The sequence below is a fragment of the Aptenodytes forsteri genome, unplaced genomic scaffold (genome assembly GCF_000699145.1).
Source record: "Aptenodytes forsteri isolate BGI_AS27 unplaced genomic scaffold, ASM69914v1 Scaffold9, whole genome shotgun sequence".
Lineage (NCBI taxonomy): Eukaryota > Metazoa > Chordata > Aves > Sphenisciformes > Spheniscidae > Aptenodytes > Aptenodytes forsteri.
The window spans coordinates 4,261,786-4,317,678 of record NW_008796217.1 but is presented as its reverse complement, the minus strand read 5'-3'; the positions used below and the strand labels follow the sequence as shown (position 1 = coordinate 4,317,678).

At 44.2% G+C, this 55,893-nt stretch overlaps 1 protein-coding gene across 1 annotated transcript; it reads right to left on the bottom strand.

The window, feature by feature from the left end:
- Positions 1–34,176: 34,176 nt before the first annotated feature.
- On the bottom strand, positions 34,177–53,640 carry NR1D2 (nuclear receptor subfamily 1 group D member 2). The gene is made up of 7 exons (XM_009288610.1): positions 53,232–53,640; positions 51,246–51,334; positions 50,145–50,289; positions 47,958–48,574; positions 44,324–44,509; positions 40,199–40,409; positions 34,177–35,742 (listed from the first exon to the last, which is right to left on the bottom strand). Exons 1-7 carry the CDS (start codon positions 53,551–53,553, stop codon positions 35,546–35,548), a joined length of 1,767 nt encoding a protein of 588 aa, XP_009286885.1. The 5' UTR covers positions 53,554–53,640; the 3' UTR covers positions 34,177–35,545.
- Between the last annotated feature and the right edge of the window lie 2,253 nt (positions 53,641–55,893).

The following is a 55,893-nucleotide window of genomic DNA, read 5'->3' as shown; positions in this document are numbered from 1 at the left end:
AGGCCCCAGTGCATTGGCTGTGATGTTTTCCGGCTTCACTTGTAGTGGTAAAGTCCTTGTTTTTCAAAAAATAGCATGGGGACGTTTGCAGGGGCTTCCAGGAGGTGTCAGAGCAGGGCTGCGAGACCAGCGTGCAGCAAAAAGGCACTCGAGATGGATGGCAAGAAGTGCGGGGAAAGGACTACAGTTGGCACTTGGGTTGTGCAGATCAGGTTTGAAAAGCCAAGTTAAACAGTCCTGTCCCAGCCCTGACTCTGCTGACCACGAGGGCAAGAGCTGCTCTAGCTGAGCTGCAGGACCCTGGTCTCAAGCAAAGTGGGGCTGGTAGTGTGCTGGAGGCTCCTGCTACGACTGCCAAGTGTCATTTTCTTGCCTCCATGATGCCCAAGTTGTCTTTCAAACGTAAAAGTTGGTGCTGGAAGTGCAAGTCGCTGCTCTGTAGTGGCACTGGAGGCAAGTGAGAAGTGACCCATCCTCCCCAGCCACCAGGCACTTTGTGAGCCATCTCTCCATGGTCAGATCCAGACGCACGGGGGGCTGACGCCGCCACTTCAGTGCAAAGAGTGAAGGCCTTCACTGCACTCTGGATGACTCTGGTAGTCCCAGCTGAAGCCTGGTTGTGGTTTTTTTCCGTAAGTCTGGGCATTTCATCCCTGTGACCCAAATTCCCCTCACCAAACACGCTTTGGCCATGAGGCTGTGCAGGGCAAATGCACTGCCGAGCTCCCCAGGGAACCAAATGTACTTTTGCTCTTTTGCTCTTGTCTATACAGATGTAGCCTGAGGTACTCCAGCATGACCCCCGAGAGCAGGACATGACCTCCATTTGGCTGTACTGTGCCAATGAGTAAGAATTGGTCCATTTTCTCTGCACGTGCCTTGAGGAGCTGGAGATGTGGGGCATGTAATAGACGGTAAGCCTCTCTGAGAGGTATGCCAGTGAAGCTGCCACAGCGCCCAGAAGCTTTAACCTTCTCCTGGCAGATTCAGGGTTGCTATGAACTAATACAGCCCAGGCCTCTGCAGTGCAGTGCTGATTCATGCTAACCGAGGCCCTGGCTCTGCTGCAGGTCCAAAAAAAGCCAGGGCATGCCAGTGGGAAGGAAACGCCAACCTCAAGCTGCTTGACCAAACAGAGAGCAGAGGGACACAGTGGGCAGCTAATGACTGTTGTGCGGCACCTTGCCAAGTAGCTGTGCCAGCTGGTGGTTTGGCTAGTGATAGCTGACAGAGACCGGCTGATTTATTCCCAGCCAGGCATGAAAGCTGAGATCCCAAGCTGCAGCAGGAGGGGCTGAACAGAGATGTCCAAGCTGCTGTTGCTGGAGGAGCAGGAAGAGGGAATGGGCCACCAGCTCCAAGAGAGTGTCTAAGGATGACAAATAAAATTTACAGACACCCTCTCGCTAGGTATCTGAGGTGGAGAAGTAGCCAGTGCCCCAAATGTTTTCAAAGAGACTGAGTACAAGGAGGTTGGCAATGGGCTTTGCCAGGGTGCTGAGAGCTACGGCTCATGGTTAAACACTTCAGGCTGCCCTCAGGGGGTCTGACTTAGGTCTTAGTACTGGAAAAAAGTGCTGGGGCAAGGAGGATAGCTTGGTCTCCTGATTCCCAAAGCACACGCCAAAGCTGCTGGCCTCTCCTTCTTCCCAAAATGGGCTCTTTGCTCTCTGTGTCCACACCCCAGGGTCTAGCCCTGAGGTTCCCCCATGGGATGGAGCCGCTGAGCACGCTCTGCTCTGGCACAGCCAGGTCCCTCAGAGCCCATCTTTGTGACTGCCTGGACAGTGAACAAGGTGCTTTTCCATTCAGTCAGCGGCTGTTTTATCTATCGTGTGCAGATCATCTCAGTCCTAAACACTGTTCTCTTCTAGAGTTAAATCATGTCAGGAGAGGAGGGTTTCTCTGCCACTGCCAGGTCACTGGCCTTTTTCTGGGCCTCAGAAGAGACTTAGGAGATGTTTGACTTCCTCAGAGTCAAGATGCTTGACTTCTGCAAAGTCAAGTGAGCCCTTCTCAGCTGTTGACGTTTTGTGTCTGCTGCAGATGAAACTCTCCTCCTGCCTGATGTATATTTTAAGCAGAGAGGTTGATCAGTAAAAGGGAATGCTTGTCTGCACTGACCATTTGGCCTTCACTCCTATATGTCACACATACGCACACACTGACCTCGGGGCATTTTCTTTTTCAGCATGTGGTATTAGCTCCTGCCCTTGGATCGGAGGTCAGGTGCCAAGGTCTTGTAAGAAGGAGGGCTATTCCGGGTGGATGCCAGTGCTCTCCATAGAATGGAAATTGCTGTCACTCTAAAAGTACTGCAGAAACTTATATTCTTTGTGAGAGGGAGCAGATTTTTCCTATTGCATGAGTTAAGGATCAGTTACGAAAACCTTGCTCTTCGCTGCTGTTGCAAGCTGTGGGATGGCTCAGGACTGCATTATTCTTGGACCAGATTTGAAGCAGTCTAGCACTGAACTTAAGAGCATATTCTGAGCTTTAATTTGCTTGGCCTTAATTTTAGAAGTTGATGTTATATTATTGTATTAAGAAATCTGCTTCCCTCTGAGTACCATCATGTCCCTGAAATGAGTACTGTGTGGTTTGTACTGAATTTTCCCATTTTTTTCCTCTGTCACTTCAGGCCCACTGGACATAGGGTGCCAGGAATAACTTTTGTATAATGCAAAGTAACTGATGACTAATAATAAGACCCAAGACTTGAAACTGTTTTCATAATTCCCCTTCTTGAAAGGAGAGGTTGAGAAATAATCTCCATTTCCCTCCTCTGCGTATATATGTGCGTAAAATGCCTTCTAATACAGAAATGTATCCTTCTGCTTCTGCATTGGAGCATCAGTATTTTAATGATTTTTAAGTGCAAATATGGTAACTAACAGATGAAAACTACAGCCTGCAACAAGTAAACAGAGAGATAAGTGATAGCTTAAGGTTTGTTGAGTTTAAAGAGCTGACCTAACTGCTGCTGATGGGGTTGGGTTCAGACCTAAAAGCTGTTCAGAAATCAGGTGGCTGTAGAAAAATATCTTACTTGCATATAAGAGTCAGCCATTCCCGTGATTTATTTCAGTGGAGCTCCTTCTGAGTGAAACATTTATTTTTTTCCTAAGGTGGGCTTAAAAGCATTGAGAAGTGATATGTTTGTGTAACAATCAATGAAAGAACTTTGGCCTTTTTCACCAGTTTTATGAAGCGCAGCAAATACAGGGAAAGGTTTAAAGGCCCAGTCTTGCTAAACCTTTACCCCTGGAGCTGGGCTTACCCATGACAGCAAGAATTTGTCTTTGGTAAAGTTGAGCCAGTTGAATTTTGTGTATGGGTTAAACTTCGTTGAATAGGTACAAAGATCTGTGTGGAGATTCTGCCTGTGGTTCAAGCCCATGAACTAGGTACCAGTTTAAGCTACATTAAATCAAGAGCATTTCTTTTCCCCGGTCACCTCTGCTTGGCTCTGCTGACTGAATGAAACCAGTAAAAGCCTAAGGACCAGAGCTACATCTCGGCCTGGCTGAGGTGGTTATTTGCACCCACAAAATGGGTTTCTAAACTGCTAGCAGGGAAGAACAGTGGCACTGTGACCTTGGCATCATTCACGCTAAAACATATTAAAACTATAAAGCTCTGTGGACTGGGCCAACGGTTGTGTCAAGTGCTGGAGAAGAAATGATGCCTGTATGCCTGTGCAAGGTCTGCATCGCCTGGACAGCGGGTACAGGCCCTAAGGGCACTTGTGTTGCACTTGCTTTATGGCTCCTACCTCCGAGCCCATCATCCTTGCCTCCACAGAGAGTCCCACTGCTGTCAGTAGAGCCACTGAGGCAGTCAGACACTTGCAGAGTGTGCGAAGACATGAATCTGGCCCTACTGTGGTATTTCAAAGATGGTAATTCCTAGGGGTGAAAAAAGGCGATGAGAAGAAACGTACAGTTTTATAAACAAAGATGCTCAAATAGCATGAAAAGTCAAGCATGGACAACAATCCCTTTTAAAAAAGAGCTATAGAAGACTGAAAATTACCCCGTCTGGAAAAACAAAGGAAACAACAGCAACTGGAGGCTGCTTGTGATCCCTGCTGGTGATTCACGACAGAAGAGTGTTTCCCTGCCACGATGTGCACCTGAGCAGAGACTGCTGCTGCTTTGAGTCACAGCACTCCACACCACCCAGCCCCTCTGCACAGAGCCAGCGTAAGGGGGCAAAAGCCCAAAGGAACTGGGTTTTACAAAACATCTCATTTTGTTGGAAAGCCAACTTTCTAGCTAACCCAGTTTGAAACATCACGTTCCAACCAGCCCAATGCATAGTCACAAATGAAGATACAAAATGAAGTGTTTTTTACTGAGCCCTGATTTTGTGACAGCAGTCTACAATGCGTGCCTAGCGTGCTGGATGCCTGGTCAGACCATGCCAGCTGTAAAGCAGGGCAGAGTGTTTGCACCTCAGTTGTTTAAAATGTCGGGACTCTTCCCACATGGAAAGGAGGGTGCATTATGCTGTGAATGCTGATTTTGTACCTAGGCAATAAGCAGTAGCTTTTGTGACAGACACACCAATGAATAGATGCAGGGAGCCATTTATCATCCAAAATTTCTCTGCTGAGAAATACAGCCTGGCTATGAGTCTTGATGCACCAGGATTGCTGTCAGAGCTTCTGTAAGGGCCAGGGTGATTTTAGTCTGATTCTGCACAGACTTTTTTGAACCGCTCCATGGTTCTTGCAGCACACAGCTGGTGTGGACATGGGTGAGAGAGTAGGAATTTTTGCTGCCTGAAAATCATATCATATTCACAATACAAATGTCAGTTACACTCTTTGTAAGTGAGCCTGCAGACAGGCTGAGCTTGTCCCTTTGAAGAGTTTAGGCACAGAAGTGCACTCAGAAGCTCAGGTAGTTGTTTCCTTTGGATCTTCATTTGTGACTGCACATTGGGCTGGTTCAAAGATTACATTTCAAACTGGGTTAGAGAGAAAGCTGGCTTTCCAACCAAATTAGATGCTTTGTAAAAACATTCTTCTTTCCAGCAACTTTCTTGATTCTGCAACCCAGGCATTCTTCTTCAGATATAACATTGCAGTTTAATCTGGGACTGTAGCATGAGCATGAAAATTGGGAAACAAGCACCTTCAGCTGGAGCAACCCAAAACCTGGTTTTGGAAATACAACCATAGGATCACATGAAGCTTGTTGACAATTATCTCCATAGCCAGACTACCTCTCTCATTCCTTATCATCTGTCCTCTTTGCACAATGCCAGAAACTGTCGAAGGAGCTCCAAGCGCCAACAAGCCCAGCCTGTGCAGGAGAATGGGGACACATAGCATCCCACGCCACGTGCTGCTAGAAAACATCTCTGACATTTCTAGTAAAATAACTATAGGAGAGAGGGGAATTGAAAGCTTTTCTTTCAGCTATCTTCTTTCCAAAAGGACTTTGCCAAAACTACAAAGTCACAGAAAGAAGAAAAATCCAGCTAAGCTAAACTACAGCACACCCCAGGACAAGGAGCTTGCCAGACTATATGATGAAAAAGATTTAGAAATTACGTACTCAGACTTACCCTTCTGCCTCCTCCCCGCAGCCTTTTGATTTCACAAGTTTTGCTAGGAAGATTATAGTTTAAATAGAGGAGCTTTGCCCAAACCAGTAGCAAAAAGTACTGGAGAGCGCTGAAAACCCCTTAAAGCGAAAAACAGGAAACTCCTACACCACAGGAATTCTGAATGTTCAGTTTAAAGAGGATTCATTGATTGGAAAATGCTAAATATTGACTTGAGGGTTATAAAAATGATAAATGTTCAGAAAAGAGGACGAGATAAATTTTTCAAAAAAAGAGGAGTGAGGTAGTCCAGCTAAAAACCGTGTTTTGCCCTTCGGGGGGGAAATGTGAAATTCTGTGACCATGCAAAAAGCCTGGGATAAGTGTTTAAAATTTCACAGGGTGAGGAACTCCATTGAATACTAGGCTTTTATGGCCCCTAAAGCTTGAAAAGGGATGGTGAAGCCATGCCATAAAGGCCAGAAAATGTCCATTTACTTTCTTCCAAGTACCAGACAGTTCCTCCAGAGATGGGAACAGACCTCAAATGCCTGTCACAGCCCCAGTCATTGCTGCCTGCTCTCTGGACATCCCGCAGAGCTAAGCTGAGGGCTGGTGTTTGTGGAGGGCAGCAGCGAGCTCTTCTCTCAGCCCCAGGCTGGTGCCCACCTTGCTGCTGATCAGGATGCTGGCCACAGGTCGGGGTGAGGGCTCTGGTTTCCAGGAGCAGAGGCTCCTGCTCACTTCTTGCACAGCCCAGAGGCAAGGATCTGGCATTGCGTTGACTGGGAGGAACACCCTCATCCTCTTACAGGCGTCAACAAAGTTTGCAAGGCCTAGGGTCAAGCTGAGTAGTACGGGCAGGAGTAGCAGGAGGGTTAGGGAAAGAAGTGGCTGCCACACTTCATTCCTTCCTGGGTGTTAAAAGATCCCCAAAGTCAGGTTGAAGGCTGGGACACACAACCATTTCTGAGCTCTCCTGCCTTTTGATGAGCCCACCTGAACCCCAAGCTCAAAACCCTGCATGGCCTGACACCACTGGCCCCATCCCATCACTGCACCTAAGAGAGACGGAGACAGTCTGGAGCTCCTGCACCACATCCTGGTGTGTTCAGCTCCATGGGACCACGCAGAAACATAGTTCATCAACTCCTCCTTTACCAAACATTCAAGTTTTTGAAATTGCCACCAAGACACAACCACCTTCCCCAAAAACATGGGGGAGCCCAAACTGGCCCAGGACAAACAGGAGACATCTCCAGCCTGAACTGCAGCTCCATGAGCCTCCCTGGTCTCCATGGCCAATGGTGGGGCTGTTCCTCCCATCCTGGGCCCAGATACCAACCCTGTCCTCAGCTCCCACCACACATGAGAGAGAGCAAAACCATCAACTTGCTAGCTGAAAATACTAATTCCTACCTGGCTTGTGCCATCACAGATCCGCTTTCTAGCTATTCCGGGTATGCAGACCCAATGCTCCATTTTCATCCCGCCCCTACACCATCTTCAAGCATTAACAGAGCCCATGCTGTCCTTCTGTACATGGGAAAGTCACTTCTGTATTTTACATAGTCCTGTTTATTCTGTTTGATCTTCGTTGATTTTTATTGCTAACTTCGTTCTGCTTTTCTGTAAAATGTGATGTGTTCCTTACATGCAGGTACAAATTTCACTTCTATTTGCTTTCCTTGACAGGGATAATACTGTACTTTTTAATTCTACATAAAAGTCCTGTTGCAGCCTGTAGTAATAAATTAAGTTGTTCATCACGTATGGTTTGCTTTTATGATCATGTGTTCATCCACCTTGAAAGAGTGGGATTTATGCATAAATAATTGAGTAAATTAACTATCTAGGAAATCTTAGGTAGAACACTTAATATGCTTTTTTGTACTGAAACTTTAAATCTGCAAAGCTGTAACACAAGAAGTTCCTGTTCTTTCTCACCTTTTTGTATGATAGGACAGCACCTGTTACAGCCAGACTCTGTGCCAGGCTTGCCAATCTCTCAAGAACATGAAAATCACAAGCTTCATCAGATCCACTGTGTCACTGAAGGAGATGCCCTTCCAGGTGGGCATGGGCACTGAACTGCAGTCCCCCAGTACTCTGGCTTCTCTCCTATTCTGCTATCATCTTGCTTGTAAAATGTACTCATTGACAGACTGCAGGCTAAGCCAACCAGCCTTTTCTGGCATGTGAGGTCACTGACCAAAAAAGAGCTCTCGTCTCCTTGTTTTCAATATACTTTGAAGAAAAATAGTAGGCTGGAGCCAAATGATAATCTGTTCCCAGTGTGTGAGATCTGACAGGTCTAAAGAATATATGGAAAGAACTGGTAAGACTTCATTTATATGCCAGTCAGTACATGTCCTCCAAAGTATACCTGTCTTCTAGCCTTATCTCGCAATTAAATACAAAGAAAAATTATGCAACGAGAAGATACAAAAATGCCAGAGAGCACATAGACTCTCAGTAATAACTCCTGATCATTGAAGATCATGATGGCAGACAGCAATGCAAGTTCCCTGAGCAGTTACAATAAATATAACACAGAATCAGAAGCCGGAGGAGCTTCTACTATTAACACTTCTTTAATTAAAATGTCCCATACATATGGACAGGAAAGGAAAGAAACATACTGTGGGGAAAGAGCTGCTAATCTCAGCACAGTATAGAGAAGGTGTTTATAGTTTGGCACCCTCTCGTTTTTTCCTCTTAGGATGTTCTGTGTTTTACACTGTAAATACATTAGGTCCTTTCACACTGGTATTAAGAGAATTTAAGAGAGAGATGGAAAAAATGGCAGATATTTTTAGAAAACATATAATGAGTAAAAAGATTGCACAGGTTAGCATCAACAGTCTGAACTTCTTTAAACTGTGGAAAACCAGAAAGTGACAGCTTTTGGTTGCATCTCACACATTTGCACGTTAATTACCAAATGCATCTCTACTGCACTTTTATCCTATTCCAACAAAAGATAATAGCTGTTCCCTCAGCTGGCAAGACCTTTACTTCTCCTATGCCAGAGTAACTAATTGTAAAAAATCTGATTTCTCAAAAGATTTAAGTCCCCTGATTCCCGACTTTCTCCAATGTGCTATCTAAAACTCCTGGCTTTAAGGCCTTTTTCACAAGCCGCTTGTAAGGCACATTCCGTTTGCGGCGTAATCTGGCTCCACCAAGTGACAATTGTTGTGATTGCTAGTCTACACCTGCAGCTAAGATAATACAAATCTGGCACTAGGTACTGCAACAAGCCAGTAACATCAGAATTCCATTGGAGAGCTTTCAACTCCAGTAATCAATGCCCCTTAGATTATTGCACTGTAATACCTGTGGAACAAATCGCGGTGGGGTAGAAGGGTTGCAGAAAAGGAAACTGTTTCCCACAGACTAATTTCACAGCCTTCCAGATGCTGGGTGAGGTACATACCTCTAGAAATGTGATGGGAACTTGAGGAGAGTGTAGAAATGACCATACTATGTGGTCTTTATCGTACAAAGGTCTGAAAGAACATGCATTGGAAGGCTCAAAAAAGTGGAGAAGCTTGCTGACACGCAGCCATGAGGCAGGATGGTCTCATATCTATTCTGCATAACTGTTGAAAGAAAAGGTAGAAAAGGTGGAACAGCAGAGCTGTTTTTTCTCATACGATGCCAGTGTGCACGCAGAGCACTGTTACTAGTGTTCCTGTCCTTCATTGTGTTACACTCCGCTCCACCAGCATCCAGCTTTCCGCATGCGTTTATTATATGGTTAATATTCAGCTCTCCGATTGTGACAGGTATTAAAACAGCTCTACACTAGGATACTCTGTTTTACCTACAGGTGAGTTGCTTTCTGTCATGTCAGGTATCGCCATCGTTGAGATCCACTGTACAGATCAGAGACATTTTTGTCTCGTTATACCCCTGTTCTACTTTGAGCTACTTGATCATCAGGAAAAATGGGGAATAATTAGTGGACAGCCACATATCTTTAAATTTTTAAAAATTTAAAAATGTTTTAGAAAAGTATTTTTAAAACACTATAAAGAAACAAGTTTTGATAATTAATATCCTGTTCAACAGTTACTGGGGGATAGGGGGAAGAAATAATACAAGTCTTTTGGCCATTTACTTACCGAAGTCTTGCTTCAGTCATGCTGGGTTGTATGTGTGTGTACCTTTATGGGTGGGGGAGGTGCTTGAGGCATGCTTTGAGTTGAAGGTACTCGGAATTTTGTGTTTGCTTGCTTCTGGCTGCATGGTTTATTGTTGCTGTGTAATGGAGAAAGTGAGGGGTCTAGTGAACGGATGGATGATTTAAAGATATACACTCAGTGGAGGAATTCAAAAAAGTGAAGTGCTAATATACATTTTATTGACTTCTGTTTCCCTCTTTACTCATTATATATACCAACATTATACATGTTACTATTGTATTACCAACAATATTAATGTTACTAATTGGTATATGTATTTTTGTAACAGTGCCATGGGATTAGGATATCCCTTTTGGTGTTCTAGATTTTATCTGAACTTAGACCAGTATATGTTAAAAGTATTAATAATAAATTATGTCTGTAGTAGAAGAGACAACTGTTATCTGACCTATATAGTAACCCCTGTACGTATTTTCTTCTGTAGAATTCTCTCATAAATAGATCAAAATGTTTATTCATCTTTTACTTACTTATTTACACTAAACTGGTGAATAACTGAAAACATTTTAGAATAAATCTGTACATCAAGAAGACAGTGATACAATTAATGTAGCTATGATGATTTAGAGCATATGCACGTTGCGTTAATGAGGCATATGTTGTCTCATATTAAATTAGCTCATGCTTGTTTGCTTTTATTGTGCATGCAGTTTCAGTTGTGAATATGCTGAAGTAGATCATTGAAAGAAAAACATAAAAAGTAAAAAAAAAAAAAGTCCAGAAAAATTTCAGCCATAGGAACTAAAATGGTATTCTGTAACTCCAGAGGTAACTGACAGCACCACAGTCCTGCTTGCCATTCACTAACCGGTCTCTCCTTCCATCCAGAGGTGGGAAACACGTAAGTGCCTTTCCAGCTAAGGAGAGGAACACAGAGAAGACTTTGCACTATACATTTGATAGTACACGTAACAGTGTACTACATTTACTTTTTTCTCCATTCTTACAGTTTGCACCTTCTTGTATCCATCACAGTTTTTGACCTATCTCTTGCTTTGATAAAATTGATGACATATGGATCATATCTACAATCCTGTCCAAGCTGAGCTACCCTGATGGTTTTACGCCATCATTGCCGTTGCCTGACGCAGGGCATGAGGCAGCTGAAGTCATGGGAGGGGTATCATCTTAGCTGAGTTTCTGGAGGATACCCAGCTGCCTGCATCAACAAAAGCTTGCTATGAGTCACCCATGCATGGTGGTCCTTCTGCCCTGGTCATTCCCTACATGATCAATGGGCATCACCAAAAATGAGTTGAGAAAACCAAATACAGTGGGTCTAATCATTTGACCTGACAAAGCTGTTGAAGTTGCTTCTGTTATAGAAATCAGTAGAAATCTTTAAATAATTTTCTACCAAGGACTGTGTTACCAATTTCTCTTACAAACATCCAGTAGAAATGTTATAATTCCACTTATTTGAAGACTTTGATCATGGAAGCAACCAAAGCAACTAATTAACATTGCATAGGACGTTTCAGATCCAACTTCTTGCTTAGATGGGAAAAGCAACTTTCTGACTTAAAAGCACTTTACTTAGACCTCTCGCAGCACGTGTTGGACAACAGCAGGTAGCATCAGATTTGAACTGATGAGACGTGTCTGGAATCACAACTCCAATTCCTTTAATTTAATGTAACTATATGACGTAACTATCCATATGACTCAGTAAAGTGAGGTCAAACTTGAGTTGAGGTTATATTTTTTAATCCTCCACCAAGTCTGGTCTCTGTAACAACTCTTTTGCCATATGAATACACCTACCTGCAATAAACTAATCCAGACACAATATAGCATCATCTTCATAGAGAAAAACATTAATGTCCTTAGAGTAGAGAGTCAGCTGAGCTAGAACTATTGACTACTTGGGAATATACATTATAAAAGTACCAAAAAATACAGAGGAGGTAGCTTGCAGATTAGGTAATAGAGTAACAAAGAAATGCAAATGTTTTAACATATGAGCAATCTAGAAATGAGCACAATTTGGTACCAGTTTGTCAGTACCATTAATACCAGAAGTAAGAAAAAATTATGAGAAATTATTTTTTATTTATAAGTATACTTTGGGGGAAAAAAAGGAGCGAGTAACTAGGACTGCCTTTGGATAGCCAAGTCGAAAGCAATCGAACACAGTTCATTTAATCCGAGTCAGTGTATTCGTGTCAAGCAAATGGATGACTAATGGCTAAAAGACCTTATCAGCATTGCTAGAAACCACTAATTGCTAGTTGGCCAAATGCAAAATGCGTTAGCTATAACTGAGGCAAAGTTTATAAGGAAAAGCATTATTTTGGTTAGACCAGCCACTGTTTGGCTGGAAAAACTAGAAAGATTAGTCTAACTGAATTATTAATCAACTAGATCATTTTAGAGGCAGCTGTTTGCAAGGGGCCACATAAAGATGTTAGTGCCTATTGTATGGAGGGATATGCCTAACTATTGGGGTAAAAAAGAGTGGGAGGTTTGTGGGGTGTTAGGATGAAGATAATTGTACAATATCATAAAACTAATACTGTGTCGAACACTTGTTCCTTAACATCCAGTAAAGTCCTTTTTTGCCCCAAGCTTGTGGGGCCTTGGGGGCTTTTTGAGGTTTGTTTGGAAGGAGGTTGGTAGATGTTTGTAGGAGCTAAGAAGAATGAGCAGGGGGACAGAAAGGAGAGGAGGGGAGGGAAAGTGAAGAGAAACTAAAATGCTGGTTTGTCTTTCTGTGACATTATGAACTAAAACAGAGGCTCTAATTATCAATTTGCTCATCATTTTTCGTCTTGAAGCCTAAGAGAATATATGACTCTTTATGGTATCATCTTGTATCTCAAAAAGGGATCTTTGCACTGGATAATGAAATGTGTTCCCACAGCAACTTATTTGATAGAAGGAAAGTGAATCTCAGCTTTTCAGTGCAAATCAAGTTAAATAAATAAACAGATATACACCACTGTAAAAGCTATGCAGACAAAGCCAGTGATTTTGAGCTGAAGAAACAAAAAATACAGAATATTCCAAGGAGTGGATATGCATAAATGGATACATAGCATGACTGTGGTTTCCATTCTCAATCCATAAGAGGCTTTTCCAGTTTGAAAGATGTCCCTGCCCATGGCAGGGGGTTGGATGGACTAGAGGATCATTAAAGGACCCTTCCAACCTAAACCATTCTATGATTCCATGATCCTATGTTCTGGGTAAGTACCTTTTCTTAATCTGTATTTACATTGTAAATTCGATACGGTACACTTATTTTTCTGATTGGACAAGAGAAGGAACCCAATGCACTAGAAATTTTTTGCTGTCCTAAAAATGTTGTTATTCATTAAACTCTACATTTTTTCCTTGAAGAAATTCCACAATGTGCTGCTGGAGACAGTGAAATTCTTGGAAGTGAAATGGAGGTTGATAGTACCAGAAATGAGCCTTCTCATTTTATTTCAGAGGTCTGCCAGCAGTCTGACAATGCCATTTCCTTAATGAAAATGGCTCCAGACAAAGGTAAACAAATCTAAATAGAAATTGTTTCTAACATAATTACTGCTTTTGAAGTAATTTTCACTTACTATCATAAAAAGAGTACATTACTGTCAGTAAAGGATAAACCTTTTGAGTGGAGATGCCGAGCAGAATAGACCTTGAAGATGGGCTTTCTTATATCTGCAGTCTATTTTCATTATCTACCGAGCAGTTCAATAGAGACAACTATTGTTCAGTGGTGCAATTAGTATTTATGTAATCAACAGCTGTTACAAAGTAAAAGATTTAGAAAACCTATTTAGAAAAACAGATGTGGCCTGCAGCTAAAATTCCCAAACTGCGGTAGTTGAGAGGAATTCGCAATCAGTAGTCCATTTCTGAGTTGCTTTCTGGAGGATGTCTTAAACAAAGATTATTTTGGTTACTACATACTGGGTCATACAAGTCTTTCTAGAAAATTCCTATCAGCCTAATTGTTTACAGGTTCCAAATATGAAAAAAACTCCAAATTATTTTTTTTTCAATTATAAAGTTATGTATCAGATTTTCATCTGGACAAAGTAGTGTCAGAGCTGGAAGATGCTTTTTTCAAGTGAAGAAGAGAGGCCATTTTACAGTATGTTACCAAAAGCATGCCCACTGGGCATTACTATTCAAAGATGAGAACTCAGGATGTACTTTGTACGTGTGACTTGGACCATTCAGAGACACCTGATTCAACAACAGAGTTTTCTAACTGGGGGGCAGTTGGACTTGAAAGTTTAGAGAAGTGCACTGTAGGAAATATAATTCCAGTATTTTTCCAAGATATATCCAGGATGAAGCAATTGGAGGTACATATTGAGAGATCTTAAGAGGATCAGCGTAAATATTTATTCAATCTTACTTGAAAGTTGCCTCTGATATACAGCTAGGAGTTCCTATCTGACACCTTCACAGACACTGTCTTTTAAGATCTACATTTGCCTGAATTATCCTAAGTACGTAATGATACAGCATACCTTACATTTTTGAATAGGAGAAACTTCTGAGCCATTTTCTGGTGTTGTCAAAAGTGCTTCATCACTGCAGCACTGTGAATGCACAAAATTGTCCCAGAAAGTGAAGACCCAGCAGCTCCAAAAGGCATGTGAATTGTGCCCTTACTACCTCTCAAGAGGCAAGTATTGAAAGGAAGCTATCTTAGTGAATTTAAGATGAAAAGTAAGTACATCAAACTATCTTTAAATGCAGGCTTGGAGGGAGAGATACCTAAATATGAAGAATACATTCTTAATTAAAACATTTACAGAAGGATTGGGTAATAGCAATACAAAAGAGTTCAAGTAGAAACAGACTTGCTGCATTGCCAAACGTTGTATTTCATGGTCTACTACGTGTTGGAGAAGGCCTCCTCGTTCAGATGTTATCTCTAATCTCATATTCCTTTGCAGTTTTGATTTCTCCTCCAATTCTTTCATTCCCCTCAGGAAGAAAAGTAAGACCTAGAGTCTGGATCCAAAATCGCTTCTTGGCCTGCCCCAGATGGGAAACCTATTTAAGGCTGTTGCTTCACGGTGATTTCCACAGGCATTTACTGGCGGACTGCCAGCTCCTGTTCCTGGTCCCCTTCCACGTGAGGCACTGGGAGCCTTCAAACAGATGCTGAGCTCCCTGACCCCCCTCTGCTTGGTCGCGGTGGGAGCGCCTTCCCCACGCCAGGCTTGGTGTCCCTGGGGAGCGCTGTGCCGGCACCTCGTGGATTTGTTCCCGCTGTTGCCCGTGGGAATAGGGCCTGCCTTCAAAGGCAGAAGCTCCATCTGAAGAGCCTGAGGGAAAGCATGATATCCATGCTCTGCCTTAAATTAAATCCCCTCAAGCCCTTCAGTTCAGGCACCTGAGTGAGGAAGTCTTGCCAAAGCCTCTGGTGGGGTTGCGCTGAATTAGCAGTGACGTGGGCTGCTCAGGCCCTCCAGGACCAGCTCTGGAGCAAGGAATTGATTTGCTGTGTAACAACTTGTTTACTCGATGTGAAGAAATAATTCTAGTACCACAGGCCCCAGTGCATTGGCTGTGATGTTTTCCGGCTTCACTTGTAGTGGTAAAGTCCTTGTTTTTCAAAAAATAGCATGGGGACGTTTGCAGGGGCTTCCAGGAGGTGTCAGAGCAGGGCTGCGAGACCAGCGTGCAGCAAAAAGGCACTCGAGATGGATGGCAAGAAGTGCGGGGAAAGGACTACAGTTGGCACTTGGGTTGTGCAGATCAGGTTTGAAAAGCCAAGTTAAACAGTCCTGTCCCAGCCCTGACTCTGCTGACCACGAGGGCAAGAGCTGCTCTAGCTGAGCTGCAGGACCCTGGTCTCAAGCAAAGTGGGGCTGGTAGTGTGCTGGAGGCTCCTGCTACGACTGCCAAGTGTCATTTTCTTGCCTCCATGATGCCCAAGTTGTCTTTCAAACGTAAAAGTTGGTGCTGGAAGTGCAAGTCGCTGCTCTGTAGTGGCACTGGAGGCAAGTGAGAAGTGACCCATCCTCCCCAGCCACCAGGCACTTTGTGAGCCATCTCTCCATGGTCAGATCCAGACGCACGGGGGGCTGACGCCGCCACTTCAGTGCAAAGAGTGAAGGCCTTCACTGCACTCTGGATGACGCTGGTAGTCCCAGCTGAAGCCTGGTTGTGTTTTTTTTCCGTAAGTCTGGGCATTTCATCCCTGTGACCCAAATTCCCCTCACCAAACACGCTTTGGCCATGAGGCTGTGCAGGGCAAATGCACTGCCGAGCTCCCCAGGGAACCAAATGTACTCAGGAGTGCTTTGATCTGGGACATCAGCAAGTGCTGTGTGGCTTGGGACATTTTGAAGCCTGAGTTGGTCAGTGGAGCAGAGAGCAGAGGGACACAGTGGGCAGCTAATGACCCACCGGTGGTTTGGCTAGCAGTAGCTAACATCCCCCAGACTTTTCTGATTGCCCTTTGAATCAAAGCTCTTCTGGGGCTGACTGTTCATTTTGAGAGCCAAGGACAACTTCAAGTCCTGGGCTGCCCTGCACCAAGGGCAAGGAAACGCATCGGGCTGGGAATATTCATGGTGAAATCACCATGTGCCTCAAGCAGCCCGCAAGCATGCAGCCCGGGGAGCCTGGAGCCATTAGAGGTGCGCTCCGGCACTGGCACAGGGGCTTGGTTGCTGGTCTGAACTCAGGGTGGAAAGGGCACACAGAGACCACTCGGGGTGCAAGGCATGGGATTCTTCTTAATTTCATTTTTATGTAAAGTTCTATTAAAATATCAATAGTGAAATTAAGTAATCATCCAATGTTAATTATACCTTGTCACATTTCTAGCCGTGCTGATCTGGTCTGATCTGACGTGCCTCTAGCCTTGGCTTCAGACAGTTGAATGCACCTACACACTCCATTATTCCCACGCGTGTGCTTTTTCCTGAACTGGGCATGATGACAGGGTTTTCAGCTTCAGAACAAAGCTAACAATCTGCCCCATTTTTTCTTTTTTGGTGGAAAAGAAGGCGGTAATAAGGATTTTAACCAGGAGATGTCAAGACAAGATAGGTGTCTAGGACAGGACAAGAGGCTGGACTAATAAACCAGGTTTTGGAATCACTTTCATGAGCCAGCCACTGCAGGGCTACACTTCTACTCAACTAGTGCAGCAAGCCAAGCCCAGCAATATTTTCAGGACTACTTTTGCAATTCCCCTGATTTTACTAAGGAATTAAGTAAGATTTTCTTTTTCCTTTTTCTGGGCTTCAGAAAAGACTTAGAGGATATTTGACTTTCACTGCTGAGCCCCTCTCAGCTCTTGAGGTTTCTAACCGTCAGCATTGAGAAGGGAGGAATCCCTTTTTGTGGTGTGTCTGCTGCAGATGAAACACTCTCCTCCTGCTTAACGTGAATGTTATGCAGAGATTTATCTGTAGGGGAGATACTTTTCTGCACTGACCATTTAGCCTTCGTTTCTACATCTCACACACATGCATACCCTGACTCCTGGGCATTTTCTTTCTTAGTGAGGGGTAGTAGCTCCCGTATTTGGATCAGAGGTTAGGTGCCAAGGTTTTATAAGAAGAGAGGGGTCTATTCTCTGTGTATGCCAGTGCTCTCCACAGAATGGAAACCATCCTCACTTTAAAAGTACTGCACTTGCAAAAATGTATGTTCTTCGTCAGACAAGTAAAGTTTGTCTGTTGCTTTTGCAAAAAGCCAAAGGAAGTAAAAGTATGGATGTTAGTGAAGCCTGACTTTGCCCTTGACACAAACCTGTGAATCGTGACTAGGAAGCTGGGTGCTTGATCAGACCATGGCAGCCGTGGGGCAGAGCATTTGCACCTCAGTTGTTCAAAATGTTCTTCTCACATGAAATGGTTGGTTATTATGCTGTGAATGTTGGTTGTGCACCAACGTTATGTAGCATAAATGACAGCTTTTGTCGCAGACATACCAGTATATTGATGCAGGGAACCATTTATCATCTAAAATCTCCCTGCTGAGCAATACAGCCTGGCTGTGAGTCCTGATGCACCTGGGTTCCTGTCAGAGCTTCTGTAAGGTCCAGGATGATTTTAGTCCGATTCTGTCCAGACTTTGTCATACCGCTCCACGGTTCTTGCAGCACACAGCTGGTGTGGACATCGCAGACTGCCTGAAAACCATGTAGTATTTTTTAAGGCTGCAGGCAGATGACTACACCCTGACCTGCCTTTAACGGGACATAAGAAACTGCTGGGCATGACATGAGCAATTGCCAGACATGACAGCTACCAATGTGAGAAGCCATATGTAACAAAAGTTGCATATAGCGCCGTGAGGAATGGATGGATTTCACAGATGGTTAAAAGTGAATTATGTGAGGAATAACCAGGCTTCACGGATAACTGTAAGGGAGGGTTGGGGAGCTTCTGGAGAGTGGAATCTTGTAAGGCCTACAGTGCCTATGTAAGAGTACCGGTAATGTCATGTAAGGTCAAGATTATCTATGTATCATTATCAGAAGTACAGAATTTGGGTATGGATGTAGCCAAATTCGGACTGAGGGGGGAAAAACTAATTAGGGATGGTTTGTTTATTTGAAAGAAGACTGGGGTGGAGAAAGGAGGATCAAAACATGAGAAAAGAGGTAAGAGATGTAAATGACGTAATCACAGCTGTCCATGGGTACCTGCCCTTTATTACTACAGCCTGGAACAGGACAATTAGCCAAACCTGTTGTTCTGATCATACCGTGCATGTTTGACTTGTTTCCACAGTCAGGAGGCCCACGATGCATTCAGTTGCCAGCAGAAGAACAGCCAGGATGGACAAATCGAGCATCCCAGCATCACCATGTTGATACCTGTGTCCAGGTCTGATGGTATCAACATTGCCCTATCAGCCTAACATCAATATTCACGATACAAATGTTGGTTACATATTTCATAACAGGTTGATTGCCCTGCTTCAAAATGCTGTGTGTGTTTTACTGACTCAACTTGGAAAGTTTCTTGTAACTTAGGCAAGATATAATGGGGAGAGCAATGAGAGCCTCCAGGAAGGGTCTGTAGGATGAAGTCCGCAGCTGTCCCTTTGAGGACTCCAGTCACAGAAATGCACTGAGAAGCTCGGATAGTTTTTATGTTGTTTCCTTTGGATCTTCGTGACTCCAGCTAATCTAAACTACAGCAAACCCCAGGACAAGGAACATGCCAGACTATATGATGAACAGGATTCAGAAATTACCCATTCACATTTACCCTTCTGCTTCCTCTCAGCAATCTTTCAATTTCACAAGTTTTGCTAGTTTAAATAGAGAAGTTTTGCCCAAGCCAGTAGCAAAAAGTACTAGAGAGCTATAAAAAATTCTAAGTCCTACACCACAAAGATTCAGCTGAGCACTTTGGTCATACAGTATATCATGTGCTTGGTACATGTTCATTACTGCACCCTGTATCATGCATTCTCCTTACAGCACTCCATGTCTGGAAAGTCAATCTTGTTCGTTGCCTCGCTTACCTGCTTGTCACAAAATGAGCATTGAAGGGGGAGGACGGGGCTGTCCTGTCTCAAATATATTGTTTGTAAATGGGAATCTAGGGTTGTAGTTCAGTGAGAGATTCCTTGAATAGGGGTTTCTTCATGTATTTCTCATTCAGCCCCTGGGCCTCGACCACACCAAGTGAATTCTGCTCCCAGAGCTCCAGCTTCTCTGCCTGCAGCTCTTGAGGCACACTGGGAGGTGAAGTCTGCATCACCTCTTACCCACTTGTCTCTTGTCTCCCTTTCAGTTCTGGCCTGGGTTATGCAGTGCACTATGGTTGCCATTTGGGTATAGACCCTGTTCAGCAATAACTGAGACTGAGATAAGAAAGGGATTGATGATGATAGGAACTGGGATTCAGGAGGTCCAAAGTACATTCCCACCTTAGCCAGGGATTCTTTGTGTGATCTTGAGCACAGGTCTTAAGCTAAACTGTCTGCAAAATGGAAGTAACATATCCCTGCCTTCCTGGAGCACTGATGGTACAGAAATAGCATGATAATGAGAGTCATATTTACACTTTTAAGAGCAGTGTAGGACAGCCTGGTCTCTTCCATATGTGTCACATTGAATGTCACCCTTTGGATACAACATTGTTAGCAAAACTCCCTGCAATTGCCTGAGTCAGCTTGGCTTGTTTGAATGAATTCCTCCGGATGGTGGATTAAATACAGCTCATTTTATCAGGCTTTCCTAGGCTTTCTGACAGGGTAATTAATAGCAGCACACGCAAAGCATTAGGAGGTTTTGCATGGCTCTTATTGTGAAACAATTGTAATGATGAAACATTTTCATCCGAAGACCTAAGGACTGAGTTTATAGGGTGTTAATAAAATTAATTGAACGGAGTGAAAAGAATCTCAGGGAGGGCAAGACCTTTCCTTCTGGCAAGCATAGGTGTTTTGCAAGTGAGGTGTGCTGTGCTGATGGAGGAACAGAAGCAATGAAGTAAAAAAGGCTGTTGGTTTCCAGGCAGAGAATGGTCTGGTCCTTGTTCTCCAGCCACTTTGTCATGTCTGCAGCAGACAGAAGTGTCTTGAACTCCTCCAGCTCTCCCTTCTCAGTATGCTGCAGTCTTGCTGGCATGTCTTACTGCCAGGAATGAGCCATGTGGAACAGAAAGTTTGCTCCTGCCTCTGCTACACTTGGTGTTTTTCTTTCACAGGTCAAGTAACAAAAATTCCATCGATATTTTCCCTGTGTTTTCTTGGGTTGTTGCATTAATGGGCATATATTAATGCTGAGGAAGAAATGCTTATAGTACAAGTTTTAGGTTCAGGATGTACTTCTCATTATAGTAGTTGATGACTGACAGCGCTGGCAGGATAAGGTCCACGGTTCAGTCTCATTAGAATGAGTTCATTATTGTGCCATTCAGGAGGCTGCATAAATTGTCATCACTGGTTTTATCTCAGGAAAAGATTAGCCTCCTCAAGAGACTGGCATCTTCATGCTTGATGTGAGACATAACACATGGAGTTGGAGGAAGGCAAAAATACTACAGGTTGAATATTGATGGGAATTGAAAGCGTGGCAGCATGGAGCAGTTCTCTGATCTCTCCTAGTGTCCTGCAAAGGACAGCAAAATTAATTCTGCCCTGCAAGTGCCAGGAAGATGGGGGAAGCACAGGCATCATGAATAAATGAAGAAGGGAAATGAAACACACAGGAACTAAAAATTATTGTATTTTTTAATCCCGGTTTCTTAAGCAGCCTGCAGTCATGCACTCTCGCTCACGCTCTCTGTCTCTGTTTTTGTGTGCCTCTGTTGGTTTTACCCTTCCCTCCCATCAATAACTTTTAACTCTCAGTGTTTTCTAGAGGAATTGAGATCTCAGAAGTGCCTGTCAAGAGGCCTCAAGGTAAAGGAGAGGCCCTGTTCCCCTTACTATGGTAAAAGACGAGCTCAGTGCTTATTCAATAGAAAGGCTTCCACGTGGGAGGGAGAGAAAAAGGGAGAGAGTAGATGAATGCCCAGATTGCCGAAGTGCTTCAGTTAAAAATTACATGAAGTCACAGCTAATTATTATCAACGTGCTCAATGCTTTTTGCAGCCCATGATATATTCTTATTAGCAAGCATGGAATATATTCTTTAGCAGCAATTAATAAGGTCAGATAAAATGTACATAATTTAGTTCTAAGGCTGTTGGACTGACAAGATGAAGGTATAAGCTTCTGGAGGGGGAAGAGAATGAGAAGAGGAAAAGGAGGTTAACAAGTTATTTTAAGACTTTAGGCCTCATATTAAATTTATTTACGTTCTTTCTTGATAAGGATGATGTGAGTTGTTTACATTACTTAGGGGTGCCACGCCCCAGCGTTTCAAGGGCTGCCAGGAAGGTTTAGAAAAAGAGGGCTTCATGGTTGAACTACAACTCCAAAGGTTCAAACTATTAGCTGTAGGGTATGCTAAGGGGCATGTGATCTATGGGCCCGTGCAGCTGTGTAGTGGTTTTGAGGGATGTGTGGCATCCAAGTGGTAGACTTTGGAGTCTGAAGAGGGATTTTGATGCTTTTGAACTGTATCTAAATATTATTCCTGCACAGGTTTGTGGTTTCAGAAAGTTCAGAGGAACAGTTTACCTTTGAAGAGCTTTAAAACCAAACTGTCAGGTGTATTTTTTTCATAATTTACCCCTGCCCTCAAAGTGCTCTAGATATTCTGCAGATAGGTAAGGCCAGGGGGATGATTGAGCAATCTTTATTCACATTAGCAGCATCAACAGTAAGACTTACTCTTCTCTGAGGGATTTATGATCTCCTTAGAGAAGGGCCAGCTAAAGAAAGGAATACAATAAAGTGGTGGTGTGGGAAAGCTTAGCTGTGTCTCTCTCAGCCAGCATCTTCTGGTTTGATCTCACTTTGCTGTTAATTTTTATATTTATATTTGGCATCTTTCTGAAGTGGTTCTTATCACAATGGAAGCACAAATCATGTTAATTAATGACAGCAGCAGCCAAAAAAAAAAGGAGCTAGTACTTCTTCGCCATAGTCAAGAGCTCTTGAAAAACTTGTCCTTGATGTTGTTTTGGCTGAACAAAAATTAGATGCATAATCACTATTAGACTTGATTGACTTGATCTTTCTTTCTATTACACCGATGAAAAGTACATGGCAGAAATTCTTAGCCTTGTACAACTATATTGCCCCATACACATATTGCTAAATAGCTGAGCATCATCTCCTCGACTTGGCCATCTATCACTGAGGGCGTTGAAATGTCTGAGGTAGTCCACAATAGCTTTAGCATGATGGAGAAAAAACCCTTCCTGTTGATGTAAAATCTCTCTCAGGCACAGAATTAGGGTATGATGCTGTGAATCACCACAGCACAGCTGGAGAACCCATACATTCAAAACCTTTGGTGACTTCTCATATTCATCTGCAATCATCCAATGAGCATGAGTTTAAATAACTCTCTAACCTCAGATAACAATTCACGCTGCTCACTGTGGGATGCTGTCCCCCTGGCCACACGCCAGCAGCCAGGTTCCAAGAGACCATGAATCTTCTTCAGTCACAAGTAGGCAGCAGTGCAGCATGTAGGTGCCCACCTCAGCAGAGAAAGGCGCAACTAGCAAAGCTCTCAGCGAAGGCTGCCTTGTGTATCGTTAAATTCATAACCTATCAGTCATTCAGTGGTTTCTCCCCAGCTCTCCCATACCAGCCAAACATTTTCTTGTGGGCTCAGATCTGACAGTGAAAGAGAAACAAAAAAATTACCACCAGAGTTTATTCAGTTCCTTCTCCGTCTTCAGCTGAGCGATGATGAAAATGTTGTATCTGGCTCACTCACCACCAGCAGCAAAGCAATGCAACTGGCTTAGCAGGGACACATAGCTGTTCTCCTAAGAATAAGAATAGGATGATTCTTATAGCTCCTGGATAAACCACCTGTTGCAGGGGTGTGGGGTGATTATGGCAATTTAGACCAAACTAGGTAAGTAATTAACTTTTCAAATCTTTGCAAATCCTCTTGGAGCTTTTGAATCACCTTTATATGCAGCCAGAAATTTCCCTCTGAATGTCCAAGGGTGGGAAGGTTGCGGGTCAATCTTCTTGACCTTGTAATACAGACACCAAAAATGTTTGAGTGGTCAAGGGCCACAGGAGATGTACCACAGACCACAGAGAGCCAGAAGTAGGGGGAGATGGCAGCAGGTGCCTGTATGTGGGGTGAAGGTGGGCAAAAGGTATGGCAGGGTCTCAGAGAGGTCTGGTTTGAAAGCCGCTCTTGGCTTACTTTCTTTTCCAGCTGAAAGCTCCGGTTATCCAGCAGTACCAGCACAGCCCTATGACAGGCACATGGTATCTTGCCAGGGAAGCCATTTTTGAACTGCAGATCGGGCCCAAGGGACAATACTGGCGTCACAGGATAACTGAAGGACAGACTTTCCTATCTGCTGCTGCTATTCATCTCAAAGCTGAATCAGGATTATATGTAAACAAGGAAGAAGGTAAACTGGGTTTCCCCAGCAGCAGCAGATCAATGTAGCCTGAAGATTTTAAATGCGTAACTGGTCCTGCAGAACCACTTACAAACTTTCTTTAAAAGTTTTCCATAGTTCAGAGCTGCTGTCTTGGCATGAGTTACATGGAGCAAAACTGTGTTCTTGCTCTCCCACCTGAACAGATGATCTCAGCAATCTCTAGTACAGTAGTCTGGTGTTGAGTCAATAGGTAGAGAAACCAAGACACTTCAAATGGTTGACTCAGCTTAAACAGCTTAAAAGCTGTACCTGAAACAGCTGGGTCTATGGCATTACAGAGCTCTCAGTCATATAGTGTTCAGTTCTTGGTACACGTTTTTTCTTGGTCTTATGACAAGTTAACCCTTGATTCTTTTCCCCTTCTTGATCACTTTGTCTTTAATAAAATACTATCGGTTGCTATTGGGCTTCCCAGACACAAGTTGGACTCTCAGTGCAAACACAAGAGTTGCCTCTGTTGCTAACTCTTGCCGGTGTCGTGGGAGTGGTGGGATGGGAGAGGCTGCAGAGGAATATGTACTTTAAGGAGGGGGAAGTGGAGTCGATCAGCAATAAGCAGGCAAGCTTGAGTAGGAGGGAGAAAGCTCCAATAGCCCTGAGTCAGGCAACATGAACTGAAGAAGGTGGCCAGAGAGGCAGGATGCAATGGGACAGGGGACGGGGGACGGGGGGGACACATGTGCCTGAAGCTGGTTGCACACCTGCTAGCTGGCTACTAGAGGTTTTTTTGGCAGGCAGGTGAGGAGGGGGCTGTGTGGAGCTGCTTAGGGAAGGAGTGGCTAGGTGACTAGAGGTGCTAGAAGATCAGAGCAGAGGTCTCTGCTCTTTGACCAGCAAGCGGGTAGAGCAAGAACAAAGTAAGCTGTAGAAGACACAATGCAAACGTAGTTACCTCATCTGGCAAGGATGGGAGGTATTGCTGGATGTGGGACTGCACAGCAGGGACTTGAGAACAGGCACAGCATAGCTGAATTCCTCTTTTCTCTCGGCTAAAGCCCAGCTACAGAAGAATCCAGCAGCACCCTCTGGAGTTGTGGCCTGGCATAAGCATGTTAAGTAGCTGCTGTTTATGGGAGCAGTGAAAATAATCCAGGGGGCTCGCTCCGCAGCTCCGATCAGTCACACATGAAGCTTTGTTTATGTCTTCCTACGCAACCAAATGAGCTGTGATTAACAAACACAGGCCGTTTCTAGCATCACAGAATAGACTTGCTGTTAATTAAAAAAGGGGATGGAGAGGGAAAAAAAGTTATCCAGCTCCCCCCTGTGCCTCTTCTCTGTCTTTGCTTTATTCTCACTCTTGCTGACAGTCTTCATGCCCTGTCTCCCAGCAGTGATAGAAAGGTATTTGATTCTACTAGGACTAGTTCGTCTTATAGGACAAACATCATCCCCTGGGAAACTTAGGAGTTGCTAGCGCTGCAAGTTCATGCCTGCATGCCCGCAGTTGACGGTCTCCATCAAGTCCCAGGTGCTGGAATCATGTTAGAGTGCGTGTGTGTGTGTGCACTCACGCAGTGGCTGGGGATGGGGAACCTCTGTGTTTAAAAATGAAAAAGTTAAGTTATGAGCCCTCCTGGCTTGGGAACAAAAAAAAAAGAAACTCAGAGAAAGGTGGATCCTAATACACAGCTAAAAAAAGTCAACAAGAAAAAAAGGAGGAAAATTAAAGGTGTCTGGTATTATTATTATCAGGCCCCAGACTGAAAGGAAGCATAGAGGCTGGTGTTGAGCCCCGTTCTGTAAAGGGCTGCTTGCTCTTGAGGCTCATGCCCTCATCTTTCTCTCGCTGGAAGAAACTGTGGCCGCGAGGGGAGATGTGGGGCAGGAACAGCGGGTGAAGGCAGAGAATGTACAGAGTACAGGGGCATCTCTTTGATACACAGGCTCTATAGCTGCAGCACCCCCCCCCGCCCCCCCCAAGTGCCCAGCCCCAAGAGGGGTTCAGTAGACTACGTTGTAGTCCCGATTATGCTCAGCAGTGATTTAGGGCTCTTCCCATCTTTTAACTCCCTCAAGCTCACTTGCCCTCTTCCAGGTCCTGTGCCATAAGCACAGTGCCCGTTTGCTGGGCTGATGCTCTCCCCAGCTCCAATGCAGAGGCTGCAGTGAGAAATGGCTGTGCATCGCTGAGCAGCTGGAAGCAGTTATTAGCCGAATTTGGCATCTGAGCTGAACTGTGGATGCATCTGGGTGGCTTGAATTGTTCTTAATTATATTTTTGTTTTATTGTTTTCATTTCGAGCTGTGCTCTACCACTACTCTCAGTATATCTCTGTGCTGTACATTTTCTTTTCTTGCAGCCCCGGGTAATTGCTCGTTGTCGTGCTGTGTTTGCCATTTTAATTTTTTATCATCTCGGTTACTTTCTTTTCTGTTCCCCTTTTGATTATTTGGTTATGTCATTCCCATTTGCCTTGACATTTCAATAAATTCACTGCTACATTATCTTTGTCCCTAGAGCTGCAGTTTATCCTTCTCTTCTAATGTCTCTGTCTCAAAGCTGGATATAAACTGTTTATTTTTTCCTAACAGCTTCCCTTTTGGGCTGAGGAGCAAACAGCAGCAGAGAGCAGCGCTGCCGCAGACAGCAGCGTGCTGTGCCGCAATCCTGGTGCCAGAGTGCCCCCTTCCAGAAATACTGGGGAATAACACGGCTCCTCTCCCTTAGGGGAGGAAGAAAAACCAGGCAGGACTCTGCAGCTCACTGTCTGGCCATAGGTTAATGTCTAGGTACTTAGATGAGACTAGCTAAAAGGATGCTGGTGCAAATGGTGTGTAAGGAAATGAAGTTTTTTGGACTCTACATTGTCAGGTTGAGGGAATGCCCTTTATCTGCTGGGTTTTGCACTTCTCTCTCTCCCTGAGGTGCTTGTATTTTCCTCTGTCACGCTTGCTTTTTGACCCCACCAACTAAAAGCTCACAGGAAGAGGCTACTCTGGGCAGTGAGCCCAGCAGTGGGCTGGGGAAGTGGGCTCTCCTCCTGCGCACTCATGCTGTGCATGGGGAGGGTGTCCTCCTGCGGGAAAGCACTTTTGCCCTTTGCAATAGCTGATTCCACCCCGAGCAGCTAGTCTCTGTTTGGTCAAGACTTTGGGCTCTGGCAGGCACTGACAAATCTTGCTCTGTGGTTAAAGACTGCTCCGAGCTGGCGAGTCCACCCGCTTATGGAGGGAACGGCCTCTCGCAGCGTCAGCAGGGTGGCACGAGTGGAGGGGCTTGCGGGCCTCAGCTTCGGCTACTGCGGAGGAACATCTGGCAACTCAGTTTAAAGGGCTCGATGAAGATGGGGTTTGGGTGAGTTGTTGGCCTTTGTGCAGAAGCCGGGGGGCACAGCCAGGCTCCGGAACCCAGTGTCTCTGCTGCAGGGGCAGCAGCATCTGGGGGAGACGCAGGATGGATAGCTGCTGGGTGGAGAGGCGAGGGAGACAGAGGAGTATGATACTCTCTTAACCTGCCTTTTTTTGGGCTGAGTAGTGCTTACCCTGTCACCACTCTCTGAAGCAAGGTCCTCACAAATGGTTTGGCTTCCATACCAACAAAATGACTAAGACCTTGAGCTGTGGGTTGATGTGTGAATTCACTCCAGCAGCCCTGTGTATACAGATAGCCCTTTCTGAAATGCTTGCGTTGGAGACATTTGGCCATTCAAAGCTAAAACACGGACACCAAGACAGACCTTCACGTTAAAACTATTCTCAGCACAGGGGAGGCTGTGGTCATACCTGCATCAAGAGGAAACGTGAAGGAAACACTGTCCATGATTCATTTGAGGGAGGTGTGAACCCATACGGTTTGTTCGTAACTGTAACACTAGGTTTAAGGTGAAGTTAACAACATTATGCAATTCATTTAAAATGTTGTTCTTATTAGACGTCATTCATATATGAGAAACACCATTTTCCTTCAAGGTACTCCTTTTAGACTTTAATAAAGTCCTAGTGTATTAACGGGTTGAGCCACCGGAGTCTTGCTCTCTCTTACATCTTTTAACACCCTCCAGAGAAGAGAAAACCCACCCTGGTAGCTACTTGTTTAAGTTCCAGTGCAAGAAGGTCCCTTGCTAATACGTGGCAGCTCTTCAGCACTTCGGGCAACACAAAGGCTCCTGTCAAGGCTCTCCCAGCAGTCAGCTAATGAAAGCCCACGGAATTCATATGTGGTAAGCACTGTGTTATGCAGCAAGGGAAGCTCAGGCAGAGCAAGGGTACGTGACGTGTCCGAGCACTCATAGCAAGTGAAGGACAGACTAGAGACTAAAACACAGCTGTTCCTCTCTAGGCCTCATCTTTACTAGACCAGTTTATCATTTTAGGCCATAGCTGCAACAACACTGGGAATGTGACCCACAGCCATGTGGTCGCCCTCGCTCAGGTCTTTCCACTGTGAGCCTGGCCAGCCAGGGCAGCACCGCAGGCTCCGAGGTGCTGCCTCAGGTGGCGATGCACACTCCTGAGGACACCTTCCTGTCCCCAAGCCAGTGGCACGACTGCTGAGCCTGAGCGTGCATGAATGCGCATGTCGGTAGCATGGCTGAGCTGGGAGAGCACTGGCACGGAAATACGGCTGCACCCCAGCAGGATGAGGCTAAAGCTGATCTCTCCTCCGTGGAACCTCAGTAGCTGGTAGACATCAGGTGGTTTGTAAAGTGCGAAGTACTGTGGTTAGGTCACCGGGCTGAACTAGCAACTGAGCCTAAATTATGCCAGTCTGTAGGCCAAGAGGCAGTCATTGCTACAAGTAAATATGTGATAGTGAGGGTATGTATGTATGCATGTCTGCAGACATATGTGAACAGGCAGGCAAAGCTGTGCCCTGGCTCTGAGTGTCCTGTAGTTTTATTTATTTATTTTATTTCCAATGAAATGCTAGGACTAAAAAAGGAAACTGTTGCAGCACTAAGGCAAACTTAGCTCTGTCCTAACTCTGACAGCACTGTTTCTGGCCATGTTGGGGGTAAACTGGGTAAAGAGGCAAAGCAAATGCTTACCATAGCAGCCATCTGGGGTTTGTGCCAGGCATGTTTGAAGGTCAAGCCATGACTGGAGAGCCACACCACAGACAAGTATGGCACGGACATCAGAGCATGCAAGCACTTTGCTTTTCAGCTCCAGAACTATTTTTAAAGATCCTGACCTGTTTGCGGACCTGCAGAAACCTGGCAGGTGGGAAGGAGCAAACACAGGGAACTTTTCCATTATTTGAAAAGAATTACTAGCTGTGGATATAGTCACCTAGCCTTATTATCCCCACCCATCCCATCTTTGTCTTCTCCTCCAGCCCTCCGAACATGACACTCTCTTGTCTTGGCTCCAGTGCATTAGGAGGCTTTTCAGGGCCAGATGTACCTTGTGAGCCTGGCCCAGGAGCTGTGGTGCTGCGAGGCAGCTGGGGGAGGCTGACGCCCCCCCAGCGCCGGAGCAAAGGCTGAGCCCGCGCGGCTCCCTGCGGCCTGCTCATTTATGCCAAGGAATTTTTGGCTGCAGGTGCCAGGTAATTCCTGGTATCGCTGGCAGGCGATCCTCCTGGCTATTCGCAGCAGTGCTTTAATTCAGCCCACCCATGCTCACGCAAGGCTCCTGTGCAAGTAGAGCCCCGTGCAGGGCTTACATGAAATTAGCTATCCAGAAAGTTTTGTTTACAGTGAAGTTGAAAAGTGATACCCCACTTTGTCTTAGAAAGCAATGGAGCTTCTCCTGTGGTGAAGCACCTATAAGAAAAATGGTACTTTCATGCCCAGGTTTATCACAGCTTCGGCTGTGCGCAAATAAATGAAAAGAAAGCGGCCACTGAGTGACAGAACTGGGTTTCCCGATACGTCGTTATTTTAGCACAGCTCCTCTGCGAGGCACATGGCAAATGACTGTAAATAATTATGACTGAATTTCCCTTGTGAAATGTAAGAACCAGCATTTGTGTTCTGATGCATTAACCCAGCAGTTTTGCTTAGACTCTTATAAAGGGACCAACAGGACAGATGCTCCCCTGCAGATGTCAGGGGGGTCAGTTTGGCCCCACGCCAAACTAGCAACAAGGGAAGCCTGTGCATGGGCATGCAGAAGGCAAATGCACACTGCACAGTAGGAAATAGGGCTGCCAAGCCACACACACCATTAAGCGGCATGAGAGGAGGCCAGAGAGGTTGCTGTTGGGCAAGGATAAAAAGGTGAAAAGAAAAAAATCCTCCTTGCAGCGGGGACCGATCTCTGCACCATAAGCCAGCCTGAGGTACTAGTTTAGACGTCGTGGAAATGCAGCACTGTTAAATAATTTGTGTCATCTGCCACTAGGGACCCAGGCACACATGTTGGGTGGCCATTTATCCATGTGTTTTCTCTATCCCGGAGTGTTGCGCAGAAGAGAAGTCAGCTATTGGGATGTCACATCTGTGCACAGATCTGGGTTGCTTCCTGGGGCTTCTGCACCTGCATTTGGGCCAAAGGAGCGGAGAGGAGGGAACTGAGGGGTACCTGAGGTGCTCCTTGAGATCCTCCCATATTCTGGGACTATGCAGAAGCCGAGTCAGTCTCCAGCCTAGGTCAGAGGCAATCTTCAGCTGTGTGCTGGCAACTGACCCTGCCAAAGTGGCATAAAAGGGGGCATTAGTGTCAGCGTCATTTTATAAACCATCACCACTGCTTATGCATCACACAGCTTTGAGTATCTGCATTAAGTAAATTAAAACCAAGGCAGCAATTATCTAGCCTTGCAGCTAATTCAGGGCTGCCTGCGTGAGGTCTACAGAGCAGACCTGTTGTACAGCAGTAACCCAGCAGGCCTCTCTAGATGTGCTTCATTTTGAGCTGCAACTTCTGGGCCAGATGGGCTTTTAACACGTTGTATTTGCCTCTGCCTTTGTACCACCTTATTAAGTAGCACTCGATGCAGTTGCATGAAATAATTTGAGCCACAATCTTCTTAAGCTGAGGTATGGGGGGGGGGGCAGACAGAAGGGCCCTTTGAGAAGATACTCCCCCCAGTTTTAAGCATGTAACTTTACAAGTAACCCCCTGAGGGTCCTCCTCCAGCCAGAGGCAAAGGCTTTCCTGGGGAGCAATGCAGGGGACCAACCATCATGGATGGTTGCTCCCCCATGCAGCCTGCCTTGGGGATTCAGGCCAGGCAGGAGCGGTTTGTTTCTATGGCTATAGGAGACAGCAGACTTCAGCCTTCCATCATTGCAAGCACTGCCTTAAAACAGAAGTGCTAGGGTGTACATTTCCAGCAGGTATAAACTGCTCTGTGAAAGGGCCTGACACGGCAGAGCAGTGTCTGCATGGAGGAAAGCTTTGTTGGCATGGATGGACCTGTTTGTTCCTGATAACCAGGAATGTGCAGCCTTGCAGCCTCCACGCACGCCTGCTCAGCTCCTCTCGCTGGCCATGCGGCTGTGTCCTTGACCAACTTTCCTGCCCAGCGAGCACAGCCTCCGCAATGTTTTTTCCAAGCTGCCCGTTGTAGCTCAGTCGGCTGTTGGGGGTGGGCATCTCTGGGCTCTCCCCATACCTGGATGTTCCTCCCTCCCCGCTCCACCCTTCAACCTTGAAAAAAAAAAAGAAAAGAAAAAAAAAAGAAGGTATTTGCTGATGAAGGCTCTGGCAGTTGCTCGCTGTCTCATCAAAAAAAAAGGAAGTGCCAATTATTTCCTTGTACGAACTGTTTCTGTAACCAAAGTGTTCTGTGGTTCAGTTGCGAATGCTGAATCCCTCTCACCCTGCACGCAGCTCGTGGGTCACGAGCCCGAGCAGGAGGCAGCTGGCTGCCCACACCCTCATCAGTTTATACTTTCACAAGCAACAGTCTTACCTTTGTTTTTCTTTGTGACATTCACCATTTCCTCGTGGAACGAGGACAGAGACTGGGCAGGCTGCTGTGGGCACGTTCACACTTGAGTCGGCACTGCCGACTCCAAGTCTAGGAAGTTTCCCACGAACAAGCACAAACGCTTCATGTCCCCATCCCCAGAGCATCTTGCTCAAACTGGGAGGGTGGGAGAGGGGGAATGGAATCATGTTTTTACTGGGAAGCTTCCCTGGCCGGTTCCCCCATTTGCTGTGATAAGGCTTTCACAGCCAAACAGGGCAAAATTACTTGTAGCCCAAGCGGAGCATCCCGGCGAAAGCTGGAAAGAGCTCTTCCCGAGGACCCCCCAGGCCCTGGGACCTCCGTGGCTCGCAGCCCTGCTCACGGGGGCTCAGACTTGGCGGCAACAAGGGAAGCCATATGCAAACATGCCACCAGAGAAAGCATGCCAAGGAAAAAGAAAGTGGTTTTGTGCTGTTGTTTTTTCCAGTGCTGGCAGTCATAATTTTGTTTCTGTTTTGGGTTTGGGTTGGTTTTTTTTTTAAATACTGATGGATAGAGCATTTCCTGGAGAAGCCTCTCTTACCTCCTAAAACAGTAAACACTTCAAACTAGGAAATCAAGCTGGAAAAATCAAACGGACCTTTGCCCTTTGTATGCCGTTTTTCATCTACCTCTTATAACCTAGCTTTAAGACTGTCTTTACCAAAAACTAAACTGTATACATTTTTTCAATTACAAGGTTATATTCTTGAAATGTAATGAAGGTGTTTAAAATAACTACCTATTTTAATGATGCTACCCAAAAAGATTCGTTAACTGTAATAAGCGAAGTGCACCAGAAAACCCCATCCAACCACCTGGCAAGACAGACCAGTATCACAGGCGGACCGAGACACGGGCTCCCAGCCACTGTGCACCAGTGCAGCCCCCGTGACCTTACAGCAGCTGATGTTCTCATCCATTACTACTGCTTTGCTCATCTCAGCATGTTGTCCTCCCCTCCAGGCTTTGTACAGAAAAATACAGAGAACACAGAAACACAGTTTAGCTTGCTGACATAATGCCCATATTTAATATTTTAAAACAAGAACAAAAATCAAGAATAAAATCAAGAATAAAAATTCATTTAAGTCATACAGTACATTAATCTTTCAGCAATGACCCAATCTACAGTACTTAAATGCCTGGCATGAAGTCTATTATCTCAGCGTTTAACAAGTGTATAACCAGTGACACAGTAAAAGAAGAGCTCACAATACACAGCTAACACGATGAGTTTCGGTTTTCTTCTAAGAGTCCAGCTAGGGTTTGTAACATGTGGGTCACTTTTGAACCATACTTCTATCAACTTTTTTGTTCAGTCAATCTCTTTGGGGCTTTTTTTCTGTTATATGAGTTTTTCCATTATGTACAGGAAGATTATTTCAAATGAAATTGCACAAGTTAGAATATCTATCTATAGGCATACATGGTCAATCTAACTAAAAATTTAATAAGCAGTAATTACTCAGTCCTGGTTATACATTCCTAAAGGCTTAATAATACAGTTTTAAGAAGAAAAAAAAAAAAAAAAAAAAAAAAAAAAAAAAAAAAAAAAAAAAAAAAAAAAAAAAAAAAACAACAAAAAAAAAAAACACAACAAAACACAGTTGTAGGGTGGCAATCTCTGTAAGAAGCCTCCTTCCCTCCCAAAACAACCAAGGGTTAACTGTACTTTCCACATTTGAAATGGGGTCTACAAAGAAGTCATTTCAGCTCCTAAATAATACAAAACACGTGACTGTGTCCTTTCTAAAGTCCAAATGGTTCAATGCGAAATTCAGTGAAGCTCTCAAACAAATAATACTGGTAGGATGGCAGACTGTTAACAGAAATTAGGACAATATGCCCCGATAGCACATTTGGATAGCAAAACTGTATGTATTAAGGGGCCATTATCCAGTGGTTAAAGTAGCTTGAAGCAGGAAGAGAGCTCTCCCTGCAGCAGCTGCGGAGGAGGGGAAAGGGTGGGCTCTTCTGCTCCTTAGCCAAGGCTAAAGCCAAATTTTCCCCAGCTTGTACTCAAGCACCTGCCCCCTCTTGCTCTCGGCCCCTTGGCCAGCATTCCTTACCCCTTTCTGAGGAGAAATCCTCCAGCCCAAAGGTGACCGGAGCCGTGGCGGGGCACGAGCCTCCCCTCTGCCCGGCTCCTGATGCTCAAGGGCAGGCAGAGGTCTGCCTCTCCTCCAGCTCCGCGGCAGGCACGAGGGCTCCCATCCACTCGCTGCTGCACGAGAGCTGCTCCTGTACGGCGAGGAGGAGCTCTGCAGTCCGGCGGCTTTCCGGCTCTTGGCCTCACCTACTGCATACATCTAAATGCAGTAACAGAGAGGTCTCTCCCTCCACAGAGCAGTGTTACCAAATGCTAGCGACCCAGAGGGCTACCTCTAAGGTAAATTAGCTAAACACAAGGGTAATGGAGCATCTTCTTCCCACATTAGCAAAACATAACTAATTAACACAACTGCTTTGACTTCTTTTAATCTCTTTTCTGGTGCCAGGTCCTGCTACAAATGGAGAAAACCCATAGAGAGCCACTTTCCTAGATGGAAAAGCAGCAGAATCTTAAGCCTTGAGGATCTGCTTTGTAATTTGCTACTGGCATAAACAACAAGAAAAGTCCCATTTGTTTGTTTAGTTTTTGCGGTGTTTTTTTAAGAAAAAAATCCAGACCATCCAGTGTACCTTCTCTGCACACACACACACACACGCACCAATGGAGAGCTCCAGAAGAACAGGCATGGGAACCACAAAGCCCAAATTGTGAAGAGACATGGGGAATCCCACATTTCTGTGTTCAATTCTCATTTAGCAATGAAGCAGCAAAATGATGTATTGCAAGAAATAAATGGTCACAGAACACACATACACCCAAACGCAACCATGGATAAGTTTTTTGCTTTTTTTTTTTTTCTGATAGATGCTGTTACTCATCTGATAGTTTCTTTCTGGCTGTGCTGAAGTTTTTGAAGAGCATGTGGTGCTTCTTTAACCTTTATCAGAATGTAAGAACCTCAGTGGCAATGGACAATCAATCTCATTAGTGCCACAACCAACCATCTCCACTTGAGATTCTCGACGATCCCGTTCTGGAAGTTGAAGCCGACTCTGCCCCTTTGGTGCCACTCTTTTTTTTTTTTTTTTAAATTAACAAACACAGCATATTAATGCAAATTTGATGTTTTCTAAAAATTAGAAATGCTCAGATAATTAGTTCAGCAATATGCAAAGTGCATCTATTTGGTTCTTTCCATAGATCACCTTCTGTTGTAAGTTTAAATTCCTTCACAGTTTAAAATATTGTGAAGAAATTATATGTATACTTTATGTATAGAACTATTTATATACATACACATATATACACACAACTCTGTACTTTATATAGCCATAAACACTCATTACTTAACTATTTATATTATATACACATGCAATGAACACACACTCAGTGAAGAGTTGGTGCAGGCTGAAATCATTCCATTGGGTTTAATGGAATAACAACAGTGAAACCATGAGTTATCAAGAGACACAGACATACATCTATTAGATAATTGAAAGACCAATTAAATCAGCTCTTCCATTTTCCTATTAGCGCAGGATTGTTCCCACCCCATTCCATGCTCCGTATGCACATACACAGCTATTTTGTGTTCAGTTTACATGAGAGGGCAGTGGTGGTTCTTTTTTCTAAGTGAAAGAACAGTCCATATTTACTCGGGCTCATCACAACCTCTTCTGCAGAAGTGCAGCACAGCTGGGTCTGGACGTCTTGGAGGACTCTGAATGCTGCGCCACCGTTAGCTGAAAGCACCTGCTGAAGCGTTATTGCATGGTTATGGGACAGCTATCAATTGTTCACAGTCTGTGAACTCTCCCTCTCCAACAAGTGGTACAACTGTATAAATACATATTTTAGCACAAAACAGTTTAACACGAGGCAAGTCCAAGTACAAATGAGACCTAAAGGCCTATGGGTGAACTTTAAAGGCCAAGAGTTCTTCAGAGTGCATGTTGTTTAAGGAACGCAAGTCAGGTAACTTCAAAAGAAGTTTTGTGAAAATAGAGGCTTCATTTGGGTGATTTTTCATGATTAAGGTCCTTAATGCACGGATTAGTGTTTCCTGAAGTGCCTCCACAGAATTGACATTTTCTATTCCAGAGCGATCTAAAGCAGGGGTTGGGGGGAGGAGAGAGAGAGAAGGGAAAAAGAAAAAGAGAGACTGAACGGATGTAGTTTGCAACATAAAGCCACTGCAAGAATCACCCACCAAATTAAGAAGCACAAGAAAAATTAAATACTTGTGCCAGAAGTTTCAAACTCACATACCAAAAGTCTTTCAAACATTATTTAGCATCAACTTTGCAAAGTATTAATCTCACACTGAACTGGCAGCATTCAATCACCTTTTCTGTAATCCCTTACCCATGTTTCCAGAAAAGGACAGATTGAAGCACGCGCTTGAATATTTTGCTGAATCACAACTTAACGCAAGGAGAGAGACAGGGCACACCGAAGTAAAAATTTCAAACGTTTCTCAAGGCTGGACACAGAAGCCTGAACTTAAATTGGAGGTTCATGGTTGAGGAGGAAATCCCACTCAGGGCAAGCCACACTCTTATCTGCACAATAGGATCCCCAGGGGCAGAGGGAGTGCAAGCCTGGACATGACGGCACTATTTCTGAGTGTGTTCAGAAGCACTTACAAAATGAAACATGATGCACCCAAAAATTCCCAACTGAGGAAGAAAACAAGAATTTCAATGTCAAGAAAAATATTATGCTTTCACATACAGCACTCACCCCACGCCCAAAGCATCTCTTTCAAGAAAGCTTATTTAAGAACATGCCTGTTGTCCTTAGGTGGAATCTAAGTAAGCAGCTTAAAAGGATGAATTTTTAAGCAAAACATCTCGCCTAATAACCATGCACAGCAGCTGTTTTTTCCAAGCTGTAGCCTCTCTTCTTAAACACTGTGTAAATTCAACAGGGCACATACATACACGAGTGACGGACACGAACAGAAATGTGCTTTGAAGTGTACATAAGCAAAGCACTTTGCAGAACTGGGACACAGAATGACAACAGCTTTCTGGAGTAGCACTGAGTCAGATCGTACAGTCAGGGTGGGAATCCCTTCCTTATGCTGCCAGTGTCAATCCAATAGGACTTCTCAGGTGAACAGAGTCTAGGAAGTCCTCTGGGTCTATTCAGTGCAGTTCTCTACCACTATGGTAAAAATCATTATGTAATCCACTTAAGGATCTGTCTTGAAGCAGTTAAACATGTTTTGTTCCTTTAGAAAGATTGTTCCAGAGCCTTCTACTCTAACAACTAGGAACTTTGATTAATATTAAACAATGTTTATTAACACATATCCCACTTTTCTGTGAAGATTGTCCATTAGGTTTGATAGCTGCTCTCCAAGAGAGCACGAGTGAGGAGATGCCTTTCTGCCTTTATTTGTTAAACTATCTATCCCACTTGCCCCCCGCTTTGCAAAACCTTTAGGTTTGCTCTATCCTGAGCAGGGATGATGACGTTTGCACAGAATATGCCAGATGAGGTTTCTCAAGAGCTCTGTACAGTGACAGCAGTACTGCCTTGCCTCTGAAGGCAGAATAACGCAGTCCAGTTTTTCCTGGCTGCCTCGGGTGAGTTATTGTAGCCTCTTCTCTGCAGTTAGTCCAAGTCTTTCTTCTCCCTCTCAGTCTACTTCCAGTTGCTCCCAGTGGCCAGCAGAAGTTTTTGTTAGTGCTATCCCAGTAAGAAAGAATAATAGAGGGTGTGTATTTTACATTCTTCTACCACAAGGCATCACCCCTCAGTTAAGAGATTATCTGGTCTCTAGCCCTGAACGAACTACATTCTTTCAGCTTTGCTTCTACCTCGCTTCTTCCTTCTTCAGTGCCCGTGATCCATCTTGCTATCTTCCCTCCATCTTCAACACATCCAGCTAACTGAAGCCAGAGGTGAAACATTCTTTTATTTTTGGAATGGTACCAAGGTAATTCCTCAGCACCACCAGAAACACTCTCACATCTTCACTATATGGTCCTGCTTTTTCTTTCTTTGCCATATGACACCAAAACAAGAGGATGTACACAGTTACATACATACCTTGCTACTACCCCCGCTGCTTCTTTCTGCACATTCTAAATATCCCTCATAGGAGTAGTTATTCATCCAGTGTTATGAGGAGATGCTTCTGACAAGTGTTCTCCCCACTAGCACTATTTAGAGACTTATGAACATTTTTTTTTCCACTGGCGTTTTTTTAAAAAAATTAAAACAATTGAAAGTCTTTTAAAAAGTTTTTAACTAGCGCAGCATGGTATTTTATATTCTGGATCACTTAATCAGGATTCAACAGTCACACACTCCTGCCTCCTTCTGGAACTGATGTAAATCTTGACTGCTCTACTATCTGCCTTTCAATCTTCTCTTGAGTAACTTTCATTCTGAGATGAAGAAGTCTTAATGGCCTTATTCTTCCACCTTCAGTTCTTCTTTCAATTACAGCATCTTTCGCTTTTGCCTGCATCTCCACATCATTCTCTGATGCTGCTCCTCAACTCTTCCTCCTTCTCCAATTGACCTCCGCCTCCGCTTTATGGGAAATGACTCTCTGGGTCACACTCCTCCTTGAGGGGTGGTGTGCAGGGGATGTGTCTTTCAAGATCTGTTTAATCAACAGGTGCCCAAAATCCTTCAGTTCTACAGGCACCTTCTCCTCCTGGCAAGCCCTCGCACTACAAGCATCTTCCCCAGGAGCTCTGCTGGGGGCACTTCTGTTCTTCTTAGGTACCTGCTCAAGCATGAAGCTTGCTCGCTTACTCACTTGTGCAAGTAACGACTGCAGCACTTCAATTCAGTTGCAAGCTACAGAATGAAGTTGGTCTGAAAATTGCTGGACTCACAGTGACCATCAAGGTTACTATTGTGTCTGGAATATGGTACAAATGCAAGTTTGGGCCCAAACGCTAAAAGACTAATGACGTTGTACTTTACAAAACCCTAGAAGTATTTTGTGAAGATATCCAGGAAGGCTGCGATCAGACTGCAGATCAGATCACAAGGGAGCTAAGATAGGTAGCAATAATGTCCAAAGCTATGATCCGAAAAATCCTCAGCAGCTGCAAGAAGCCTGAATACCAAACACCTCCTCTTTTTGTCCTGTTGCACGGCTCTGACATTACATGCTGTACATGTTACATACCATCCCTAAGCTAAGCCCTACGGGAAGCTAGCAACAGCACAGAGCAGTGCTTAAAAGGCTGGGGGGGCGCTGGCTCTGTGCTAGAAGCACATTTAACAGCACAGATACAGCCACTTACATTCAAAACAGGTGGCAGAGATTGTGATAGTCTAGGGCCCAGCAGCTGAGCAAGCAAGAAGAGCGGCTGTAGCCTAGTTACAACATTGCACAAGGAGGGAAAAGGCCTGGTTCTCAGTCCTTATTTTAAAGGTTGTCTCCAGTTTTTGTCAATTTAGTTTTTGAAAGATAAAATACGTAAAGCAGAGTCTGGAAAAGCAACTAAAACCCCAGGTTTCTCTCTGCTACCTGAACATCTTCACTAACAGACTACAGTGCCATGCTTCCTTCACACTGCCTTTTGTTCTGGCTTTTGAAGCCTGCAAACTCTGTACCACCCTCCGCTCCTTACCACCGCTTACAAATTGAAGAGGCTACAGCTGCCTCATCCTGTGCTCTCACATTTCAGTTAGGCCATGCACAAAGCTATTAGACTGAACTGCCCTACCTTGTTTACAGAGGCTTCATGTGCCGCCTACAGCACCGTGCCTGGGATGCCCCTCCCTGCTAAGAAAGATGTGGGTCTAAACCACTCGTGTGGAAGAGGTGCACTTGTTCAAGAAGTGAGTGGCCCCCAAATGCTGGCTTGTTGTGTAAGTGGGCACTACTAGCATTCCTGCTAGCTACCTCCTTACCCAGCAAGCAGAGATTCTTGTATTCCAGGCATTATATGCAGAGCTAATGTGCCTAATTTGAGGCTTTAGATAAGAGTACAGAAGTAGGTGCTTAATCCTTCTTTGCAGCTGGGCCGGGGTGTTTGGAATATGCAGGGACTGAAATAAGATATGAGGCCGGTGAAGATGTTAGTGGATTGGCAGACCTTTAGCGGTAAGAAGTCACGATGCAGATGAATAGGGTTTTCTTGCTGACATAGGCAGAGATCAAACTGTTGCATTTAGACTTAATTATGATAAGCAGTAGACTTCAATGACAATACTTGGAAGTAAAAATACCACCTTATCCCAAGACTTAGGCTGTGCAAGTCAGGAGTAATTTCACTGATGTTGTCCTGTGAAACTTAGATGAGTCAGACAAATAGTTTCTAAACTGCCATCAGGCAGCTATGAGATGTATTTTTGCATTCTACAGAAAGTAGTAGGAAAATGTAAGCCCATTGTCACATTTTTCCAAAAGGCAGTATTAGAAAGAGCAGGTATGTAAAAGAGTAAATTACAGGCTGCTAGTAGCTTAAAACCTACTACATTGCACTTAGACGTGAAATAACAGGGTATACATTTTACAGAAATCTTTTAATAGAGAGCCATATTAAAAATTTGGCAAAGGTGCAAGTTAACTTTCTCTCCTTACCAGCAGATACCAGGACAACCGCTGTAAACAAACTCATTTCCTCATCACTAAGTTGCAGGGCATTTAGTTTCTCACTAAATTCAAACATTGAGTTGAGCAGATCACCAGCTCCCATTGAATGCAAGTCATCCACACTGTACTTCTTTCCACTCAGGAAGGTGACGGTACGTTCCTTTGCATCAAACAAAGATGCAAACCGTACCATTAAAACCTGGTGAAAGAAAGAAAGAACAACAAAACATGATAAATATAGGTGGATTTCTAGAAAAGCCAAAGAAAAAAATTAAACCTTTTAACATCATTCAAACTGTCTCATTAACCGCTGTACAAGCATTCTATACAGAAACTGTCAGCATGCTATTGAGCTGTAAAAAACAGTGCAAGCTCTGGCCCAGCAGTCTGAGAGAAACAAACAAGTGAAAAAAACTAGCAAGTGGATGCAGGGGAGGGGCTATGGCACGAGAGGGAGGGAAACTAAAATTCAAGCCTTAAACAGCCTGAGCCACAAAGACAATGCCATTCATAAATATGCCAGTAGGACAACTCGCTTAAGCCACCGAACAGCCAAAGGCATACAGAGCATTAAAAAGAATGTTTTCTTGGCCACACTTATGAGGAACAAAATGAAGGTATTGAACCAGATTCTTGCTTGGCGTAAACTGGATCAGCTTCATTGAAACAATGCTGATTTACACCACCTGATGATCTGGCCCACTAGGCATTCTTTGGGAAAGTACCATGCCACATCGCTGTACCCACAGGAATGTTAATGAGCTCTGGTAGAAAGGAGCCACATGTACGGCCTTCAAAAGGCTAGGGAAGCAGGGCTTGAAACGGCACCTGGTCTGTAGCTGCAGCTGGGAATACCCCTTTGGTATAAGCACCTGGGCTGGAGCAGTTGACATGTGCTGAACTTACCCCTCTGGGCTGAAATTTCTCTTGTGGTTTCTCAGTCGTACTGTGAAATGTTTCCCTCTGGAATGGCTTGTAAAGTTTCATTTGCTCATGTTCAACAACTTTATTTACACTTTCAAGGTTTAAGTTGCACAGAACAGCCTTCTTATTTGGAGAAAATAAACCAACTGACATTGGTTAAAACTTCAGACTTGCTGTAATCTCTTGGTGTGACAGTTGTCTCTTCTCACTTACCCTACATAACTGCATTAATTTAAAAGTTTACTACAGATGAGAGGAGAACCAGGTTTTCAGCAAAGACTAGTGCCTTTGACAAGCTTAAAAAAGGAGGGTTCAAAAAAAAAAGAAAACGTTTGAGAATCCAAACACCATTCGTGCACATTACATGACCTGCTCCTAAATTTTAACAGCCAAATGACATGCAGCAATCTTGATGGACACACAAGCACTATGTGTTATTCACCTTTGTCAGCTAAGCTATATGTCCTTTGACGACATTAACTACAGAGTGCAAGAAACCTAGGCAGAAACCTAGATGCAGAAGCCCTCAGAATACAACAAAAGGAGACAAAGGGCAGACAGACAAAGCTGAACTTGTGCATTAGCAGGGACCCACCAGGTACTCAACCACCTTTCAGTTCAAAATGGTATTCCCCTTACAGAACTGGGCTTTAGAAACATGAACTTTAAATAATGAGCAACCAGTATTAACACTGGTATTCAAAACTGAAGCCCATGAAGCTGTGTTGACTTAATACTAAGGCAAAGACCTCGCCCATAGATTTCAACGTCACCATTCTAACCCAAGAAGAACAGTTTAGACTATGGTATAGCACGATTGATTCATCCTGTTTCACTTCAAGCCAGACTCCTATTTGCACATGCTGAGGATATATACCTGATCAACCTTATCACCTGACCATAGCAATGTAAGCTCACAAAAACTTCCACGCAGGCAAGTGCTTGCTCACTTCCCCACCACCTGCAGCCAAATTACCAAGTTTGTGAGTCTGTGGAGAAACTGAGTCTCTACCCCAATGGATCCAAGGCGCTTGTTAGCTCTGCCATCAACTACATTTGGAGTGGGGGCTTGTAGAGGTGGGGGAGGACCCGTTCAAATCCAGTTGAGTTCCTTATTTTAGGCTCACTGCTGTGTCTGAGCTGGCTCCCATACAAAACCATGCAAACGCCACCATGATATACTGAGCTCTCCAGTACACCCAGTTCTAAGAGGGCTTTTTAGCTTACATGTGTGTGAATATATATAGCTATGCTGCTTCTGCACCAACATTGTCTCCATGTGTCTTCTTACCCCCAAACAAACAAGCACTCCTTGAATACAAGCTGCTGGTAAGCACAGTGCCAAGACAGCCACACACTTATGCCCAAGGGAGCCAAAACAGGCTCAGAGGCAGTATTTTTACTCAGGTTCTTCTATTAACATGCAGATGTTAGGATATCCTAGTTTAGTTACCCAGAAGACAGAAATGACCTTGTATGCACCAGGCTTTCAAGATGCTTTTGCCTCTATTGCAATGGTTTCATTAATCCTGTTTTGGTTTTGTTTTGTCTTTTTTTCCCCACTGCTCTGCAGCATTACTTTGGGGTTTTGTTTTTTTTTTCTGTTGCTAAGATGCCACATAGGCCTTTAACTACAGGTACCAGCTCACTAACAGAAATCATTAATGTTTCTTATAAATAAGTGAATAGGGGTAAGCATGCAGCCATACATTATTATTATTAATTCCCCTGGATATAGAAACCTTCTTATCAGCAGTGCTTGTAACTGGCAAAAAGGCATACGAATGAGGCTTGAGAAAAGCTTGAGGTGAAGAAAGGCCAAGACAAAACATTTTACTTGCAAAACATAAAGGTTTGGCTTTACGTTATAGGAACAGTTCAAGCCTGATTTTCCACCCTCCTTGAGGGCACTGGACAGTATACCACTTTGCAGAGGAAGGAACCAACATTTTTGTGTAATGTGAACAGCAACGTAAGAGGCTGTAGCTGAAGAAGTGAAAATACAGCCCTTAGCTACAGGAGTTGTAGATGAATTTTAAAAGGTCAAGAATAACAGCAAAAAATACATGACAGCAAAATGGAAGAAACAAAGAAACTGACACGCTCCAGGCACCAAGTCTTCCAGTATAACTTGTACCTTCCAACCCAACAATTATCCATTTTAGAACCAGGCTGTATAAATGCAGACGAAAGACCCAACACATTACATGAGAAATGTCTTCAATTCAGGTAAATATGAAATCCAGCATCCCTCTTTGAAAGAATACATCAAGTAAACAAGAGCAAAAGCATCACCAACCCTGCCCTCCCCAGAAAAGCACAGTAACATTGAATACTTGGGACTTGAGCTCCCCTGGCCCTCTATGTTTAAACTTCACATTTGAATACTTATAAAATGTCCATGGTCTCCAACTGACACAAGAGTCTGGAAGAGCAACCAAAACCCTAAGTAAAGGTCCTCTGGTGAAGGTCACTAATTATAAAACAGCACCGAGCTCTCTGGTATCATTCCCCATTTAACACCACTAATTCACATATATGTCATGCTTGCAAATGGGTGAAATTAACCACGAGGACTGGTGGAATTACTAGAGTAAGTCAGGCTGCAGCTGGTACACGGTATCTACAGAGCTACAGCAGTACAGCTAGTTATCAGTGTTACTGCTTTGGAGACGGAGGCTTCAGCAACCCCCAGTTGCCAGCAAAGGCTAGTGGTGACTGGTCAGGATGGATGCTCTGGCTTTGGCAGGTAGCACAGTGGCAGAAGGAAGGACATACGGAGTGAAAAACACATTCCTCTACAGAACTGGTAAGTCAATAGACGACTTTCTAAACTATCCCCCTTCCAGATGCTGTCTGCTTCTCTCCAGGCTAAGCAAAGGTAGCTATCAAAGTAACTGCTGCTATACAAAAAATCAAGAAACTCCTCATTAGTCATTTATTAATGCCCAGGGAAGAGGAAAGGGTAAAAGGGCTCAGCACTTTTGAGCTACTTGGAAGAGGGACAGCTCACCAAGATTTGACCAAACAGAAGCACTGGACACCATCAGCTTAAGGAAAGCTCAGAGCTAGCATCCATGAACAAGCTGGTTTTGCCTGATATAACCCACTTCTATTTATTTTTGTTCTTAAGGGGGTCAGACTGATGCACAGCTTGTCAGGTCCACACTATACACACAGTGTTCTCACCTCAAAGGTCCCAGCCTTCAGAAGATTAACCTGGTCATGTTGGGAGAGGTCTCGGAAACCTGGGATGCGCTTAGCAAACTCCACCACTTCCTTCACCGCAGGGGTAAAACTCAGGGAAAACTCTTCCCAGACTTCATGGCCAGACTTGTTTGGGTCCACGTGAGGAGTCTTACTCATTGGGCAGACCTGATGTTTACAAAACATATGCAGAAAACAACTCTTAAAGATATAATTCCAAATACTGAGAAATACCTGAAAGAAGCATGTTTATTATTCAAGTAAACTTTGCAATAATGACATAGAGAAAAAATATCAGTATTCCTCAGTCAATTCCCAAAGCAACTGGATTTCACCCCCTCCCTTTAAAACAAACAAACAAATAACAAAAAAAACCCATGGTGGTCCATTAGCAGTGCATTTTTAAATTTGCTGACCTTGGAAACACCAATGTTATTTATAGAGAAAGACTTGAGAGAACTCAGGTTATGCTATTCTTCCCTCATGTCATTCATGCCCGACATCTGCATTTCTCTTACTTGGATTATCCCTGTAATCTCACAATTAATCACAATTTCACAATCAATCGATTGTAATCTCACAGTCACTACTGCATTCATTCTCATATATCTTTCTTGTTTTGCAGGCAACTAAAGTGATTCAGTCAAGGTGACAAAGGTGTCAACACCAGAGCAAGGAACCGAGCCTTGGCTGAGTCACAGGTTTACACCCTTATTACCGGGACAACCTTCCTCTCCTACGTGTTTGCTTTTATATGTATGACTGAAGGAGGACCCAGGAACTGGTACTCCAATTTTGCTCAGTCACAAGACAACAAAATGCTCTTTTTTTTTTTTAATACAAACATACAGCAATTTTTTGTAGGAAAGTCTGAATCCATTATAATGAGATCAGACATATCAGTCAAGGCTGACTGCCATTAAATTCCCTCTGTAAAACCCAACCAGACGTTCTGAGATACTTTCAGTTCTGCTTTCTAAAATTTACAACTTTTAATGAAGTTTAAAGCTTTTGATACTCATTTTGCCTGTCATCATCAAGGATGAGAATTCCTTTAAAAGTATTCCTCACAAGTACACTAAACAGTATGTAATCCTACATAATGTCAGCAAAGCAAATAGAAAACAGTTGAATAGATTAGTAATTCCTCAGAGATATGATGCTTTTGCAGGGCATCTTGAATCTGATAGTTGCCTAGCAATCCTTTGCATGGAAAGTCCTAAGATCCATTACAAGAATATGTTCAACAGGTATATATGTGTGTGCGTGCGTATGTGTTTGGCAATAGCTAGGGAAAACAAGATGGAGATAGATAGATATACATTTCTGTTTTGTTTCCCCCCCCCCCCAAATATCAGTTACTAGCTGGGCAGTCAATATGCAGAAAGCTCTCCCCAAAAGACAAGGAACAGAATTGCAGATTTCTTGGTTCAGCTGTGAATCACAACATTTGTGTGCCTAAGGACAACGCCCAAAACCAAATGATTACTTGTGGGGTAGAGGAGGACCTTTTCCATAAACTGAAAATCATAAAATATTTTGGCAAAAGGAAAGGTCCAGGCACACAACCAGAAGCACGGCAGACACTAACCACTGCCCTGTCCATGATACTGCAACAGTTCACACAGCTGTTGTTAAAAATACAGTACACTCTGAAAATAAGGAATGTCTGGTTCAGCACCCCACTCTGAATCAGACACAAAAAGCACTTCAGTTTCTCATCCTACCATGGTTTACCCTAGCTCCCAGGCACTCGGTCCTGAGGGGAAACTGCCACTTTCCACCCCTGTGTATTACATCTAAACTCTCTTGAGACACCTCTACCCAGGAGTCCTTCCTATGGGAGGAGTTGTCAGCTTGTGCAGTCACTAGCTCTCTTTAGAGGAACCTCTTCAAGAATGACCTGTTCTGCTTTTCTGGTTGTAGGGATATTGAGTAAAAAAACCAAACCCCTGAACATCTGTGTGCATACTGGTTCACAGCCTAATTACACTCCCTTACAGCTACTGACTCATTTTGGTTGGATCCTGCTCTCATTGAGTTCTCTGGCAAAACCCTCATTCGTGTCAGGGACGCAGGGGAGCCTGCAGTGCTCTAATGGATTTGGGTTTGTTTCCTTATTGTCGGCTGCGTTAAACCTCCCTGCAGCTGCTACGCACAGGTCGAACTGACTGGTTGGGCCTCTGCAGGCAGCGTCACTCCCTGCCTGCCCATACTGACAGGTTTAACCTCTGCTTCTCAGGAGTGCCAAGAATGCCGTTGTAGTGACTCCACATACTTTCCCTGCAAGGAAGAAAGGTTGGAAATGATTACTCTGTGCCATGGTGTAGTGCCCGGAGTCTGCAATTAAGGTCAGAGCCTGCTAGGGATGGCATGGTCCACATATGCAGTAGCCAAAGAAGGAAAAAAAAACCCAAATAAACAAACAAAAAGAAGACAAAAAAGGAAATCCACCATCAAAACAAACAGCCTTCACTGTGTGGAGACTTTCAGGGGCCTTCAAGTACCTCTGAAGACTCTTTACAAACTAGGAGGAAGAAAAACACCAGCTGCTCGAGTACTTCAGAAAGGTCAGGGGCTCGCACTTCTCAACAGGAGCGCAGGATGAGAACGAGGATGTTATGTTCTCTCATCCCAGGCAGTTCCAGCGATAAAGAGAAGGACAATCTATTTTAAGGGGCTTACAGAACCGGTTGCCTGAATGGCAGAGAAACAGCTGGTGCAAGGCAAACAGGAGGGACCTGTTAAGGAAAGGGGAAAAAAAAAAAAAGAAACCAAACCCAAAACCCATATGCAAGAAAATAGGAAGCATCCTTGTTAAGAATTCAGTGAGAAAATGCTCTAGCAAAGTCATCTAAGGTACCCACAAGTGTGTTCAGAGCCTCACTTGTGTAAGTACTACAGAAAAGACCCTGAACTTCTCTCAAGCGGTTTAGCCGTGCATCTTCCTCCTGCCTCTGTTCAGATTTGAAGGTGTTCTAGAGGAGAAGGATGCATAGCCTGTGAGTCCCCCCGAGCCTCTATTTTAAATTGCCTATAACAGAATAAGCCTATCTCCATTAAAACAGAACAAAACAAACACCAAACAAACAAACAAACCCAACCTACCTGGCAAGAGAGATTTTAGAACACACTAGCAAGGCGTGCAGACTGGCTTAAAATCCTAGCCCTAAGGTTTCACCCCAGACACTTGTTCTGAATACCTTTAGGGAAAATACAGCATATCTGAGCATGTAGATTATTTTAAAGTGCAGTCTTCAAGAGGATTGAGTGAAGAAGGGAATTTATAGACTCCTAACATCCATTTTCATTTTTAAGTCAAGCCAGTTAAAAAACCCATGAGTTTTCTTCAATCAATGCTCTTTGACATTAGTCTACTTTCAGGCAGCTAAAAAACTGAGCCAAGAAACCCCATCACTTGTATGACTTCAAATCCTCCACACAACTCGAGCCATTATTCTCCATCACAATTTGCGCTATCAAACTTGTGTCGCTATTTTAAGGTTCAGCAGTTGTGCCAATTGTGTGCAGTTTCACTGACTAAAGAGGCACAGCTGGATCACACCCATCACTAAGCCTTTCACTAAGTCAAATCAAACAATTGATATCAATATACCAGATGCATTCTTCCTCCAGTGCTGCAAGAGTAAGTGGTATTCTTGTTTGGAGAAAAGCCATCTTCTGGGATCCTATCACACAGTCGCTGAGTATAACCACTGGTGAAGTTCATACAGTGGCCATTTGTGAAACACATGGCATGTCCACTTGGATAATGCATTGCGCTTCTCCCTTTGTACTGTCCACCAAGGTGCTGCTCACTTTCAGGGTACTGAGGGCCACCGAGCCCACTAACACAGTGCTCGCTGCTCAAGATGTACTGCTCGGTGTTCTTTGACACTCTCTCCCCACTCTGGGACTGCATCATCTCTGCTGGGTTTTGAGACTGTTCTTGGTTGTACATGAAAGTGTCTTTGTGGGCCCTAGTGACCATGCCGATTACTTCTTCCTTAGCCATGTCAGCGCTAGGAGGGGGAGAAGGGCTTTTGATGGTTTCCCGCTCTTGTTTGGGCTTGGAGGAAAGGTCTTCTTGAGGTGCTTGATCTTGATGTTCTGTTAATGCTTCATTGGGTAAGTGACTGCTGAACTGACTGTTCATCATGGTTTTCATGGCACTCTGCATTTCAATCAGCATCCTCTGTTTTTCACGTTTGGGAATACGGCCAAATCGAACAGCTACCAAGGTGGAGAAATGAAAAGTGGTAGGAAGGAGAAGAAAAAAAAAAAGTCAATCCTGAAAGTGTTAGCCCACACACAGAATACACACCCCAACCAAAAATCTTGCCTTTTAAGGGAAGACTTTAACTGCTCTCACCAATACTACAGCAGGGGTATTACCACTGAAGTCAAGAAGCTTCCTGGGCATAGGATAGGCGTGAGGTATGAAATGTATGCTGTGGTTTACATACAAAGAGAAAGCAGCTCTAAAGCACACAATCTCCAAAGCCTTTTCCCCTTTTGCTATGAACCTGGCTATAGACTATGTTGATTGTCAGGCTTTAAGATGGGATCAATTAAATCAGTACAACTTTGTGAGCTGACAATTAGCTGAATGTAAACACAGTTCATATCACATTTGAATAGAAGTCCTACAAGACAGCTCCTCATGGACCAATTATATAACTTGCCAAAACAGTTAGGAGAATCAATGCTGAATAAAGCTTACCTTGGCAAATTTTCCTGATAACTGTGCCTTGACAAGGACATTTTCTGCTGGCAAGGGGATAGGCATCATTGTGGCTGCAGCACTTTTGACCCTGTCCTAGGGAACCTACAACTGCCTCTACCATCCTGTCCAACCACAGCCTTACAAGGGCTTATAACCAGTTTCGACTGATGTAATTATGTTCATGCAGTAATCCATCATTAATGTAACTAAATCTCTTTCATTAAAGCAGGTGCAACCTTATGCGCAAACAAGTGCCTAGGGGATGAAATAACTCCTATGCACGACAAGAACTCGGAACAATTATTTAAAATAAGTTTTAACACTCCACCCACTAAATTATTAACAGCCCAAGAGTCCTAGTTCTTGTGAAATAAATACCCAGAGAAAATTAAAAAGTGAAACAGAAGGAAGAGTTCTGGTTTGTGACAGTAAGTTGTAGCAGACTAATGAAATACACTTTCAGCATTACAGTTTAAAAAAAGTCACAAGGAGTGGATAGCCAGAAAGGTGGTCAGAGACACAGCTCAATGTTACCCTTTCCCGCTTGCCTTCCCCCTCCCTCCAAGAAAAGGAGAAGAAGAAGGAAAAAAAAAAAAAGGAGCAGTTAGCAGTTATATGCTCGTCCCATGCACCCAAACCTAACTCTTTAGGCTCTATAATGATTACTCTAAGGCTATCAGCTTGGGCAGAATTCCCTTTCGTTGAAAAAGCAACAGTAACAAAACAACAACAAAAAAAGAGTCTTGTTCAGATTCAGGTAGGATACAGCTATAAATATTAACTCATTAAAACAAAATTGAGACTCTTGTTACAGCCATCCCCCTAACAGACCACTGCAGCACATCCCACTGCATTAGCCTCCAGAGACGGGAGGACAGCTCTGCAGCCAGTATTACGTTACCAGTTCAGGAGAGTCACGGAGCAAGAAGGCAAGCTGATCTAAATGCTCTCGGACACGGAACCTGCCCCTGACAATAGGGCTGGCTGCGTTTTCTGCCATTAAGACCCTTAGCAATTGGTTCTGAGTTGGGCAGCAGATTCCCTCTCAGAGGATGACTGCTCATTAAAGGAACGTACCATCTCTTGACATCCCAACAGACAGGCATTTTTTGAAACGACACTGCTGGCACCTGTTCCTATTCATTCTCATTATAGAGCAGTTGTTATTCTTCAAGCACTTCTTATACTGGATGTTTTGCTGAATGCTTCTTCTGAAAAAACCCTGTAAAACAAACAAACAAAAAACCCCACAACTATTATTACAGCACATGTCAAATCCCCCTGCCAAGATTCACCTCTCCGCAAGCACAGAAAACCTCACTGCGTCTCATCAGCTGCTTCAGAGCCATCAACCCCAAGTGATTTTAAAGAACTTGCTACTCCTCATGACTGACTTCCCCTTCATGTGTGATCTGTGTATAATGCAAACTAGTTATGATTTCTAATAACAGAAGATGCCGAGTTGTTCCCTGCATAGTCAACACCTAAGAGCAAAATATCTCCAGTATTACCTCTATCACTGTACTGACAGTTTATAAGATATGCCCTCAATCTTCTATGACATCAAATGCAAAGATGAAAGTCAAAATCAGATCTTTTGACTTCAATCTCCATAGTTTGGCAACAAAACCATCCTGTTGCACCATATGACCTTCAAAGGTGGTTCTTTCACATAACCCGTAAGTTGATAAACTCCTTCACAGAACATAACATTTGCAGAGTTACAGTATCAGAAAATACAGATCTACTGATGCGTGAACGTGCAAGCACCCAGTTCTGGCTTTCCCTGTGGTAAAGAATTGCTTTTCCAAAGCTGTTTTGTTCTGTGTCCCAGCCCAGATGACAACTCACACCCACTACCTCTTAATGCAATTAACATTCACATCTTGCGTGACATGGTTCTTACCACCTCTGTCTCCAGTTCTTATTCTCTGCCGTACACTCCAGGTCAGGCAGGGTTGGACAAGGGGTGAGAACAGAAAGCACGCAGAGTTTGGAAAATGCTATGTACTGCTAAGTGGTTTGCCTTTTCCTACAATTTATACACTGTCTGAAATTTCTCAGATTGAAGTTTAACAGCGAAGCATACTGATTTTTTTCAGCTGTATCACCCCTTTTCCCCTATGGGGATAACTTGAACATTTCACCAGCAGAAAGGTGAGCAGAAATATAACTCACCTTGCAGCCCTCACAGGCATGAACACCGTAATGAAATCCTGAAGCGACATCTCCACAGACTTTGCAAAGAAGAACCATGCCATTAAATTCTAGAATCAGAACAGAAAAGTCAAAAATATAGAAAACCAGTGACAGCTGCAGGAATATGTTTCCAGCTTTTAAAACCTGGACTAAAAGCAAAATATGTTAGGTCAGTCCAAGATACAAAAAAATACAGCAGAGGAACAGACAACAAGAATGCACAAACCCCCTGACCAGTTCAGAAGGCACCAGTGCAAGGGAGGGGGGGAAAAAAAGACAAACATGAAGCACTCAACAGAACAGGGAGAAAGCACGTATTCACTGGACTTTCAATCACAGTAGCATTGTACTCAACTGTAGAAAAAGAAAGTCTGCTTACATTTACGCACTTTTAAAAGGACCATTTAGTCAACTAGGCCACCAAAGTTTGGGCTCAATCTCTTTTTCCATCAGGACAAGTAAGCCCATATAAAGGCTACAGTTTCCCCAACAGAGAATAAACACCTTTTCTTAAAAACAGAAATATTAAAGGACACTTTATTTATTATATGTTGTAAACAAGCCATACACTCTACTTATTTGATAACAATTTAGGACTGGTAACTCAGCCACATCTACGTATGTAAAGATTACTCATTTGAGTGCATATCCAGAATGGCATGCTTGCACCCTTGAACTTGAATATACCTTCTCAGCCCTGTAAATATGCTCACGGTTTGGGTTTTTTAAGTTTCTCCCCACCTATTTTATTTCAGCTTGTCAATAAGGATTTTTTGCAAGTCCTAAGTGATGGTCTAACATTGGTTTCACTGGAGCCAATAGGAATTTTACCAGTGACTTCAGTAACCACAAAGTTACCTTAACAGTGAGCAACGGAGACAGCTGGAAATACTCCCGCAGAACCATATTCTATGAGAAAAGTAATTTATTTGACATTTGGGTTTTATTTGTAAAGAGGAACTAAAACTAAGAGTTTCTTTTTTTTTTTTTTTTAACAGAGAACAGAGCTAGTATTGAGCTAAAATGTTATTCTATACATCTGAACAGTTTACAAGAGGTTTCATCTTCAGGAACCTCTGCCTGATACCAAAAACCTAGTTGCTAGCAAATTTTTAACACTTTAAAAAAAAAAAAAAATACTTTTAAGGTAGAACTGTTAGATACTTATTCTAGCTTCAAAACAATTCAAAATGATAAAACAATTCTGCCAATAAAAGAATTCAGCTTTCAAAAGACTAAATTCCAGCTGAGTGTTTGTTGAAACACTCATTCCAGTACTCAGTTTGATTCCTGCCCTTCCAAAACTGTTCAAATATAGTTCTTTATCGTTGATCTTCTCTGATTACTGAAAAAGTGTGAAGCAAATAGCTGGAGCTAGACTGTTAAATGTATTTTAAAAGACTATCCTTTAGTTCCAGCTTCCGAGTACTTTGTTTTTTACATCCACAAATCAAGACTTGGAATCAAAAAGATAAAGGTCCCAGCTACAGCTATGTAAATATAATATAATGTTTTGATAATTTATTTATTTTGTTCCTCAAAGAAATTTGGGGGGAGGGAAGGTGAAGGGGCAAGGGAGGGAGTATAAAAAAAACCAGAGAAACTCGATTTGCAAGACAGCTCCATAAATACTCCTGAAGGCAATTTCTGATTACTATTACCTTTACTTCATTGCATCTTTTTAACCAAGTGTGATTTTTATTCAGATCAGATTTTCACTAGTGAAAACTGAAGTAAAGCTGGACTGTATTTATGGACTGTTTGAAGTTAGCAGCAACGGGACCTCCATCTATTAGCATTTGTATGGCAATACCATATCTATTACCATACATATAACGCAAAAAGATAAAAATGGAGGCTTTGCTGCGTGCCTTCACAGCGAGCCACACGGAGGACCTGGTTGTAATATATGGGGTTGTAATATAAGGCGAAAATGGTGGTTTCAGGAACTGGCACCAAACATACTTGTGACTCCATTATGGCCTTTTGTCAAACCAGCAACACTCGACTGGTTTGTTTTAATAGTCTCCTCCAGCCGATCGCTCTTCAGTGCCCCATCAGAGCCCTCGCTGCTCCGGCCGTTGCAGCCACTTTCTGAGGAGGAGCTGTTCGGAGAAGATGGTACAGGTGAAGAGGACGACTGGAAACCGCTGTCTGAGCTCTCGCTGTGACATGAGGCTGGGCTAGATGCCGAGCTTGAAGAGCTGATGTAAGCTATCACACCCCCTAAGGCAAGAGAAAAAGGCAGCACGTAGTGACATAACAAGCAGACATGCACCGCTGCCATGTGAGCCAGGCCGTGACCCAGCACCACCAGACCCAGCCATCACGTGTTCCTGGGTACACTCCTTTCCCTCCCTCCCTCCCTCCCTCCAGCTTGCTTCTCTCCATTCGTTTTCAACAGCTGACCTCCCCAGTCTGCCCCATCCCCTTCTCCCATCTTATCAGTCTCCTCTGATCCAAGTCGAGATGAAATGGCAGAACCGAAAGACAGAGCAAGAAGCCATGGTGCCTGGCAGGACGGGGCAGCGGGGAGAGGGCACGGGGCAGCCCAGGGCGGGTTTCCCTGGCCACCCTCTGAGCAGAGCTCGTCTGGAGCCACAGCAAAGACAGGATCTTACAGCGCTGTAGAGCCAGAATGCAAACAAGCTAGGTTAGGGACAGAAATAGGGCAGAGAGAAAGACTTCATGCAGGCTACGCGCCAGAGGCACAGAAAGGAAGGGCTGGGAGGTGCTCACGATGCAGAAGGGAAGGGGGCAAGGGAAAGAAATAGCACTGCGGCCTGGTTAGCCTGCTGAACGCCATTTGTCCGACTGCAAGCCTTTGTAGCGTTTCTAGCAGCAGCTGAACTCCGACTGCCAGGCTGCTATTTGCAAACAGCCTCTGTCCTGCCGCGTCTTGCAATCTGACACACTTGAGAATCCCTCAGATGAAACAGCTTTTTGTCCTCAGGCAGACCTGGGAGCAGTTCTGGCTTTTCACAGGCTCCTTTTTCTTGCTTATAAGCAAGAGAAATTGTTTTCACTTCATTTGAGTTTGTCTCCAAGACTCAGCATTTCAAAAGTCAATATAAAAACATTTGATATTTCACACAAAAATTTCAACAGTGAAAGCCACACGACTGTTTTAAATAAATTACACTCAGCATCGTCTCTGTTTTACGCCTGTATCACTCTGTAAAGTCTCTTCACAGACAACTCGGGACATCGCAGCAAGGAACTCCACACACCAATAAGAATTAAAAACTTTAAAACGGCCATGCACTAACTTCCTTTGGAGGAAAAAAAAGCATTGGTGTCAGTAGAGTCCTTGATCAATTGAGCTGGCATGGCAGGTCGGGGCTGTAGCCCCTCACATCAGCCATCGCCTCCTCACAGATAAAGGCTGTTACACCTATTAGGCAGCACTGTTATACAACCCTGGAAATACCACTGCTTGCAGGTAGAAATTCTGACTTACAAGTTTTCATTACTTTGATCAGCTGTAACAGTCCTCTTAGCATTTCTGCGGCAGTTTTACTGGTCCATTCCATCTTTAACATTTAATTTTTTCTACCAAGGAAATGGCTACCAACACCCCAAAGAGCGTGTAGCCGAGGAGCCCCTGGCAGAGCCGCCGCAGAGCAGAAGTCAGACCAAGCGGCCGTGTGACACGTGCGCTACATGCAGACTGCTTCTCACGTTCCCGGACGCCGGTGCCCCTACGCCCCACCACAGCGGTCGTTCCCGCACAGATTTTTTAAGAAATCCTCCACGCAGCGTAGCACGCATCCAGGATCAGGTTTTTGGAGAAAGGAGGGTTGCAACAGATACACAGGTCCCGCAACGGCATGAGAGAAAGACACTGTCCAACACCCGTGCTAGTGTAAGACACCACCTGTTTGACAAAGGTCCTGCTATCCCCTGGCACCACGTGCGCCTCTGCCAGGTGCCAGGTCAAAGCTCACAGTCCACCTGGTCCAAGGGAGGCACCGAGTTTCTCAGCAGGCGCCATCCTTATCTGCAAGTGGCAGAGCAGGGCAAGCAAACACGGCTCCTGCAGGGAACTCCACATTTCTCCACGCTGCCACCTCGCCCCGCTATCTTTAAACCCTGCCTCATAAAAACAGATTATCTTTTCCCTCAAGGGTAACACCAGTGTCATAGGGGAGGATGGAAAGAGTATGTCCATGGGGGTTTTCACCCCTTGCCTTTCGAAAGCCTGAGGAGTCCAGATAGCTGGGCTGCTCCCGTACCCTTAGAGAGCTTGGTAGTCTTAACTGTGTCACAAGATTCCTAGTATTTTTGTTATTTTGGAAGTTACATTTCCCTATGAACCTGGTTTTTGTTTGATCAGCAGTTAAAAGTTGAATCTCATGCGCAGCACAGGGCGACAACTCCAAACGAAGAGGACAGACACAGCGATCTCCCACACACCCCGGTACCCCGCAGAAAGGACCCCAACGCTTGGTGGATAAGGCAGCCCTGGGCCTATAAACTGATGGGGCTTTGCTTAGGGACCCCCGCGGAGGGCGGTAGAACAAGTCCTTTTGGCTACGCTGAGCCGCGCTGCGCTGCTGCGAAGGCACGTCAGGCAGGGTCACGAGGACCCCCGGCCCTTCGGGTCCTACCTGGCAGGGATTTACTT

Coding starts and splice junctions, on each gene's coding strand:
- NR1D2 (XM_009288610.1), bottom strand. CDS start 53,553: ATGGCAGCGGTGCATGTCTGCTTGTTATGTCACTACGTGCTGCCTTTT. Junction 51,335..53,231: donor AGGCCATAATGGAGTCACAA/GTATGTTTGGTG, acceptor TTCTGATTCTAG/AATTTAATGGCATGGTTCTT. Junction 40,410..44,323: donor TGAAGGCTGGGACCTTTGAG/GTGAGAACACTG, acceptor TTCTTTCACCAG/GTTTTAATGGTACGGTTTGC.